Below are 72,089 nucleotides of genomic sequence, written 5' to 3' on the forward strand. Positions count from 1 at the left end.
GAAATAGAACTCAGTCTGGTTCATTCCAAAGTTCATGCATTAAAGCTTTTAAGACCTTAGTCAATTAACACAACAACAACAAGGCAATCTCAGTGAATGAATATAATTCAGAATCCCCTATCACGTTCAAATCAGTCAGTTTCCACCTCACCTTAAGCAAGACTACCCCTATACATAGCCTCTATCACCAGGAAGCTACCAGTACCAGAGACAGCCTCCTTCTCCTTGTCCTGCTCTCTATTTCTAATACACTTGTTCTGCCTTGGAAGATCCTATTTCAGTCCTCTTGTCTAGTGCTTGATCTGCTACAGCAGTACTTGATCCCACCTTCATCCTTCTTTGCTAGATTTCAGCTATATCCTAGTACCATTCCTTATGAATATATCTCAGAAACATTCCCTAGTAAGTATAGATCAACCTCTCTGCATATACACTGGTCATCATAATCCTTCAACCCAGTATAACATATAGATTGTCATTTTTCCATGGGGAGACATCTACTCATTACCAACCCAACAGGCATTCACTAAATTTCTTCTATATATAAATCATAGTCCCGACAATTGTGAAAGCCACAGAACTTCATGACAGAGCTCCTATCATTATGGAATCTACACCATGTATTTGAATTTATGAAGGAATATTAGTTTCCTATTGTTGCTGTAACGAATTATCACAAATTTAGTGGCTTAAAACATTAGTTGATTATTTTACAATTCTGTAGAAGTCCAACAGTAAATTCAAGATGTAGTTAGGGTTGCATTCCTCTCTAGGGGAGAATCCATTTTCTTGCCTATTCCAGCTTCTAGACGCTGCCCACATTCCTTGGTTCACGATCTCTTCTTCCATCTTCAAAGTCATCAGCTTTGCGTCTCTCTATGGCTTTCTTCTATAGTCACATCTCTCTATGCCTGTCTTCTTCTGTATCTTTCCTCCAGTTAACTACCTTTGTGATTATATTGGGGTCCCCTGGATAACCCAAGATCTTATCCCTATTTTAAGGTCAACTGATTGGCAAACTTAATTCTATCTGCAACCTCAATTCCATTTTGCCAGCTAACCTAGCATATGTATAGGTTCCAGGAATTAGGACAAAGAAAAAGGGATCCATGAGAAGAAAAGCACAGAAAAAAGGGAAAACACAGATTATGTCCAGAGAACACTCTTGGATAGAAATCCCACCTCCTGTTTCATCAAGACATCTTACAGATGTTACATATTACTGACAAGATTCCAAGAACATACGAGTACTTTTTTGTATGGTGGCCTCAATTTATTTTTGAAACTAAGTTATAAAATATTAATAAATAAATAACTATGACACAGAGGGGAAGGGAAAGGGAAGGAGAGTGAGAGAAATGCAAGAGACAGGTCTCGAATGCTATTGAAGTTAGCAGATTTACTCCAGCCTAAAATCTCAGCCCTGATCTTTCACTTGAGGTTTCAGCACATCAGTTCAACTCTTAGAAGGTGGGTTGTCTTCAACCAATACTCAAGGTGTGTGTGTGTGTGTGTGTGTGTGTGTGTGTGTGAGAGAGAGAGAGAGAGAGAGAGAGATGGGGGTGGGAGGGTGGTGATGCCTAGTGAGATGCCAGCTTCAGCCTTCTTGATGCCTAGGCACAGAACACTTGTTTTAGGCCCAGCTAAGGGCCTTTGGCTGGAGTCAAGATGCAGAGTGTTAGGTTCTAAGATGAAAAGTATGGAGTTATACTTGTGATGGGCCATACATTTGCAGAGTACTCTTGGTGAGAGATTATATAATCACTTTTAGATAGTGTTAAGCATCTAAAAGAACTCATCCCACTGTTCACCGTGGAGAGAAAGAACTCTTCAGTATTACTTATGTTAGATTTTCTTTCTTTTTTCTCTTTAAAATAAAATCACCTAAATTCTCATCAAACCTGAAGACCCAAGCAAGCTTTATCTCTTCAAGAATACTTTTCCAAACTGTATTTTCAGTCATATCGCCTATATCTTACTGTTTAGCATTTGATCACACAACATTATCTATTACTCTGTAATTGTTTTGCAAACTTGACATCTTCCCAATTCTATTACATGCTTTTTAAGACCACTTTTTTAAAAAGTTCTCAAGTTTCTAGCCATACACATCAGTACATAATGAATATAAGTGAATACAACTGAAAGGTCCTGGTCAAAAACACTTCCCTTGAGTCAATTTCTATTTCAAATGCAATCATCATTCAAATGTGTTTGAACTTTTTTTTGGGGGGAGGAGGTTGTCATTGCAACTACTGCAGATATTTATGATCATATATTTTATGTTCATGTACGTTTAAGTTTCAAATAATAGTAGCAAGAAATAATAAAAGGAATAACACTACCATTCGTTGCATAATTACTATTTGCCAGAAACCATTAATTCCAAGTATCTTATAGGCGCTATCTCATTGCATCTTCATCAAAACCCTAGATCACAAATCACTGTGAAAATTAAATGAAGGATTTTAAATAGAGTCCTAAACAAAGAATCTTACCAATGATCAGTGAAAGGGAGCAGAATATACAACCCCAAAACATGACTGCAGGAGTTCAGGACATACTACCCCAAAATATGCCACTTTGGTATATTGATTATTTTGAACTGCAAGCACTAGCAATGCAGCAGCAAATGCAGGGGGAGGATTTCTCTGAACTGCCCTTATCTGCCTAAAGACATATCCTCCAAAAGAAACTCAGCTGTCACAGATCCCCTCCCCTAGAGTTTCATCAGCCAAGAAAGATAGACTCTTATCACAGGAGACGAGAATAGACATTGACATCACAGCCAGACAAACTTTGTCTCAAACTGTCATACCTCCCATCTATTCTTCTAAGACCCCATTCAACCCTTCCTAAAAATCATTCACTCTCCTCTAAGAAGTCTATATTTCCCCTCCCTTTTCCCTATTAAGGTGGTATTTAATCATGAATTCTAAGCCACTTCAGGGAGTTACTAATTTTTCCCTGGGTATCTCCCATATGTACATGAGATATACATGTTAATAAACTTCTGTTTGTTTTTCTCTTGTTAGTAAGTCTTTTATTACAGGGGTCTCAGCTAAAAATTCAAAAGAGCAGACAAAAATTTATTTTTCCTCCCTTACAATCAGCTGTCAAAAACTGTTAACTACTATTTAATTTTCATATTATATCTTTCACCAAAACAACTGGAATTCAATAATTTCAGTGACCCATTTCTTGGTATTTAATAAAAATTAATAACCCCTCAACAACTAAGAAGACATTAACAACAGCATAATAAATTATTCTGACCTAGTATGGCTCATTTTCTTGCCCCTGGATTCTTCCCAGTATGCATAAGCATTTGCAATATTTCCCAATGATAGTAGACAGCTTGCTTAATTTTGTTCCTATGGCATCAAAACTATTCCATAAATAAAGTTTTTAAATGAAAGGCCTTGGGTGACTGAATTATAATGACCAAACATTTCAAAGCATCCACCAAAACAATCTGAGCCCTCAGAAGAGCTGAACACATTAATGAAATGGCCTCCCTGTGGAGAGAAATACAAAAAGAACCACATTTTGTTTGTGTTTGAAAATAAAGCATCCAATTTTCAGGGGTCCAGAACATTAGAGAAGGATGACACTCTTTGGTTTGGAGGATAGAACGATTAGGTGGTAGGAAGCACACCTGCATACCACAGGTGAGTGCATATCAGAAAGACCTACTTTAGAGTTCTAGAAGGGTCAGCCATACATGCAAAACCTGAGGCAAACAACAAATGAGTTTGAGTATCTTTGAAAAAACGTTGCATACTATAGCAAAACTTGAAAGAAAGTAGGTGTTTCTTTAAGTTTTGGAATTAAGTACAGTAATTGCCATTATAATTCATCTACCATCAAAGCAAGCTTGTGGAATAGAGCTTGGGGTGCTGTTCTTCAAAGGGCTTCTCTATTTCTCAGGATTTAGCATTGCCCTTCAGGCAAAACCACCATAAAAGTCCCACCTGCTATTTCAGTGTAAACTTAAAACACTAATGGTGCTGAAGAGCAATATTGCCTTTGGAAAGCCATCTATCATCTGCAACCATACTTTATTTTCCAGGGAACTGAGATACTTCAATACTGAAATGGAAATCAGTGGAGGAGGAAGGGCAGGTTTTCTACTACTTTCCAACCCATATTTTTCATGAAAGTAGAACTACAAAACCCTTTTCCAGCCCAGACTCTGTTAAGATCCCCTGGGGACATTTCATGTCTTGAATATCTCTACCTTGTTCCATTTTGTTTTTCACAGCTCTTCTTCACCAGCTCTGCAGTCTGATAGCAAAATTTTAGAATCACACTTTGATATACCTCATATCAGGACAAGTAACAATTTCAAATAGTAGGAAAATCACCTGGGTAATAAAATACCCAATTTTATATATTTAAATACAATGATATTAGTCTTCAGATGATCAGGGAAGAAATAATTTACTTATTAGATTGTTTTCACATCCGTTTTACTTAATTCTTTCACACTATTCACTAAACTCATAGGTGTGCCAATAAGGAAAAAATGTTGGGAAACCATTCCTTAAATCAAAAGACATAAAACTGACTAACCAGTCCAACTTGGGTGAAAACATGTTACCCTTCTGTCGTATATTGATTTAATATTTTACTCAACTGTCTACATGTAACTAACAATAATAAAAACATCATCATTGAAAATTTACAATGGCATTGTAATGAATAAGCCCTTATCAGCCATTACTTTAATCCTCATAGCAAACTCTATGTGGTACGTACCACGTGTTATTTCACAAACGAGAAAAACGAAGCACAGTGTGGTTTAAGGCCCTTACCTAAAATCACACAACAAGTACACAGTAGTCAGGATTTGAACCTAGGCAGTGAGTGTGACAACCAATGACACACTCTAAAATTTCTCATTCATTTCGAAGAGAACTGTCTACTCCATTTCTTTTCCCATATAGGAAAATGGAATGGGGAGTAGGAATTTGAGATGAAAACTAGTGTGCACCAAGCACTGAGACACTGTATTGTTTCATCCTGGTACCTTTGTAATTGTTTTTGTACAGCACAAAAACAATGAGGTGCTTCTAAAATGTTGCTGGTGTTTCAGTGCTTTACAATATTAACTCATTTAATCTGCATAATGACTCAATTAAGTAGATACTGTTTTATATACCCGTTTTCCAGTTGAAGCGTCTTTAGCACAAAAAAATTAAGTAATTTAACCAAGATTATGCAGCTGGTAAATGGTAAGATATATTCATACATAGTTCCCCATAGCCATAGCCGATGTGAATCTTATTATATCAGTTCAATGAAGTGGATGTTTCCTACACTCAGAGGAGACTCTTTGATTAATACCTATGCCTTAACCAAGAAAAGCTGGTATATGACTTAGGAACAAGGCATTTCTATTTTCTATCCTCTGGGACTCCCATTAAATAAGTTTTTTCACAAGGTTCACCGGACTAATTCCAGTTTCTCACATAATTGCTAAGTTATTCGTCTTAGTTCCTTCTAAAACAGTGGCTCTCAAAGACGTCTAAACAAAGGAAAGCCAGTTAAGCAGTTGTACATAAATGGGCAATAGTGGAAACAGTCCTCTCGCTGAAAGGTTTAATATCAGCTTCTCCAACAAACTGAGAAATGCTTTTGACAAGCTGCAAAATGCAAAATCATACTCTTCAAAACTCACTATTTGTATGAACTGCATGACTTGGTATGACAGGAGTAGTTCTTGTTTTTGATATTCTGAAACTGGATATTACAACTAATACTGTTAACAACAAATTTATTCCTTAAAATATTGTATTTTCTTACATGTTTCAAAAACTAATATTCCTCTGAATTATATTTTTATAATAAAAAATTGTGGTTATCTCTGGAAATTATCTTAGTAGTTGCCAAAGGTGCAAATAGTCAAATAAGCAAGTCAATATAGGTAATCTAAGTAGCAGAGGTGCTACAGAGAGGTGAAATATTAAGTGGAGAGAAATTCCTAGTGAAACAAGAACCATAAGGGTAGTCTAATTGGTTTAATTGGGTCAATAGCCATAGTTAAATAAACCTGTGGCTACTGACCACATTGAAACAAAGAGATCCATTTCTACAAAGTACCTTTAGGAGTCTTTTCTTCTTTTTCTTTTTCCAAATGTTGACAAGAGAGATGAATGAGCAACCAGTCCTGCCAATTGAAAGAGTCATCTTTTCAGTTTATCTCCAGAAGATTAAATGTAGTTCAAGAAAATTAATCATTTTATACAATCTAAAAATCTACATATTGCTGAAAACATGTGATCAGAGTATTTTCATGATAAATTTGGAAAAGACCAAACTGAAGTACTTTACTGCAAATTATTATAATACTTTGACCTGTTTAAAACAAGCACTTAACCTGATACCTGTGCCAATATAATCAACTTCATGTCCACATCATTTCCTGAGAGAAATAAATATCTCATCAATAAGAAGTGGACTGAGATTTTAAGCACCACGAGCCAGTATGGTATTTCCTTACTCACAGCTGTGTTTCTAACACTCTTAAAAGCAGTTATACCTTATGCCTTTTAAATTAACTTATCCCTTCCATGCAACAAACAGCTTGCTAAAAAAGTCTAGATGCCAGAACTTACTCACCAGTTCACCGTTTAAGGTAACCATTCCTTTTTCTATAATTGCAGAGTTCAGTACCGCAGTCCAGATACCTGCTACATGTTTCTAAAATTCACAAGTACATTCTTTTGAACTCTAGCCCCTGTACTCTATGAAACTGCATACTTGTCCTCAGGCTGAGTGAACTTGCAATCATAAGAAACACTTGTTGGAGGAGGCTATCGAGAGGCTGTGACCACTGATTGACCCTCAAGCTAGATTCAGGCAACTGGAGGCTCCCTTGTCCTTGGAATGTATATTCTGACCATCATTCCCACACAAGGAGCCGTTTCAAGGACGTAGCCTTGAGAGAGTAACGTGCTGTTGAGACCATCTGGAAAGTATGGCGACTTAACTCCATTGAGGCCTCTATAAACTTTTAAGACTCTGCCAGGCGGGTGCGGAGATGTCCTCGTTTTGCGGCCGCCCAAGACAAGCGTCATATGTAAGCTCCCTGGCTTAGTAAACCTGCTCTAACCGCAGAACCAGCCCCCCACTGGCCCTGTCCCGGTTCTAACAAGATACTGAGCTGTTTTTCAGCGGTAACAGAACAAAAGCGAAACTCACACAGCCGAAGCATGCGCACAGGAGAAAATTTTGACCTCAACACCCGGAACCAAACTTCCCCCTCCCACGGAACCAAAGAATCAGGGCATGACCGGAAGCTGAACGCCGGAACCCGAACGCCGGGACCCTTTCAAAAAGGACGGGTCCATTGTCCAGGAGGCTGTGCTGCGGAAGCCCTTTTCCCACGCTTTTCCATAAATGGCCATGTTCCAGAGCCTTCCAATCAGAACCTGCACCGCCAGGACTCCAACTTACCAACTGTCCTCCCCTGATTTATAAAAGCTGGACAGGTATGACCCTTGCTTCCTGTCTCCTTGCCAGCCGACCTTGCAATAAAGCTTTTTCTTCTCTCAAAAGCCTGTGCCATAGTATTGGCGTCTGTGTGCATCAGGCAGCTGGCTTACGTGGCCACCTATCAGTGTGGAGTGGTCGCCCTCTTTCTTCACTATCTCCTTGCCCTCGCATATGGGGAGCCCATTTGTGAACCAACAGCACTCCCACTACCTGTCCTGTCTCTTCAGGACTCATCCTGACAAGGCTAGTTTATCCAAGTTTCGTATCAGTCAGACAGAACAGGATCAATAGCTGACTCTCAGGAAAAGAGTCAGGTATAGTTGTGGGTTATGGACGTCTGCAAAAAAGAAACTTGCAGAAGAAAGGAAAAAGAGTAACTTATTTTCTTACTTAAGCTATGACATGAAAAGAGAACAGGAAAATCACCTGTCCTGCATGAAGATCACAGCTCTACTGCTACAGTTCTCACCCTGCACAGTATTCTGCTGTACTAATGATGCCCCTAACTCTCATCCCACCTCTCTATCGAGGAAGCTACTGTGCCTGAAAGTGCTTCCCATCTGTGATGGACATTCTTCTGCAAAGATTACATTATATTTTGAGTTTGGAAAAATCCACTTAAAATATGTAATCCTTATGCAAGTGCAATCTGTCCACTGTACATCAAGCCTCTGCTTTCACACCAAAACCCTGATTCTGTTTTCTTTTGCCTCTGATTTTCAATCAGTAATTTTCCTCCTCTGATTCCAAGAGGAAGACCAAAATTCAAAAATTAAGTGTACATAGCACCTCCATAGTTGTATGTGCATTATGTATAATAAGATTATGGGCTTCTCCCCTTCAGAATATTAACTTCCAGAGGTCAGATAATGTGTGTTAATATTCTGCAGGAAAATCCCAATTTTCACCCTGGTACGCATACATTCACCCTAAATAGTTTCCCATTTAAAATGTCTTGCCAGAATCATGTACCAGTACGTGTAGACTCATACCTCCCTATCCCTAAAGAGGAATAAAATAACTCGGTGTTTAGCAACCAGCTAAAAGCATACTGTGGCATGTTTCCAATGGAGTATCTCTCTGGAAAACAATTCCTGTGGATTGTAAATAATGTGTTGACCAATCACCACTAAAAAAAGGTAACACAGTAATTGATATTTCTCCTAGAGTGACCAAGGGAATGGCTTGTCTATATTTGTGAGAATTAAAAACAAATTGCAAGCTCCTAGTCTGTCCTCTGTCCTTATAAAGCACCAACAACGTTTTGTTGTCTCTCAGTACCCCATTTGGTGCATGTCAACCTGTTTTTTTTTTTTATGTCTTAGTTTATTAAAATAAATGTTGTACATTCTCGTTGTGGTCAAAAATAAACGACGGCTCATATTGTGCGTAGGTTCTTGCTCATGACAGTCCAGACTGCTAACAGATTGCTAATATGTTAACAGCTCTATTATAAGACTCTTAAGAATGCAATTTTTTTGTGCCATTTCTGAAGTCAAATTCTCCATGTTAAAGAAGTACTGCACAGGAACACTGGGATAGATGCCCGGACTCCTTCTGCATGCAGATATCTACAGTGTAATAGATCCAGATGGCTGAGAATTTTAAGGTAACAATCTTCAAGGTGTGCTGCTTATGCAGGTGTGCCCACTCTGGAAACCAGAATACTGATCTGAAATACTCAGATAGGATCTCTGCCTCCTGGTCCAGATCTGCATATAATAAAATTTAAAGGTACCCTACATGTAGAAGTTTCTGGAAATGATGGAAGTTAAAAAAAAATTTTAAGAATGGCTGGACTCAAATAGTGAACTTAGATAATTTTTCAGTTTCTCCTTCCAAAGATACTGGTGAAAATCTTTAAATAGATGTGATTCAGTGTCTCTAGTTCTTGTGTGATCCAGATTTTTTAAAATATGTATTATTTACATGGGTTAGTATCCTTTTATAAATTTTATGCCGTTTGTCCCATAGAGTCTTGGTATTGATATCGTCAAGGGAGAGTCTGACTTTAGACAGGAGCACGGATGGTGGCTAAGAGCATGAATATACGTCTGATACATGGAGTGTGCTCCATAAAGGCATCCCAGGGAAGTTGCTCAAGATTATTTGGTTCTAAGTTTTTCAAAATCATCTGTTCTGTTTCACCAAGTTGCTCATTAGTGCTAGGAGAATATTCTGTAGAAGACTGTCATGGTCCCTCAATCTTCAGTTTATAGTGTCAGTGAAGTTCAGCCACTGATTTAGATTGACTCAGGTAACACACAAACAAATCACACTGAGTGCTTACCTGCCAGTCACTATGGCAAAAACATAATTTATAGGCACAAAATTCCTACAAGAAGAATATAAATATTACAAACCTTACTCTGTGTATTCAACACACTCTTTTCATAATTAATAATAATAATAATAATGATAATAATAAGTGAGATTTATTTGTTCATGAAACTGAAATTGTAAGGAGGGGATTTGGCTTCCGGCACAGCAAGATTCAGATGCCCAAACAATACTGCATGAATTCTCTTTACTCTCCAGTTGTTTTGTTTTCCATTCTGCTGACTTTATTTGGAAGCACATTCTTTAAAAAAACATTTAATCACCCCTCTGGATTTGCCATCCTAGTAGATTTTTCTAGTAATTCCAACTAAGATCCTGGGCTGTTGCTTGCTCACTGATACTCTGTGATTGTGCGTAAATCATCTGCCTACCTCTGAAACCACACCGCCGGTTCAGCATCCTCTGAAACATGAGCACTGAATCTAAGGGAGGTTAGTTCACAGAAGAAACTCAGGAAGCTGTCATTGGAAGAGAGCTAAATGGAGTTGTGCTGACTAAAACAATAGATACCCACTGTACTCTCACCTCACAGAGAATGACACTGAAGCTTTGGTGATGTACCAAGTAAGTAAAACCAAAACTCCCACTCAGGCCTACTGACCTCAAAGTCACTCTTGACAACTGTCCCTTATTGTCAATCAGTACCAATTAAACTAGCTCTGATATCAAACTTAGGGAGGATTGTTTATTCATTGTTTATTGTTTATTCTAGATCCATTCTCTAGAACTGAAACGAAAGTAATTTAACAAGTGAAAGTACATATGTTTTCTTCAAATTTTTATCTGTAAAAATAATGTTTTTCTTAAAATTCAGATTTATATATGAATATCAAGAACTTCAGAGGTATATCCCACTAAGATCCTGCCCTGCTATAAGGGCAATTTATAAAGGGCTTCAAAGTCTCAGAAAAGATGAGCTATTAGTCAAACACATTATGATTTTTTTTGTTGTAGCTTGGATTTTTTAAATTATTATTTTAAATATAAGTAATTAACGCCAAATTGATTTTCTATAAGCATAGCTCTGAAATATGACAAAGCAAAGAGCTTAGGCAGACAAAGTAGAGGGTGATTCAAAGACCTTCCTTTCAGTATTCTTTTTAAAATCTCTGTCATTCCTCATCATTTTTTTCTTTACCCTTGACAGTCATTTTTAAAAAGGCTTTCTGAGATCAGAGAACAGATCAGGTTTCACAGAACTGGATATGTGTCTGCTCACATAGGAATGCAGCCTTCAATCCAAGTTCTATGTCTTGTGCTCTAAGTCAGCTAACTAGCCTCTCACTATGACTTCTAATTAAAAATTCTCATTATACCACAGCATGCTTGGCAGAGCTCATACTGCTTTACATAAAACGTCTTCAAAAGTGAGGAAGAAAATATACATTGCCTCACACGGGAGCTGTGTTGATTATGACATTATCATTTTCAAGATGAGAAAACATAGAAAGGTTAAGTGACTGTGGAAGGTTACACATTTCCTCTGTGTAAAGGAGGATGACAGTTTTGTTTGCAAAATTTGAAGAACTGGAAACAGCATTATCTAAGCAGTCACAGATTAACAGTCACTGCACCTTCTGGCTGTAGCACACTATTAGGAATGCATATACCCTCACAGATCATGTGTCGTTGTTTTGCTCCTGTGTAATTAATTAATTGTCACAATGATGCTTAAGGTGCTAGATTTTTTTCAATTTTCACTTAGTTTTACATAAAAATTTACCAATTTATTTAAAGATGGTTCTTCTACATCTCATGAAATGTTGGCATTTTTATTGTACAGGATAACTGAAAATCTATAACCTCTACCTTTATATAATTTAACATGAGAAAGCAGCTGCCCTAAAGGGTAGTTCTAAGAACTGAGACTCCCCTTTCTGAAAAAGAACAGCATCCATGAAAGCTTTTAGAGCAGTAGTTTCTGACTTGTTAAAGATACCTAAGAAAAGACCAAATCATCTTTTGAACCAAGCATAACCCTCCCACAAAACTTTCCTGTAATAAAAATATTTTAATGCTCTGAAGGGGAAAAAAAAAAAACAGAACATGGAGAGAAGATACAGATATTTAGCTGATTCAACTAAAATCTGGTTTCTTTTAAATTACCTTAAGTTTTTTCACTGATTTTTCCCATGGCACAATCAGAATGTCATCAACACCAAGCCTACTATGTGAACCAACAGATGGGTTAATGTGAAGAGTGAACTTTTATGACTACAAGCCCAGCTGACACTAATTCCTTGATATAGCCTTCCAACTGCAGGGGCTCTGTAATCACATCAACCATTTTTCTTAACTTTGACAAATTTTGAACCTCTGTTTTCTGTTTTACAGTATTCCAAAAATACTAAGAAGCCATTTCAACTTAGTACATGGAGGTCAGCTCAGTTCTTAAAGGAACTGTCCTTAGGGATGAGTTGATCAAAAACCCTTATTCATGGAATGTAAAAAGACTTCACCTGAGATTGTAATTATAAAATAATTATTTTTTATTCAGAAAATATGTATTGCTTGTATATGAATTAAAAGTCATTGTGCTAATACAAAATAAATTAGAGTCCCTGCCTTCATGTTGTTTTCAAGCTACTGGCACTGGTTAAACATGTATAAAATTAATTTTAATGCAACTAGGATGTAATCCTGTCATAAGAGACTATCTTTATTGAATTTTAGAATAGGAGTGGTCACTTTCATGTATGATTGTATGGAAAGGACAAAAAGGGATGACTCTGGAGCAGGAAACATTTGAAGATCTTCAGAGATGGTTACAATTTTTAATGCTGAAATGAGAAGCAAGAGGCATAGAGAGAATAAGACACAGAAGTAGAAAGCCACATAGATTGTTCTGCCATATATTGAAACCAAACACATAATGGCTTGAACAAATGTTGGAATTCATAAAGCCAGACTAAACTGTTACAAGAAAAGTTTTCCTCTTTGATGAGTATGGTAGAGATAGTGATATGGAAGCCTGAGAGTATCTTTTGGTATGTTGGAAATATTTTACTTTTTGATCTGTAGGGTACATTACAAAAGTATGTTCACACTGTGATAATTCATAAGTTATACAGTTATGATTTATACACTTTTATGTAAATACATTAAACTTGTACTAAGAGTGTGTTAAAAATAAAATAAATAATATAAAATTTGACTGTGTGGGTGTGGCCTTGATTTTCTTATGAAAGCATGTTAAATAGTCCAGTAACTATGATAACGTCTTAACTATATCTTCATTTAATAATTTCTCTTGTCTTTGAATAATTCAAAACACTTTGTAATCTGTGAACAGGGAGTTGAAAGCCTCAAAAAGGATGTATCCCAAGATTTGAAACAAGGGTAGGAAATATCACTTGCAGAAACTGAATAAAAATCCACATAGCAAGGGTTAGATTACTCATTATGGAAGCTATTTACAACAAATAAATAATTTGTATCTAAGTTATCTATAAGACTTCAGCAGTTCTTAAATATATACTGTCATTTTAAAATATGTAAAATGGAAGAAATATTTAGAAAATTGTAATATTTCAGGTGGGATGAGTTATTACAGTCATTTTTTTTAATGGCTAAGTGAAACAAAAGATAAGATATTAAGTAGAAATTTCCAGTCAATAAAAAGCGTGATTTGATTTTAATAACTAATATTCATTAGCTAGACAGACATTAACTCCCTGTATTGGAAAAGAAAATATCAAATACTTGTGCCTTATGACGTTGTCTCTTTGTTCTTCCATTAACTTCCTTTACTCATCAAAAAATCTACAAACAATAAACGCTGGAGAGGGTGTGGAGAAAAGGGAACCCTCTTGCACTGTTGGTTGGAATATGAATTGATACAGCCACTATGGAGAACAGTATGAAGGTTCCTTAAAAAACTGAAAATAGAACTACCATATGACCCAGCAATCCCACTACTGGGCATATACCCTGAGAAAACCATAATTCAAAAAGAGTCATGTACCAAAATGTTCACTGCAGCTCTATTTACAATAGCCAGAACATGGAAGCAACCTAAGTGTCCATCAACAGATGAATGGATAAAGAAGATGTGGCACATATATACAATGGAATATTACTCAGCCATAAAAAGGAACGAAACTGAGTTATTTGTAGTGAGGTGGATGGACCTAGAGACTGTCATACAGAGTGAAGTAAGTCAGAAAGAGAAAAACAAATACCGTATGCTAATATATATATATGGAATCTAAAAAAAGAAAAAAAAAAAAAAGGTCAGAAGAACCTAGGGGCAAGATGGGAATAAAGATGCAGACCTACAAGAGAATGGACTTGAGGATACGGGGAGGGGGAAGGGTAAGCTGCGACAAAGTGAGAGAGTGGCATGGACATATATACACTACCAAACGTAAAATAGATAGCTAGTGGGAAGCAGCCGCATAGCACAGGGAGATCAGCTTGGTGCTCTGTGACCACCTAGAGGGGTGGGATAGGGAGGGTGGGAGGGAGGGAGATGCAAGAGGGAAGAGATATGGGGACATATGTATAACTGATTCACTTTGTTATAAAGCAGAAACTAACACACCATTGTAAAGCAATTATACTCTAATAAAGATGTTAAAAACAAAAAACTGTTTTGTTACTTCATTCTTGAATGGTCCTACCTATATAGAGTGATGTCCTTTGTTAATAATTAATTTGTTCCAAATATCAGTAACCTGCCAAATATAAAATTAAGCAGCTATCATTCTGGATCATTAGTATTCTCTGAGCTAGTATTGATGTGATTAGAGTAGGCTATGGATAAAATTAGATATTTTAAGCACCTCCAAAAACACCTGGGACATTGCAGGTGCTCATTAAATGTTTGTTATTACACTAGAAACTAGAACTGACCACTACCCAATAGAAACTTACTGTTGATTAGTATCTTATTAGTGTGTCATAGGAGGGGGCTTCTTATTAGTGTCTTTGAAATACACTGAATAAATCTGCCACGCAAAGCAAAAGCTAATGCTTGTTAAAAATGATCATACTCTGGCTTCTTTCATTCAGCATAATTATTTTGCGAATCATCTGTGTTGTTGCATGTATCAATGGTGAATTCTTTTTTAGTGTTGAGCAATATTTCCCTAGAAATACTCTAGAAAAGAACAATTTTGAGCTTTCTCCTGTTAGGAGAAGAAAATTATCATGAATCACTGGAACTTCCATCTTTTTTAACAGTTAAATGAACCTTCTTGACCAAAATAGGTTGATATTACATACAACAACACAGATGGCTCTCAAAATAATTATGCTGAGTGAAAGAAATCAGATTTTAAAAAGTAATACTGTACGATGATCTATTTTATATAAAACTCTAGAAAATGAAAACTAATCTATAGGTAAAAAAAAGCTGGGGTCGGGCACTGGGAAGGGTAGGAGGGAAGGATTACAGAAGGGCATGAGAAAACTCTGGGGTAATGGATATGTTTACTACTTTATGGTGATGATTAATGGGTGTGTACATGTGTCAGCTGTACATTTTAAATATGGAGTTTACTGTATGTAAATTATACCTCAATAAAACTGTTTTTAAAAGATAAATAATAATAACAACAACAATTATTTTTCCCTCCATATTTTACAAATGTTTATTGAGTGGGTTTCCTGTGCTGGGTTTGAGCAGCTCAGTAGAGATTAGGTCAAATATAATTCTTGCCCCATGGAGTTTAGTTTAGAAAGGGAAACAGACATGCTTTAAATGTAAGTGTAATATGCATTACAAAGTGTATTGTGAAACTGCACAATAAAGAATTGAACCTAGTCTGGGGTTTAATCTGAGTGTTCCAAGACTTAAAAGATGAGAATCATATGGCCAGGCCAACAGTAGAAGAATGATCTTTTCTAGGCAAAGAGAATACAATATGCAACCCTTACAAGGTAGTAAGAAGTTTCTCATGTGGCATAAAAGGTCCATGTAACTCAAGGAGCCACCAGAGAAGACTGAGAAGGTATAGCAGGGAAAAAAGAGTGGGTTATTGATTAGTAAAGCTCCTAAATATATGCACTATCAGAGAAATACTAAAAATTATTCATCACTTATCTGAAATTCAAATGTAACTGAGAATCCTTTATTTTTTATTTGCTAAATCTGGCAACCTGTGTTATCAGGGATGTCAAGAGTAGAAAATATTTCAAGGAAAACACAACAATTACAAATCTTGTTTATGGAGCATTGTGCCAAGTGCGTTACATGAATTATTTAATTTTATTTCCCCATCTCTGCCAATTCCAGTGGTCACAGCTGGATCTACTGATGGCCTAATTTGAATTTCCTGGTAACCTCAATTTGTTGTAGGCGCTAGAATAGACACAGAAAGTTTTAATATTTTTCTGTCTCAAAAACCCATCCATATTGGCCTAGCATCTTTGTATGATCCCTACTTTGCTGACAGCAGAATTATTCGAGAACCATAATGTCTTTCTAGGACTAAGCCCCGGCCCTAAAGTTTTGTCTAATTAGAATTATGCAAGTGCTAGTTCTTCCCTGAGTAACAGGGTCTCATACTTCACATTCTCTTAACCCCCGGAATTCTAAATCACAATTGGCTATCACCATCTTAATCCTAATCATTATAATATTTAACAGTTGCTGAGTTCTTATTATATGTCAGGCGCTCTGCTGAGAGCCCTATAAGAATTATCTCATTGCATTTCACAACAGTTCGATAATGTTAATTTCTTATTCTTCATACTCATGAAGAAACTGACATCTGCAGTTAAGCCACTTGCCAGGATAAGAGAACTGAGGCTCTCAGAAGTTGCTTGTCCAAGTTCAAAGTGAAATCCCTTGACCAAGACCACTCAGCTATGGATTCAAGATTCAATTTACATGACTGTCAACTAAGCCCAGTCTCTCTTTTTTTTTTTTTAATTTTTTTATTCTTTTAAGCCCAGTCTCTTAATAAATAACCCTATATTCTCCCCCATCAACTGACACATATCCTTGTCATTTTCAAAGCCTGACTTCGGCCTGTTGTCTTGGCCATTTGCCCAAATGTCCCTCTAAGAAACAAGGACTTGGATCTTTTGACAGTGTCAGAGTTCCCCTTTTCATCAACCCATTTTAGCATGTCTTGTATGCAAAGCAACTCTCATTACCTCAAATGTACCAACTCTACTGTACCTCTAAAAAAATCCACATAACATTTGGGTTTAGGATTCTCCTTTATATCTCAAACTATGTGTGGAATTAAGGGAAATGAGATGAATTGTGTATCTGGATTAGATTGTGAATATATAGAAACATTGGTTTGTTTCATTTAAGTTGTGAATGTAATACAGAAGCTTTTTTAAAAAATCTCTTTAAACATGTCTATTGAGGCTTCCCTGCTGGCTCAGTGGTTGAGAGTCTGCCTGCCAATGCAGGGGACACGAGCTCGAGCCCTGGTCTGGGAAGATCCCACATGCCGCGGAGCAACTAGGCCCGTGAGCCACAACTACTGAGCCTGCGCGTCTGGAGCCTGTGCTCCGCAACAAGAGAGGCCGCGATAGTGAGAGGCCCGTGCACCGCGATGAAGAGTGGCCCCCACTTGCTGCAACTAGAGAAAGCCCTGGCACAGAAACGAAGACCCAACACAGCCAAAAATAAATTAATTAATTAATTATTTTTAAAATGGAGCATTTATTTAAAAAAAAAAAGTCTATTAACTCTCAGTATAGGCCCTGCTTCATTAAGCCTCCTTATTGTGACTACATTAGTACCTCCATTTCTGTTCCAGTTAGTTTTTCAGATCGATAAAGTACAAAAAAAAATTGCTGATGAAACCATTTGAAATGGCAGATCAAATAACCTGGAAGATTTAAGGGAGATTATGTAGGCTCTAGGCAATCATTTGAGGGAGTTAAATCTCCAATGGCTTTAGAAAGATGCAAAAATTGCTAGACATTCTGGAATATAAGTTGAAAGACATAAGAATGTTTAGAAAATAACCATAAAAGATAATGCTAAAAATAAAATACCTACTGTGGGACAGCATGGTGACTGAAATAAATTTTTTCCCAGCACGTAATTTTTTAAAAGTTTACTACACATTATTTTGGGACAGAAATGACATTCCAATATAGGATATACATTTGTTCTGAGGTAACGTAAGTTCTAGATAGAAAAAAAAATACTAGGAAGCTGATAAATGGGAGTATTTTCCTGTTATAACTAAAAAAATGGTAAGTCAAATATAATGAAGAACTCTCAACTCGGTTCATTACAACTAAAGCTACCTGTGGTGTGCTGCTGAAATTAATCTGAGGAGCCCCAGATTAACATGATCTCATGTTTTAGATTCAGGCCAAGTAAAGCTTCCCCCATTAAACTGTATATTATTCAGGATGCTTTCATTGCAACAATAAACTGTATATTAAACTGTATATTATTCAGGATGCTTTCATTGCAACAAAAGACATCCAATTCAAGCTTACTTTATATAAAGCTTACTTTATGTAGCTCCTGTAACTGAAAGGCATATAGCTTGGGATATGACTGTGCCCAGAGGTTCAAACAATGTCTTTATGTGCTGGCAGTTTTCTCTTCATCTTTAAGATCTGTATTTCTCCCTATTGGATTTACTGTTTGGCCTTCTCCAAGCCACCCTTTATAGTTTCTACCTCCCATCCCATTTGAAAGAGAGATACTCTCTTCCCAAGAGTTTGGGCAAAGGTTCTAGAATTAAGGTTGCTTACCCTGATTGGGTAAATAAGTCAATCCCTGAACCAGTCACTTTGGTGACGGAGATATAACTAGCAGATTGTTAAGCATGCTTAGATCCAGAGGTGGACTGAGTTCTTACTCAAACCAATGGGGCTAAAGGGAAGGCTGAATGTCTTGGAAACTGGATTAAGACACTATCGCTGGGCAAAGCAGGAAGGGGTGCTGGAGAGACCAAAGCCACAAATGTTCCCTTTACCTTTGTTCCATTTTCTCTCTCTAAATAATAAAAAAATTGTTAAAACTTTCTTTTTTCCTCTGTATTTACACTTCACTGTAGCTCACACAGCTAAGAGTAGTTCCTTGAATGGATTACAATGTTTTAATTCTCTGAGTCTTTGTACATGCCAGTTCTTCGTGGAATTCCTATCTCTCCCTTATTCACTCTTTCTCACTCTTATCGCATGACCAACTCCATTAATTCTCCATTTAAATGTCAGTTCCTCAAGGAAGTCTTGGAGTAAAGGTTCAGAGACTTTGATGTACCCGATGCCCTGTTAGATTAAAACCAAACGAAAGCTTTTGCCTCATGGCACATGAGAAAGCATTTGCATCACTGGAGACCAGAAGCCCAGATCTCATGAATGTGCTATACTACAGCATAACCAATATTGAATGAGAATAGAAATGTACTGAAAATGGGAGATGGGCAGAGAGGAATACAATCTGACAAGACTGAGTTATTATGGCCAGAGGGCAAAAAACAGAAAAGTTTGTTGGAGAGTGAAAAGTTAGAAAGGCAGTAACTCCACATTGGGTCTTTGTGTATTTTACACTGTTCTACGGCTGCAATGAGCCAAGTATAAGCTGACATTTGAAAATTCAAAAAACCCAACAGCAATAAAACCATGAAATCAGAAGTTACTGTATAACTTAAAAACAACAACAAAATAAAATTCAAACATTCTGATGACTATTTCTAAAATACCTTCTATTCTCTTTTAAGAAAAAATTTTGAAAGACAGAGAAAGAAATCAAAAAAGAAAAAAAAAAAAAAAAAAAAGATATTTCAGGCTCTTTTCCTAGGAGTTTCCAAACCATCACTTTTGGTCATGTTCTGAAATTTTTTATACCTTTTTAAATTGAGGAATAATTGACATATAACATTATGTTTGAGGTACAGAACAGAATGATTTGATATTTGTATATGTTACAAAATGATCACAATAAGTCTAGTTAACATCTATCAACATGCATTGTTACAAAAAAATTTAGTCTTCATTTTTTTTGTAACTATGCATGGTGTTCTGAAATTTTTATATTAGCATAATGTTCAGTGAAAAAAAAATTCTTTTTTAGTTTTTGTTTGTTTTGGGGTTTTGGGGGGTGTTTTTTTTAGAGGAAAACTCTTTGAGTAAAATAAAGGGAATCTTGCTTTTGCTACCTGGTATGCTCTTCTCTCTGTCTTTGCTCAGCTAACTTCTACTCCACTTAAGGTGTAATCTCAAATATCATTTTCTCCAAGAGAGGGTTTCCCCGAGCAATTTATCAAGATTTTGATCTATCTGCAATGCTGTCTTATTAAATTTCCCTCACTTATCACATATTTTTACTTGGAAATTATTTGTTTTATGTCTGTCTCCCCTCACAGGCTGTGAGTTCATGACTGGCAGTGTTCATGCCTGTCTTGTTCCCCCATAGTATATTCAGAGTGTAGCCTAGTTCCATAAAAGTCACTCAGTAAATATCTGTGGAATAGATAAATGCAACGCATCCTCAAGACTCAGCATAAGTACTTGGAACTCCAGGTAGCTATCTTTGATGACATCTGCCTGTAGATGTCCTTGTTCTTATTTCCAGAGCAGTCTGCATATATACCACTATCATAGCATATATAACATTGTACTATGTAACATATGTACTAAGAATCCATCATTATTATTCTCTCTCACCTTCTAGAGGGTACTTAACACAGTTCCTGGAACACAAAGAATACTAGATTGAATGTTGTTGAAAGAATGATTGTATAAATGAACAACATAATGAATATGCCATATATCCACCAGACTCCCAGGCACCACACTCAGCATTACAGCCTGGCTGAGGATCCAAGGAACTGCTATGTTGAACACCTCTGAAATGCACTCTTCACTTGAAAAGGCTATTACCCCAGACAGAAAAGATGCAATTATAATAGCCTCATCCTTTAATAATAGTTTTAAAGGTAAGCTTTTAGTGTCCTCACTCCCTTATATGGTAGGAAAGTATCTTTAGCCACTTGATACTAAAGTTTTTCAATGTGACAATATCATTAACTACACTTTTCATCATGTGAATGAAGGCAAATAGTTGACACATTCCTCATGGGGCAATGTGATTTCAGTATGATTCAGCTGCTTTTCACCTACATTAAGTGAGAGTGATTCACAACACCTGAGGAGTGGCATGACCCCTCCTGAAAAGAAATGTTAATGGAATATCCAAATCAAGACCTCCAGGTCCCTTTCAAATGAAAGGGATGAGGCTAGCTATTCAAGACTACCACTCCCTTTTTATTTGGGATTTAGAGGAGATTCCTATGCCTTTGAATAAAAGAACTTTCATCACTAATAAAATGCACTTTTACTAGCATCTAAGATATTACACATGGATTGTGTGTGCACATAATTGGGTAATATGTCAACCTCACATACAGACACATGGCTTACATAAACAATATATACACAAATAGCATATATGTATATAATACCCTATCTATTAATTTAACAGATATGTACTGAACCCCTATTATGTACCAACCATTATTCTAGGCCCTAGGAGTGCAGTGGTGAATGTAGCATAGAGAGTTCTTATCCTTATGGAATTAACATTCTATTAACAGAAGATAAAATAAACAAATAAATTTTTAAAATTGATGTTTTATAAGGGATTGAATAAGACAATATGGTAACTAAGGAGGGGAGCCACTTTAGATATTTCATTTGTATACATATACATATGAGTAGTATACAAAATTTACTGAATATCTCAGTAAATCTTTAGCATATTTTTTTAAAAACTAGAGTTTAATAACTTAATTTTTAAGGAGTCTAAAAATAAGGGTAGTTCCATGTTTAGGCATTTAAGAAGTCAAATATATTAATTAACTCTGGTAGAGTTAAAAAAAAATCAGATGATTGCAAATATTCAGATATTTCCAAAACTGTAGAATACTAAAGATGAGGCTGATATTAATGTGTTTTTAGAAAGTCATTCCCAAGTATGGCTCCGATAAGAATTATCCGAGGTGCTTTTGTAAAATATAGATTCTGGTTGCCCATCTTAAGATCTACATAATCACATTTTTGTGGATGGGACCTGTCACTATAAGTGTTTAAATGCTCCCAAGGTGATTATGATAACTGGCCAGGTTTAAGATCTGTTCATCTAAGGTGTTCAGTGTATGCATATCTAGAAAATATTCAAAACAGTGCTTTCCAGATTCAGGGAAATAAACTTGCCCGTTTGGTAAAAATGCAACCTACAGTTCCCAGCCTAGATATTCTGACTCACTAGGCTTAGAGAGCTGTTTGTCCAGCTTTTATAAAACTCCCTAGAGAATTCTGATATGCAAATAAGTTTTTAGAAATCACTGTTTTGAATAAAATATATTAGACAGGAAAAACTGCCTACAGGTATAAGCATGGTAATTCTTTGCACAAACCTGGAGAAGCCTACCAGCAAAATTTCAAATAACTTCTTCCTATGAAGAAATGCTACACAGACTATGTCAACAACTAATGTGGCTTCATAAGAAAATGCTGTTTTGGAAGAAAAAGGAATAGATGTGTATGATATCTGAGAGAAAAGTATATTTGGCAGGTTTTCATGAGTATCTACTGGTTATTGCATTTAGATGAAAACAAAGGTTTTTATTTACACATGAAAGAGGAGATTTAAGGACTTTTCTGACACTGTTCCTTATGATAATTACTGGGCATGAAGACCAGAGTCATAAATATGTCATTCATACAGACATGAAACTTAGTCTGCTTTGTGTTACATTTTTCATGTTTGCTTCCCTATTACTTAGATAAAATATTTCTGCTCTCCACCCCTTTTCTAGCTTCATCTAGCTTAATTTTCTAATGAATTTTTGCTCCCCTCAATTAATCGCTCACACCTATTAGAACAAGACATTCCCATCCTGAGCTGAGAATTATGGGAGAAGGAAAGGGTTTGAAGAGGCATCAATGTTGGACCAGGTGTAAGAAATAATGAAGGGAAAAGGTGTAGATGGTCAGAGAGATGGGGCTTCCTCACAGCACTCAAATGGGAGCTGTCTGGGTGGGAATGTATATCACAGTGGCTTACTGTGAATATAAGAGATTTGTCACACCTTGGGTATCAGGCTTTGGAATAGGCAGGTGAGTGAAAGAGGCTCTATGAAAAGGAAGAGAAGAAATAGAGAGAGTGTATTACAGCCTATATTCACTGAAAAGTAAACACATTATAAACCTACAGTAATTTAAACTGTATAGCACTGAATAAGAATTGACCTACAACTTAATGAAAAGAATTAGAACTTCTGGAAAAAGAAGCAACAACATGTGAAAATAAAGGAGTCATTTCAATTCAACTTAATATAGATTGTTATAAGAATCAGAAATTGAGTAAAACATAGCAAAATTCAATATGTTGCTATTGTTAAAAATAATATCAAACATAATAAAAATGTGTGTGGGTCCTTATCCCATTCTTTCATCTTGGTTTTGGTACTATACATCTTGAACTCACCAAATAGCTCACATCTTTGGCAGCATCGCCCTGCAATTACTGTTTATTCTTCAGGCTTCCTTCTTTCTTCAAAGCTCCATTCTGGGAAGCCAAGTCTCTAGTCTGAGAAGTGCACTGGTTTCCTAGATATAGAACCAAAGAAAAGAAAAAGAGATAGGAATTAATGTACCCTTTCCCATTACACAGTCACTTTCAGAAAAAAAGTGTTTGCATTGACCTCAGGTTGACAATTATTAATATAAAATATCTCAGATTGTAGGTACATCCTACATTTGGTTTAAAAAAAAGTTTTTAAAAATTATTAAGAACATGAAATAAATTACAAAAAAGCCATTCCATAGATATTACCTAATAATATATAGTATGCTGGTTGATTTCTCTCAACCACACCATCTTTAGGTTTGCATTTACACTGGGCACCAATAGAACTTGATGTTGTTTAACTTAAAATAGTAGAAATTCCTTCACATATTCAAGAATGCTGAGAATCATTTCATTTCTCGGACATAATTTTGCAAAATGGCAAGAGCATGATGTTTCTAAGGAAGATGCCTTTATGTGGCTCTGAAGCAATCACTATTTCTAGTTTTGTACTGAAATGAAGCCAAAAATATAATTTTATTATAGGCCTCTGACAAATAAATAGCAGAAAATAACCCACTGCAAATAAATGAACCAAAAAATCCTGTTTTCTTATGTTCCTACAGCATCATATCAGTGTGTAAAGCCTGACACATTTAGATATAATGTTTTCATCTGAGCACTTATTCCAGGCACCTATAAACATGTGTAAACAGATTAAAGGACAACAATTATCTTAAGTTGCCTATTTTTTTGGCAGATGCAAATATAACAAGACTTTCTTATAATTTATGTTACTACTTGATTTTAAAAATACACACTTTATGATTTGTTGCAGGACACTGCTGTGAATAATCAACAGTTAATTAAAAAATTATTCAACCAGCACATTTTTTAAAAAGGTAATTATTAAATGAATCTATAACTGATTTTTCCCAAGTGGCTTAATGACAATGGAGAACGTATTAATTAAGTAGTTACTTTGAAAAGCATCCTTTCTGTGGCCTCGTTTCTCCAGTTCTAATAAAGATGTTTCTAGTGATAGTACTCTTCACAAATGAACATTGGAAACATCATTCAAATATAATTTCAAACTATTGTCCTGTTCTATTTAATCCTCTCATTTTTCCAACTATAAAGGCTGAATATACTATCTACATAGTCTTTCTCTCTGATAGATCCAACAAGTAAAGCAATATTTCTGAAAACTTTCTTACACATGAAAAGGATCAAGCTTTCCATTAATTTTTTGAAAATACTTTTCAACTTCTACGTGGAAAATCTTGACAATTTTCAAAAAAGTATTCTCGGGCTTCCCTGGTGGCGCAGTGGTTAGGAATCCGCCTGCCAATGCAGGGGACACGGGTTCGAGCCCTGGTCCAGGAAGATCCCACATGCCGCGGAGCAACTGGGACTGTGAGCCACAACTACTGAGCCTGCGCATCTGGAGCCTGTGCTCCGCAACGGGAGAGGCCGCGATAGTGAGAGGCCCGCGCACCGCGATGAAGAGTGGCCCCCGCTCGCCACAACTGGAGAAAGACCTTGCACAGAAACGAAGACCCAACACAGCCAAAAAATAAATAAATAAATAAATAAATAAAATTCTGGGCTTCCCTGGTGGCGCAGTGGTTGAGAATCTGCCTGCCAATGCAGGGGACACGGGTTCGGGCCCTGGTCTGGGAAGATCTCACATGCCGCGGAGCAACTAGGCCCGTGTGCCACAACTACTGAGCCTGCGCGTCTGGAGCCTGTGCTCCGCAACAAGAGAGGCCGCGATAACGAGAGGCCCGCGCACCGCGATGAGGAGTGGCCCCCGCTTGCCAGAACTACAGAAAGCCCTCGCACAGAAACGAAGACCCAGCACAGCCATAAATAGATGGATGAATTAAAAAAAAAAAAAAAATTTTCTATTTGATTTTTTTTCTCACTCCTCCAAAGCTCCTAAAAGTCTAAGAATGGAAAATGGAAATCTACTGCATTAACTTGTATATATATCAGCTGTTACTATCTATATTGGGGAATATTCTTTCGTCTCTTTTATCAGGTTTCAAATGGATTAAAAGTTAACTGAAAAAGTATTCAAAAGAAAGACAGTGGCACAAGGTCAAATAAGTTTTTAAAGATACAAAGTTTCATATTTTTTATATTGGAACAGATGCCCAATGCAAGAAAAATTTTCTAGTGACTAAAGAATGCAGGGAAAATTTCACCTATCTATAACCTGACTATAATGTGGAAAAATTAAATGAACCTTTTGCAGATCCACTTTATTGAGTAGGTTAAGAAGTATTTGTGATTACAGCCTTCAAGGTCCCCTAGTATTATACATGAGCTTGATCTATTTTTTAAAGTGCCCTTCACAACATTCTTTACTTATAGACTAGGACCTGCTCTACTCTTGCTTGTGTTTTTCTTTCTGCCTATTTTACCTTTCTCCTCATCTCCACGTTCTAAAATACTCCATATCCACTGATATCATCTCAAAAACTTTCCTCTCTCAGGTCACCTTCCCCAGCTGCCTGACTGGGTATTATATTTTCTTGCTGATACTTAGAGCTTAATCTACGTGTATTATGATTATGCATATGTTTGTTCTATGTATTCATCAATAGTTTAAGATTTTGAAACCACAGATACATCTGAGTCATCCTTAGCTCCCATAGTACAATTATATGCACAAAATAAACATGTTGCCTTGAATGAATTTGAATTTGGCTCCTTAATCTGTGGAAAGAGCATGAAGTTTTGGTTAAATGTATTCTGACCCCCAACAGCTAGAGCCAATTCTAATATGTGTGTACCTGTAGTCTTAAAGTAAGTTCCAACTTGAAAAAAAAATGTTCTCAGTTATTATTATAATTCAATCCAATGTTGAAGTGTTTCAAACTACTGTCAAAATCTCACTATGGGGTTTCAGTTGAGTGACTAAGAAGAAAAGACAGAGGAAAGAAAACAAAACATATCTAAAGTTCACGAAAATGTTTTGAGGTCATCTTAAAAGTTATAATGTACTATAGAAAGAGTCTATGAACATGTAAGTAATGACTATACCAATAGTTCCTTTTCTGAGAGAAAAATAACAATGAGGATAATTATTTCTTTAGTACTTGCTCTATAACAAACATGTGCTAAGTACATTAGATTTATAACTTAATTTGTTATATAGTGCTCCTAGATTACTACATAGCACTAATTTGTAATAATCCTATGCATTATTGTGAGCATGCCCAATTTATAGATGAGAAACTGAGTGTGAAAGAAAAATTGCATACTCACTGAGTACATTTCTCCACAATTCCCAATGTTCCTGTAGGAAACAGGGGAATGTAAGTAGTTCTGGACCATGGACTATGTTTGGAATTGATTGGTGCTAATCCAAATATTTAGAATGGGTGTGAGTTTGCTTACCTCTTTCCTCCCCTGGAAGCTATCGCTTGAGATGAAGATGTCACAAGATTGAATCATACTGGGCTGCTGAGTTATATGTGGCATTAAGCTACCCTGGAGTCACTGATCTGCAGCAGATTAAATGAGCAAGAAATAAATCTTTGTTGTGTTAAACCACTAAATTTGGGGGCCTTATTTGTTACCACAACATAACCTAGCCAACCCTAATTAATACTCTGAGACTCCAAAATATATTGTAAGTTGTAATTCTGGGAAAAAAGTTGAGTAATTTTGAGTTAAGTTCAGAGCTTATCATCTTGCACAGTATGCTTCTTGCAAGAAAGCAGTTCCAAGTGGTTTCTCCTGAAGAGGATCGCTCATGTCATGTGTACAGCATCAACAAAACATCCCTGGCTTTCTTTGGTGGGAACAGTGACTAGTTAGTGCCCAAGCCAAAGTCACTCTGTGAAGACCTGGATATGAGGAAAGTTGATACTCTCTGAGATGGCACATTACCCTAATAAGATTGACACTCCAGGAAGTATAAATTCCAGGTGCCCAGGAAGAAGCAGGTTACTGGAGCTCAGACTGAATTCTTTGAATAATGCTGAGCTCAGCTTCCACCTCTCCATGAGACCATCTATGCTACATATGAAGTGTGAGATCCAGAAGAAATGTTAAGGTACTAAGGCTGTTTCCCATGCTACTTTCCTTTCTCTGTGTCCTTATTATAAATCCACAGCAACAAAGACAATCTGGGGTTGACTCTTTGTGGAAACCATAAAGAGTCTAAGTAATGAAGATACTACTCCTTTTCTAAAGAGCATGTTTTCAAAGGCTGGAATGATACTCACATGTTCATTAGCCTAGATGTCCTACAAATTATAGCCTAAGCACAGTGCACTTTTAAAGTGGTGTTTCACAATTACATTTCCAAAGACAGATATCAGTTTACAGTTAGTTAGAAAAAGATATCTCAGAACAAATGATAATCTGGGGATTCAGAAATGTTACAAATTGTGTTGCTTTTCTAACTTCCAAGTTTGCTTGTGTGTCTGTCTGTGTGTGTCTCTATCAGAAACTAAAAGGAATGTTGCTGTCTCTTTTCACAAGAAAGCCCAGTTTATCTTTAAAAAGACAGCTTTGCAACTAAAATGACCTAGAAGGACATGTGCTTCTTAGCATACTAATTGCTTTTGCCTTGAGGTGGGAGAAATACCTTGTAGCTGGCTTTGCATTTCCTAAGCTACATATGTATACACCCCCTATCCAGGAGGGAAATTTCACTTAATGTGCTTTGTGACTTTCAGAAATGATTAAGCACTGGACCAGCAGGTACCACTACACTTTCAGTATGTAGCTTTGCAAATGTGGTAATTCTTTTTATAGATATGTGACTGCTCAGTTGAAAAATACTGGGAGAAGGGAGGAAAATTCAAGGTTTATGGGCCATGGCAAGCTAGAAAAGTGATTAAAAATTTTTTTTAACCTTTAATTAATATTACTTGGTTTCTTCAAACATTCAGATATAAATTATAGATGCCAAGTCCTTATTAAAATGATGAGTTTACTGGCATTAGAATATAAAGTTATACACAATAGGAAAACAATTAAAAACCCAACAGCTTATATTTTCTTTGTTTATAAAAAGGAAAGCACCAGAGGGCAGAGAGTGGAAGCAAGAAGAACTACAACACTGCAGCTGGTGCAACAAAAACCACATTCACAGAAAGATAGATAAGATGAAAAGGCAGAGGGCTATGTACCAGATGAAGAAACAACATAAAACCACAGAAAAACAACTAAATGAAGTGGAGATAGGCAACCTTCCAGAAAAAGAATTCAGAATAATGATAGTGAAGATGATCCAGAACCTTGGAAAAAGAATGGAGGCAAAGATCGAAAAGATGCAAGAAATGTTTAACAAAGACTTAGAAGAATTAAAGAACAAACAAACAGAGAAGAACAATACAATAACTGAAATGAAAACTACACTAGAAGGAATCAATAGCAGAATAACTGAGGCAGAAGAACGGATAAGTGACCTGGAAGACAGAATGGTGAAATTCACTGCTGCGGAACAGACTAAAGAAAAAAGAATGAAAAGAAATGAAGACAGCCTAAGAGACCTCTGGGACAACATTAAAACGCAACAACATTCACATTATGGGGGTCCCAGAAGGAGAAGAGAGAGAGAAAGGACCCAAGAAAATATTTGAAGAGATTATAGTTGAAGACTTCCCTAACATGGAAAGGAAATAGCCACCCAAGTCCAGGAAGCGCAGAGAGTCCCATACAGGATAAAACCAAGGAGAAACATGCCGAGACACATAGTAATCAAACTGGCAAAACTTAAAGAAAAAGAAAAATTATTGAAAGCAGCAAGGGAAAAATGACAAATAACATAAAAGGGAACTCCGATAAGGTTAACAGCTGATTTCTCAGCAGAAACTCTACAAGCCAGAAGGGAGTGGCATGATATACTTAAAGTGATGAAAGGGAAGAGCCTACAACCAAGATTACTCTACCCAGCAAGGATCTCATTCAGATGTGATGGAGAAATCAAAAGCTTTACAGACAAACAAAAGCTAAGAGAATTCAGCACCACCAAACCAGCTCTACAATAAATGCTAAAGGAACTTCTCTAAGTGGGAAACACAAGAGAAGAAAAGGACCTATAAAAACAAACACAAAACAATTAAGAAAATGGTCATAGGAACATACATATCGATAATTACCTTAAACGTGAATGGATTAAATGCTCCAAACAAAAGACACAGGCTGGCTGAATGGATACAAAAACAAGACCCATCTATATGCTGTCTACAAGAGACCCACTTCAGACCTATGGACACATACAGACTGAAAGTGAGGGGATGGAAAAAGATATTCCATGCAAATGGAAATCAAAAGAAAGCTGTAGTAGCAATACTCATATCAGATAAAATAGACTTTAAAATAAAGAATGTTACAAGAGACAAGGAAGGACACTACATAATGATCAAGGGATCAATCCAAGGAGAAGATATAACAATTATAAATATATATGCACCCAACATAGGAGCACCTCAATATATAAGGCAACTGCTAACAGCTATAAAAGGGGAAATCAACAGTAACACAATAACAGTGGGGGACTTTAACACCTCACTTACACCAATGGACAGAGCATCCAAAATGAAAATAAATAAGGAAACAGAAGCTTTAAATGACACAATAGACCAGATAGATTTAATTGATATTTATAGGACATTCCATCCAAAAACAGCAGATAACACTTTCTTCTCAAGTGTGCATGGAACATTCTCCAGGATAGATCACATCTTGGGTCACAAATCGAGCCACAGTAAAGTTAAGAAAATTGAAATCATATCAAGCATCTTTTCTGACCACAATGCTATGAGATTAGAAATCAATTACAGGGAAAAAAACGTAAAAACCACAAACACATGGAGGGTAAACAATACGTTACTAAATAACCAAGAGATCACTGAAGAAATCAAAGAGGAAATAAAAAAAATACCTAGAGACAAATGACAATGAAAACACGACAACCCAAACCTATGGGATGCAGCGAAAGCAGTTCTAAGAGGGAAGTTTATAGCTATACAAGCCTACCTTAAGAAACAAGAAAAATCTCAAATAAACAATCTAACCTTACACGTAAAGGAACTAGAGAAAGAAGAACAAACAAAACCGAAAGTTAGCAGAAGGAAAGAAATCATAAAGATCAGAGCAGAAATAAATGAAATAGAAACAAGTAAAACAATAGCAAAGATCAATAAACTAAAAGCTGGTTCTTTGAGAAGATAAACAATATTGATAAACCATTAGCCAGACTCATCAAGAAGAAGAGGGAGTGGACTCAAATCAATAAAATTAGAAATGAAAAAGGAGAAGTTACAACAGACACCGCAGAAATACAAAGCATCCTAAGAGACTACTACAAGCAACTCTATGCCAATAAAATGGACAACCTGGAAGAAATGGACAAATTCTTAGAAAGCTATAACCTTCCAAGACTGAACCAGGAAGAAATAGAAAATATGAACAGAGTAATGAAATTGAAACTGTGTAATGAAACTGAAATGTAATGAAATTGAAACTGTGATTAAAAATCTTCCAACAAACAAAAGTCCAGGACCAGATGGCTTCACAGGTGAATTCTATCAAACATTTAGAGAAGAGCTACCACCCATTATTCTCAAACTCTTCCAAAAAATTGCGGAGGAAGAAACACTCCCAAACTCATTTTATAAGACCATCATCACCCTGATACTAAAACCAGACAAAGATACTACAAAAAAAGAAAATTACAGACCAATGTCACTGATGAATATAGATGCAAAAATCCTCAACAAAATACTAGAAAGATAATCCAACAACACATTAAAACGATCATACACCATGATCAAGTGGGATTTAGCCCAGGGATGCAAGGATTCTTCAATATACGTAAATCAATCAATGGGATAAACCATATTAACAAATAGAAGAATAAAAACCATATAATCATCTCAATAGATGCAGAAAAAGCTTTTGACAAAATTCAACATCCATTTACGATAAAAACTCTCCAGAAAGTGGACACAGAGCGAACCTACCTCAACATAATAAAGGCCATATATGACAAACCCACAGCAAACATCATTCTCAATGGTGAAAAACTGAAAGCATTTCCACTAAGATCAGGAAAAAGACAAGGATGTCCACTCTCACCACTATTATTCAACATAGTTTTGGAAGTCCTAGCCATGGCAACCAGAGAAGAAAAAGAAATAAAAGGAATACAAATTGGAAAAGAAGAAGTAAAATGGTCACTGTTTGCAGATGACATGATACTATACATAGAGAATCCTAAAGATACCACCAGAAAACTACTAGAGCTAATGAATGAATTTGGTAATGGTGCAGGATACAAAATTAATGCACAGAAATCTCTTGAATTCCTATACACTAATGATGAAAAATCTGAAAGAGAAATGAAGGAAACACTCCCATTTACCACTATAACAAAAGAATAAAATATCTCGGAATATACCTACCCAGGGAGACAAAAGACCTGTATGCAGAAAACTATAAGACACTGATGAAAGAAATTAAAGATGATACCAACAGATGGAGAGATATACCATGTTCTTGAATTGGAAGAATCAATATTGTGAAAATGACTATATTACCCACAGCAATCTACAGATTCAATGCAATCCCTATCAAAGTACCAATAGCATTTTTTACGGAACTAGAACAAAAAAATCTTAAAATTTGTATGGAGACACAAAAGACCCCGAATAGTCAAAGCAGTCTTGAGGGAAAAAAACGGAGCAGCAGGAATCAGACTCCCTGACTTCAGAGTATACTACAAAGCTACAGTAATCAAGACAATATGGTACTAGCACAAAAACAGAAACATAGATCAATGGAACAGGATAGAAAGCCCAGAGATAAACCCATGCACCTATGGTCAACTAATCTATGACAAAGGAAGCAAGGATATACAATGGAAAAAAGACAGTCTCTTCAATAAGTGGTGTTGGGAAAACTGGACAGCTATATGTAAAAGAGTGAAATTAGAACACTCCCTAACACCATACACAAAAATAAACTCAAAATGGATTAGAGACCTAAATGTAAGGCCAGACACTATAAAACTCTTAGAGGAAAACATAGGCAGAACACTCTTTGACATAAATCACAGCAAGATCTTTTCTGATCCACCTCTTAGAGTAATGGAAATAATAACAAAAATAAACAAATGGGACCTAATGAAACATAAAAGCTTTTGCACAGCAAAGGAAACCATAAACAAGATGAAAAGACAACCCTCAGAATGGGAGAAATTATTTGCAAACGAATCAACAGACAAAGGATTAATCTCCAAAATATATAAACAGCTCATGCAGCTTAATATTAAAGAAACAAACACCCCAATCCAAAAATGGGCAGAAGACCTAAATAGACATTTCTCCAAAGAAGACATACAGATGGCCAAGAAGCACATGAAAAGCTGCTCAACATCACTAATTATTAGAGAAATGCAAATCAAAACTACAGTGAGGTATCACCTCATACCAGTTAGAATGAGCATCATCAGAAAATCTATAAACAACAAATGTTGGAGAGGGTGTGGAGAAAAGAGAACCCTCTTGCACTGTTGGTGGGAATGTAAATTGATACAGCCACTATGGAGAACAGTATGGAGGTTCCTTAAAAAACTAAAAATTGAATTACCATATGATCCAGCAATCCCACTACTGGGCGTATACCCAGAGAAAACCGTAATTCAAACAGACACATGCACCCCAATGTTCATTGCAGCACTATTTACAATAGCCAGGTCATGGAAGCAACCTAAATGCCCATCGACAGACGAATGGATAAAGAAGTGTGGTACATATATACAATGGAATATTACTCAGCCAGAAAAAGGGACGAAATTGGGTCATTTGTAGAGACATGGATGGATATAGAGACTGTCATACAGAGTGAAGTAAGTCAGAAAGAGAAAAACAAATATCGTGTATTAGCACATATATGTGGAACCTAGAAAAATGGTACAGATGAACCGGTTTGCAGGGCAGAAATTGAGACACAGATGTAGAGAACAAACGTATGGACACCAAGGGGGGAAAGCGGCGGGGGTTGGGGGTGTTGGTGTGATGAATTGGGCGATTGGGATTGACATGTATACACTGATGTGTATAAAATTGATGACTAATAAGAACCTGCTGTACTAAAAAAAAAAAAAGTAAGCTTTAGGAGATTTTAAATTTCCCCTGTATAGGACATTATAATCAAGAACATAGCTGGTACCACCATCTTCAAGTAACTAACTTACCAATTTTGCCTGCTCAGAATCCATTCCCACTGCTACTGGTAATAGAATGTATTTTATTTGAGAATCATCTCCCCTGCCCTCAGTTCATGTAACTTAATTTATCTGACAGTACCTCTTGTTCAAGGAGATAGTATGTGACCAAGGCTTGTAAATCAGAGCATAAATGATCCCCTAGTATAAATGGTTAGTTCAGGTATAGAAATAATCCAACTCAGACTAATGAAGTTCAATTCCAAGACATTTGTTGCCATAAAGAAGAGAGACTCTAAATTAGACCTAGAGCTTGGAGAGTGATTTGCCTGAGTGTGAAGCCAACACAAAAGGAAGCTAAAAGACAGAGACAGAAATGGCTCTTGATATCACTTGAGCCCCTCGATCCAGCTACTACTGTACTACCTGGAGTTTTTCAGTGACTAGAGGCAATAAAGCCTCTTATTTTGCTTAATTGAGTTTGGTTTCAGTTTTAGTCACTTTTACTTGTGTTCCAATTTATGCAATTAAGAAAATCTGGCAAGTAAAACTATACTTGATGACCATGCTTTTTTGGATCTGAAATTCACATACTACATGTCAATCAACATCTGGAAAAGGCCCATTGCTATTGATAAGACTGATTTCCTTTTGGCTTGCCGTAAACGGTCCATCTCCTGTTTCTCTTTCATTCATTCATTGAGGAAATACTTGAAGTCCACTATGTGCTAGGTTCTTACACTATCATGGGTAATACAAGTCTGTGAACAACACCATAAAGTCCTTACCCTCACACAGTTTTATGTCTAGTGAGGGAGGCACACCATGCTTCATGATAAATAAGACTAGACAGCAAAGGCTGGTGTGGGCATATAGGAGCACATAGGAGAGCACATAACTCAAATTCAGCGGCTCAGCAAAGGTTCCAAGACGAGATACCACATAAGACCAAAGGATGTGTACAAGTTGTCACCAACTGTATGCACGAGACAATCTTACTGAAAGAGAAAACACGAAAGGAGCAGCAGGTTTGAAGGGCTGGGGAAGCAGGGAAGTAAAATTTTAGAGAAAGATATCCGAGCGTAAATACTAGGGATTTGGCTCTAGAGTCCTAGAGATGAAGATTTGTGAATCATCTGCATAATCTTGGAGTTTGAGGCCATGAGAGTAAGGGAGTTTCCTAGAAAGTGTAGAGACTGGAGAAAAGCAGGCTTCATGCAGACTCCAGGGAAAGACTAACATGGTCAAAGGGCCCTGAAAAGGAAACAAAGAACTACCCACAGCAGGAGATAGAAGAACGGCAAGTCTAGTGTCACAGGAGCCAAGAGGACGTGTTTCAAGGAGGAAGTAGTTGTTCTCAACAGTGCCAAACAGTGTAGAGAAGTCAAATAAGGCCTGAAAAGTGGTCACTGCATTTAACATTTGGAGAATGGTTCATATCTTGGTTTTTGAGATCATTTTCAATGGAGTGGTAAGTACAGAAGACAAATTACCATGTGTTAAATGTTTGGTGAATAAGAGGTATTAGATTGGGAAAATTACATATGAATATGAATATATATTTGTTTAAGTTGATAGATATTTGAGGATTTTTAAATTTTTCTTTTAGGAAGAAGTCGGCAGAAGGAGAGGTTTCAGATCTAGGAGAGAAAAAAAATTGCTAATAGATAATTAGGCACAAAGGACACGAGATGTAGATATACAGAAACTAGCTTACCTTTCTCTTTGTATTGAAAAATACAAAGCATGGCATTGCCACGAGCAATATTAAATCTTCACATACCTAAATATTATAGCTCAGCTCAGGTAATCATCCCTTCCTTGCCTTCTTTGTCTTCAAAATTCCTGAAGGATTCTGGAATCGGATGTTGGCACATTATGCATTGGATGGTTTTACCTCTTCTCTTAAAAGAATAGAAAATAAAGAGAATCTAGGTAAGCAGACATGCCGCTTTCTCATCATACTTTCAGAGTTTATACACAGACACATCTTTTTATAGAAAAATAAGTGGGCAAGAGTTCCAAATTGCATGATTTTTTTGACTTTATAAATTACTATGAAAAAACACACACACCACACAAAAACCTTATCTCTTTCTTTCTGTTTTTATCTACTCTGTCTTTCCAACTACCATCCATCTTTCTTTACCCACTTATTTTCTGTTTCTGATGAGAAAATTCAACTCTGTAATTCCTCCATATTTTATATGTGTATCTTGTGTTTCTTCACTAAATCTCTATTCAGTATATTCAAAATAAAAATGTGGAAATATTTCTTCAGTGGACAATCAGGAATGAAACCTTCAACAGATCCTTAAAAATATATCTCAGGAAGTTACTCTATTAACAATATAAATAGGCAGATGTCCTCTGTAAATACAAGTATTTGACTGATTTTAGAAATATACTTTACTCTCTAGGAAAAAACATTTGGATTCTGAATTAAAGCATTCAAGCACAGACAGATTAAATTCAGCAGATAATTAATTAGCTCTTTATACAACTATCTCATATTCCAATCCACAAAAAAATTATACAGTATACAATGTACATTTAATTTGTGAAAAGCTCATTAATTCCATTGCTGTTTTAACCAATGCTCAAAAAGAATATTGAAGATATTGCTACTATATGGCTTAAAGCCATAAGTATCTTCCACATTCAATCCAAAGGACATTTCATGACAGATGGAATAAAAATGACATGGACTTACTGCAATACGAAAATGACCTTATAGTTTGGTAAATTTATAAGCTATTCCCACTTAAAGAACTTTTTAAAAGTATCACAGACATTTTCAATTTCTTGATATATCTTTCTTTGGGCAGATGGAAGAAAGCCAAATAATCACTAACAATCCATCAACCATATACTGGAATTTATGCTTTAACAAACTGACTAAATAATGGCTCACATTTAGGAAAATGGGCTTTTTAAATGGCCTAATTATAGTCCTCGTCTATATTTTAAAGATATTTCTTCTGAAGGCTTTAAACACTGTATAATTAGATAGGTAATGCAGTATATCATGCTTTTGCTCTAGGGCAAACAAAACAAACATACCAACTAGTCTAGGAACAAGAACTCTCGAGAAGAGTGAGAGAGAAAGAGACTGGGACACTTCCTAGAAACAGAATGAATCTGGCATATTCCAGCCTCAGGCAGCCAAGGAAGCCACAAAGAAAATCAGAAAACTTAGGACAGAATTACAGATACAGAAATCGTTGTATAATGACAACAATTCCGCCTACTTCGAGGGCAATGTAAATTAAACCTCACAGGCTTCACAGGCAAAAGTAAAATGCATTGCAAAACTAGCCAACATTCTTTTCATGCTAATTCATGTTACTGGATTCTAGGAGGCACTATATACATGAAACTACCTGTCCACAGAAATAGAGAAATGAGACTCAGTATGGCAGGAAATGTGTTCCTTGAAAGGAAATTAGAACATATGGTAGTAGCCAACTCTACTAATTTAGAAAATGAAAGTTTCTTTTGATTTTGAGTTAATCTAACCCTCCACGTTCACAATCAGAGAAATATAGTGACTTAAGTCTTATTTTATCCCTCATGGCACATTAAGGCAGAGAAAACAAAGCACAATCCCATATTTTTAAAATAAGTTCTATATAAACTACATAAATTATTGTAATGATCTTCCACTTTGCTTTTGAATGTGGAGACTTGGCCTTCCTGTAGCAAATTTTGGTTTGGTTTTACTCTAAGCAGCTGCCTCTTTTTAAATGACTCACCGAGCTTATCATATATCAGACAGTTGTTCAAAAACAGACTTGGCCTAGATTATCAAGAGTACAATTCAGGAGCCCATGTAGTAATTTTCCAGGAACTTAAAGTTAACATCAACTAAAGTAAAAAATCATCAGCATCAGGTCAGCCAGATTCACAGATGAGCAAAACAAAAAGATTATGTTTTTCACAAATAAAAGGTCACCTTTCAGAATGAAAATGCTTTGTGTGATCATGCAAAAGTAACCCATGTATTCATTTGTTTATCATTTTTTTGCTTGTTGAGGCAAAGGGATTAAGAAACCAGCGATATTTTTCTTCATCATGGTTTACATTTATGTACTGTATCTACATTTGGAAAGGGTTGTTGGGTAACTTTGAGAAGAAGGCAACTCTGGCGAAGTAAAGTAAACTTACATAGGGAATTATAAAAAAGGAAAAAAATATGAAGCACCAGACTTCATAAAGGGCAGGCACAAGAGAAGCTTGAGGAACTAGGGAGCAGAAACAATTGGATAATCACTTTAGGCCATCCTTCCATGAACTGCTCAGGATTCAATTTCTCAGGAGAAAAACCTGAGTTTGGGTTTCATGTCCATCTCTTGGCCGGTTGAGCATAGGTTTAAAAGTCCCCCAAAGATTATACGTAATGAAGATATGCAGCAAGGGAGAGAATTTATAATTGGATATCTGGCCTGTAACTTACAGATATCCTTGGATAAATTTATTCTGTACTAAAATCATCCATAGTTTCTTTTCCTTGCAAATAGGAAGACAGAATAATCAGCTTTCACACCAGTAAGCCTATATTGTACTTGCCTATAATATATCAGATAATACATAATATAAATTGGGAATTGAAAATTAAATCAAATTAGGTTGTTAAACCCAAGGCACTACTAATAAAAATAGGAAAGGCAACTAAGTTTACAGTACAATAACAGCTATGCTAGATGCATATGGTTAATGGAATTTTTGATGAAGCAATTTGTGATATTCTACAGGAAAGAGAAAACAGATCTCTAGGCAGAGAAATGTTACGTGGCCCACCATGCATGCCAGTGTGACAGTTCACCACTGGAAAGCAATGGTAAGTGTTTGTGAGTTGACCATAAACTCAAATTTAAGGTTGGCTACCTTCTTTTGTCATAATAATATTCCTGATGCACTACCTCCTGCCATTTGTCAGATTATTCCTCTACCCACTGCAGAAGAGATCATTTTACTGCTAAAACATGGAGAAAACAACAATGACGACGACAACAACAACAAAACAACTCTCTTGAACTTTAGAGGACATTGAAGAACTCCCTGTGGTATCACGGTATGTGTATGTGTGTGTGTTTGTGTGTGGTGTGTGTAGGGATATCTTTTCCCGTATGTAAATACACCCTTGGAGATTTCTCTAAAATAATCTAGCTATACAATGCCTCTAAATGTTTGAAAAACAAAGTAGTTACAAACACATGAAATATTTGAAAATGTACTTCTGGACTATACCCTATGAGCAAATACTTAGATCCTTAAAGATGTTATATTTTAATATTTTTAGTGCAATAAAGGAACTCACAGTCTATTAAACTTCAAAACTTGCTTCTAATCCAGGGCATCTCCTGTGACTTTTTAAATAAATTTTAATGCATTATTTGTGATTAAGAGTAATAAAGTAGCAGAGTTTATTTAAAACACAATAAAAGGCTTATTAAACATTGGTAAATTGCTTGGGATTCTTCAGGGAGACTTCTTTTCCTTCTCCTGAAATAGTGCTCTCCTTCTCTGCAGAGTTTCATGAACTTTATACACCTTGAGTGGGATTAGAATTCCTGCTGCTACAGTAGAAAGCTACTTTCAAAGTGTTTTTTTCATAAATGGCTAGTATCCCAATAGAATAAATTGAAAAGGTCATTGAGAAACCTTTGGAATCCCAGCAGAACAGGCAGGAGTGAGGCAACTGAATCCTAAGAAGAATTCGACCATGTTGGTCCACACTGTTTTTCATCCATTCTATCATGAAAATTAACACGGCAACAATATTTTCTTTTTCTCGGAGGCTCTTGCAACTTCTCTCCTCTGAAAACCACACATATTTTCCTCCTGATGAAGCCAGTTTGCTAATCAGCCAAGGTGCACTAAAAAGTCAAGTGCAATCAGGTATTAAGAGACAAGTGATTAGGGAAAGTATTTAAGAATCATAAGCAGAAGTCATATTCAATGTAAATGCTTCTGTTTCTAAACTTAGAAAGTTTTGCTTTGTGACATTTAATTTCTGTTCTCAACTATATTACCCATCTGCTTTTCTACTTAACATTCTACATTCACTCCCAATGTCAGCCTCTCCTATTGGTTTACGTCACTATGAAGCTCGTTCCTCTCCAGCAAAGTAGGTCTTAAAGCAGTTCTAGTGAAACCTTGTGGGGTCTAAATAGATGAATTATTTAGCCACTAGTCAATATGCTTTAAGTTCAGTTTCTTGATTATAAAATGGAAATATCACTTTTTAAAACATGAATCTTTAATATAGTCAAATCAAGGTATGTTTCATGGGAACCAACTTACGTTCCAATAACTTTTCAAGCTAACACATGGTAATAATGATTGAGACAGACATACTTAAAGACTATTCTGACATTGACCCGTGGGAACTAAATGTGGACCATGTTCACAGGCTTAAAGATTCTTCCATACAAATAGCATGTGTTTAAGATAGGCATTCATCATACAGAGACTTCTTTCTACCTTGTCTCTGACAATGTAAAGTGTAGAGAAATATAATTCATCAACGCTAGGAAAGGTTTAAGGATTGCAAGCTAAATGAAAACTGTTTTCCCCTAAAACAGTGTTTCTCAATAGTAAATGTTTAAACGTAAGTGACTGCTTTCAGAAATGTCCTCCTGGTACTTCTTGTGGGTATTTCTACATTCAGGTCAAAGGATTTGCATGCACCTGATTAACAACTGAGGAAACTTAATTTTCCCTTTAACCTATTTGGGTGCTTTTGTGGTGTTTTTGTCTTTTTCAGTTCTTTCAGTATCTGTTATCATCTTAATAGCATAGTAAACATCTTTTCAGGAATTTTCAGCTGAAGGCTTTCAATTTAGTTACCTTTGGTTTAATTAATTTATGGCCAACATTTGTCACATTCTAAATAATATTTGGCTTAGTTTAGTCATGCATATTAAAGACTGTTTTGTTTGGCAAGGGCCTACAAGTGGTATGGGAATCAGGGAAAGGCGGCCTCTTTGGTATTTCATCTGGTATTGATTAGTGCTGCCAACCTTTGGGGAGAAATGGTCACAATGAAGCCCTGTCAAAATTTATTAGTACTGTCTTTGTTCCTTCAAACACTTGAACAGTTGTGATAATATTTAAGGAAAATAAAGTTGAATTTCAGGTCTTGCCATTGCCATTAAAAACAACTTAGACAGAAAGCTTGGTTTTACCTGGGTACAAACTTACTTGAATATCCAGTACCTGAGACATCTGACCACTGTCACTGTGCCAGACCAAAGAGCAGCTACATCTTAGTGGTCACTAAACTTGCACTGCTTACATAGTATAGTTTCATCTTTGCATATGGATGATTTTTTAAAATCCTTTTACATATTTAGTGGTTATGATCCAATGTGTCATAAGTTAATTTAACTTAGTTTAAATCAAATATGCAATGTTTTTTATTTTATTTCTATTAAAAGCAGATTTTGACTGTTTGTAGGATTTTCAGATTTTCAGTCATGTAAGATTTCCCTCCAGTCATCTTTAAAGCAGATGCATAGTGTTAGGATCTGCATATTTGGGGCACTGAAAAGACAAATGACTTACAAATATGTTTTGCTTATATTTTGTTCTAGGACTAGCACTGCTATCAATGGAAAGTATTTTTAACTAGTCTGTTATTGAGAAATTAACCATATTTTTGCATTTCAGCCAAAATAAAGACCATATCTAATATTCTGTAAGATACAGCTAATTTGTAAATCTGAAATTCATGTGTTTCATATGATCTGAACTGTATTTTACAACTTAAATTAAGAATGCAATATAGATTCAGAAAGGTCCATATTTTTCTAATGACTTCATTTTATATTATTTTGTTGAGTTGCATAAAGAAGCAAGGAATTGTATTTGTATTGAAAGCTTCAGCAAGCTGTTAGTTGAATTTATATTTGTATACGATTGCAGATTAGTCTCTTCCCATTTAAAGAAAAGATGGACATTATTTTAAAGTGATCTTTAATATGTTTTTATATAAACAAATTTGAAATACAGTTTACTTTGGTTGTTTTTACATATCAAGTCCCATAAGTCTTGTATTTGTTTCTCATAAGTATAACCCTGGACCATGACTTAATGTTATCTTTGCTTTGTCTTTTGGGTGGCCTAACCTACATTAACATGAAGGCTGAACATTTTTAAACCTTTTTTCCCCAAAATCATATTAATGATTACTTTATTAATAAAGTCCTATATTTGGAAAAAAAAATGAGGAGCCTTTTTAAGACTACTCATGTCTAGACCCCAACCCAAACAAACAAACAAAAAGTTAAGGTTTTCTGGAGATGAGCCCCAGACCCTGGTATTATCTCAAAGCCCCCCAGGTGCTACCAATGTGCTGCTAGGATTGAGATTCACTACCCTAGAAAGTACACATGTGCACACACACACATATCCAAAGTAGTAATTTCAAGTTTACAGTGAAGGGGATTTAAATATTTTTCCCTGAGTTTCTAAGAATAATAGATATAGATGTACCAAAAAGTTTTAGTAGCAAACTTTCTCATCAACTGTTTGTTGAATAAGAAATGCTTACTAATTTTCCAAGATGCATTAAGTGGCTAATATACAAAGATGAAAAAGTCCATATCTTCACAGAGGATAGAGTAGGCACAAGCATTCCTCAGTTTAGGACCACTGGGGGAAAACCTGGTAGGTCCTCAAGAACCAAGAAATTTGTGTAGCAGAAACACATTCTTTAATATTATAGTCACTTTTATTTTTTCTTAATATTTTCAGATATTTTCCAAATATTTCTCAAAATGCTACTTGAAAACAAAGCATTATATTCTTGGAGGACGTCTGAAATATGTTAAATAGTAAATGTATCCTATCACTGAAAGAAATTAGAATATTAACTTTTACTTGTTATTCTTGTTGGGTTTTTTCCCATCTACCATGAATTTGTTATCAAACCAAGGTGTTTTCTGGATGTAATTTTTCTATGAGCCGAGTGAATTATTCATTTAGAAAACCTTTTTTTAGTTCTCTCTCTCTCTCTCTCTTTCCTTTATCACGATTCTCCTTTGTATAACACTGTCACTTGTATCTGTTGACTTCCTGTTCATTATTCCGAAAATTCTCTTCCAGGATCTGAAGTCCTATCCCATTGGTCTGTGTTTGGATCTTTTGTGTTTCTTGGTGTGGGTCAGGAAAGCAGGAGTGATTCAGATTATTCATGGCACATCTGCCAAAAATGAATGTCTAATGTCATTAGACTACTAATGAAGACAGTGGGGTCTGAGTGGCCCAGATTAGCCTAATTCACAATAAAGGAACTCACAGGTATGAATGTGAAGATATGGATGCAACCAATTAATTGTCATACTTTATTTTTCCTATATTATCTTAATGTCCCCACATCCCATTAGCTCTTGAACATCCTACTCAATTTCTACTGGCTCCAAACCCCCTTTTCTACTCACGGGATACAGAATTCCTTTAAAAATCTGTCCAAAGTAATTTTTGAAGTTTCCATGCACTTATATTCACTTAAAAATAATTTCTGGATTTTGATGCTGTTGATGCACCTCATTTATGCTTTGATTCCTGTATTCCACAACAATTCAACAACCTCTAATTAAACAAAGATGCTCTCCATGAGTTACCCACAGTGAAGCGCTCAGGGCACCAACATGTTCCTAAATAATTAAGATCTTTAATGAACAAACTCTACTTCCCCCACAAGATGAAAAAACATTTATCATTTTTCTTGATCAGAGCAGTATTAGTCTCCATAACATGTCCAAAAATCTGCTTGCTTCTGAAGACAATGTTCTGCTGTGAAATCTAGTTAAATCAGACCACATTTTCTCTTGTCTCCTCTGCCATATGAATCCCACTGTCTCCCTTCTTCCCAGTCCACAGTACAATAGTTAAACTAGGGTTCTGCTTGAACCCTAGTCATCGACACAATTTGAGTGATTATCCTTATGTAAGTCAGTGGATGCAAATGACTATGAGAGAGTTGCTAGGGGTTGCCTAGTTCCACCTTTGAGTTACATAAATCTGAATTATGGTACCAGTAATGCTGCTACATGTGATTTTCTTCCATGCACAACAGGAACTCCTTGAGAAGAAGGATTGTATCCCCAAAGCTTGACTCCTTACTACAGTTCAATAAAGATGTATGGGACAGTTGTACAAATGAAATATTGTGGGATTATTTAGAGGTAGGAAAAGGGTAGGTATATCTGAAACATACTTGTCTGTATTCCACAGCATTCTTTTTCATTGAGAACCTGGTTTTTCCCCTAGCCTAAAAAAATGCCAAAGATATAAAAAATCCATAAAGTCCTCTTTATCTTCTCCTACCTCAGCCAACAGAGAGGCCATTGCTGCTCTTGTTCCCTTGGAAGAGCATTTCCCTTGGAACAGCTTAACAGTGCACTTATCCCAGCAATCAAGGTTAAATCTATCTCAAGGAGCAGTAATTCTGCACAAGTAGGGCCACACTGAGGGATGCCTTACTGTGCAACAGTTATCTGGGCCAAAAGAACATGGGAGATGTTGATGTGATTATTTTGTTCAATCTGATTTCTAGATGCTAAACCTGATAACCTGATATATAGCCTCTCTTCTGAGTAAAAGTATGATTGTTGAAAGCGTAGCCAAGCTCCATTCCATTAGATTTACGATTACATCTTTTTTAGGAAGGAGGGGGAAATGATATTTTCTGATATTATAGCAAAGACAAAATTAGTTTTTTGCTCCTTAATATGCTTTGTAGCTCCAGGTTTCCACTTCACACTCAGCCAGTTACTGATCTTTTAAAATGCAGGGCCTAGCACAGTGCCCTGCACATTTATGTTTTCTTTTATTCAAATAAATATTTATTTAGCTTCTACTAAGTGATCAATAAATATTTATGATAGTCTTATAACTCAAAGTCAGAAATAAGATAAATAAGACTGTAGAAGAATAAATTACTCACTACATGATGAACGTTTTCAGGGCAAGGACTGTTTTAAGTACCTAGCAAGGTGGCTGTACTCAATAAATAGTTGCAGAAGTGAATTGTGAAGCAACCAGGAAAAGGACCTAAATTAAGAAATTAGGAGAGCAAACTGAATTTTATTTGAAAATGAGTTGAAAGGGTAGCTAAGGAATTTAAAGAAGGACATGGAAGACCCAATTTGTATCACTTACTTACTCTTCTTGGAATTCTGCAGGAACGTGAGGAACTATGTCCCTTCTCTTGCCTGTCTTACAGTCTAGTCATAGAAGCTAGACATAAAGAAGGATTTGCTTTTGTTAAACAGTGAGTACATTTGCATAGGGCACTATTAGAGAATTTAAGACTCAGTGTCAAATTTAAAAATGCCGACATCGTTAAATATATAGGACTGTAATATTACTGTTGGTTTCATAAAGATGGTAAGACTTGGGCTATTCTTGCTTAATACATTACCTAGGTATTTCTCCTAAATATAGGTTCCTGATAAACTTCCATCTCTAAGAATAAAAATAAAACATTCCCCATGAAAAACATAAACCCTGTGTGTATGCGTGTGTGTTTCAGAAGCACCAAATATATTTTATGTGTTGATCACAATTTATTTGCCAACCTGTGACAGGTTTTACACGACATGCAATGCTTGTCAGAAACCGCTGATTTAAATACTTTGACACAAGTTGACTTGTAAAATAGTAACTTATAAAACAAGCTCTAAAATGTTACTCACTCACATTTATTTCACCTATGATTATCTTGTGACCACAACTATATTGTAAAATACCTGAATATTGATAATACTATTAGATATCTTTTTTGCTTCCACAACAGTTTCTAGTATGATGCTCAGGAATTTACTAATTTACATAAAGACATTAATTGTTGGACAATCTGAAGCTATCTCATATGACTTCTAGGTAAGAAGATATTAAGAAACCTATCCAGAAAAGTCTAAGAGTGGAAAAGGGAGTATTTAGTTTTCTGTAATTAAAACCTTAAACAATATTTTTTCATGAGTTGACTCTAACTCTGAAAAGATTCTAAAAATGTAAACCTTCTGCTGGCCTGGAAAAGATGAAAAAAATATGGAAATAGGTATTACCATTCAGTATTCAGATGCTTGAAATGTATTAGATTGTTTCAAACTCTGCTCTTAGCAATTAGGCCTTTGAGCTTGCAAATACTTAGAAAATTTAGGCAACTGTAGGTATGAATGTTTTTAAAGCTTTAAATGTAATTGAAGCAATACTGAATCGATCAGCTTCACAACCTTGGGTGAAAATAATTTTAAATAAAAGAGCTAGGATTAAGCACTCAGAAAGGTAGATGAGTCACACGGGAGTTAGTCAAGTCAGTACAGAAGGCAAAATCAATTATGTATAAATTGCCCTGAAATTACCTGGAAAATACAGTACACAAAATTCTGTGTACCCTATTTAATCCAGAAAATTGTTTGCACACTAAAATTTGAGAAACATTGAACTAAGGAAAGAACAAAAGAAATTCTATATACCTCTCTGCTTTAAATGCAATGATGAAATCTGTAGAGGTAAGCTGGGGTGAGTGGGGATTGCAAAGTGTTTGTCCTTACACATCAATTTAACCAGTTTTAACATTAAGCCCTTATCTCAAGTTATTTTAAGACATTTATTAGCTGGTGTGAGAGGTTAGATTCTAAAGTCAGCACATCATGTCAATGTACCCTAGTCTATGACTCCACTAATCTTAAAAGGACCTCCTGTCCCCAAACTCTCCCTACTGCCACTTCAGCGTACCTGATTATCTCACAGGTCTTACCAAGGTAGAAAATGGTTTGAAGACCAGTGAAAAGGCAAATGCTTTATGGAAAAGGTAACTGCATCATCTTTGGCTAGGCGCTGAATTTCTCTGGATAGTTTAATTCATACTGTCCAGATCTCTATGTAGAGTTAGTTCCATTAAGGATATTGTTATCTACTCATGCTGTCCAACATGAAAGCCAGTAGCTACATGTGGCTATTTACATTAAAATTAATTAAAGATAAATAAAATTTAAAATTCAGTTCCTCAGTCATACTAGCCACATTTCAAGTGCTCAATAAGTACATGTGTGTAGTGGTCGCCATTTTGGACAACACAGATACAGAACATTTCCAGCATCACTGAAACTTCTACTGGGCAGCACTGGTATAACCATGTATCTAATTGCCTCATGATATTATTTCTGTGGAAAACTCCACAAGTAGTTGGGGTAAATATTGTACTACAACCAACAGACTAGTAGTTTAATTACTTATAACAGATTCATTTACCTATAATTTACTTCGAGCTATTTGTCTCCATGAACATGATCCCTATTTACAATGAATAATCTCATTTTGCTGATGAAAGAAATGTTTTATTTGTAGTCCACAAATAGAGAAATATTGTGCTCTGACATTATGGAAATAGCAAGGTACAACCCAGCATATTAGGCTTCATAAAACATTTATTTCTCTCCTCTATATACTCTTTTGGCGGCAGGGTATACTTTCTATGTGATGTGTTGCTCTAAAATTGACCAGAGTATCTGAGCCAAAAATAAAATTAAGTATGGTGTCTGCTATTGATGGAAATTACACTACCCTTTATCCTTCACCCTTGGTGGCTGTTCATTTCTGGGAAAGTGAATTTGGGTACAAATGTCAAAAACATGCTAATCTCTACTGCAGGGAATTCATTTTCAAACACAAAGCTTTCTTGTTTATTTTCATATTGAATGCTTGGGTTCAAGGAGGGAGGACTACCACAAGTAGGGCAGTTTATTGTCTTTTTCCCATCCAATAACATTTCCACTTTGTAGAAGTGGCTTTGTAGCTCCCGCAGTTGGCTGGTTCCCCACTTGTATCCAAAGCAGAAAAATAAATACATAAAAGCAGAAAAATAAATACTAATACATGGACTTAAGACAACTTTTCATACTGGGTTCATTAACTTTTATTCCAACTCTGGTTCATTCATTCAACAATTATTACTGGGCACATACTGCATGCCAGACACTACTGTATGCACAAGGCAGAAGCAGCCCCTGCCTCTCATGGGGCTTTAAGTTTATAGAGCTTGAGTAAGTGGAAGGTAAGGAAGATAAGATAAAAATGTAAATAAATGCATAAATAAGATAATTTCAATTAGTTACAAATTCTATGAAGAAATTAAAACAGGCTAATGGGAGAAAAGTGACTAACACAAGGGGCTACTTTAGGTAGGGTGCTCAAAAAGTCCTCTGTAGGGGGTGATGACTGAGATGACAACTAAATGATGAGTAGGCATTAGCTGTGCAAAGACACAGAAGTAAAGGATTTCAAGAAGACAAAACAGTGTGTAAAATCCCTGAAGCAGAAATAGCCTCAGTGTGCTTAAGAAATAATATATTTTTGTAAAGGTTAGGATTGCTAGAGTGCAGGAGAGAGGACAATAGTAGGGAATGAGTTCAGGCGTAGGTAGAAGGAAGATACTAGAGTCTCACAGGCATGGTACTAAGGTAGGAATTTATTCTAATTGCAGTACAGAGCCATTTGAAGCACTTTAAGAAGGGAAGGGATACCTTCTGATTTCTGTTTTTAAAAGATCATGAAAACAAATTTGTGGTACTAACAAAAAATGGTAACATGACTAGAATGGTGACAGAGGAGATGGGGAAATATTGATCCAGGATATATTTTGGATGTAAAGTAGACATAACTTGTTAATGGCTATGGGCAATGAGAGAAGAAGGGTGGTTAAGGATGAACCCTATTTTGGCCTGAGCAAGTGAATGGATGGTGGTTCCATTTAACGCAAGTGTGGTTGTCATAAACTACTATGCTACACAACTAATCTTACATGGAAGACGACTAGCAATGTCCATTTGGCTCAGCACACCATAGAGGGAGATATTTCTTGGTCACCAGTTTGGCCATGACCAAAAGCATTCTGGGACCAGAGAGGAGATTTCTTATCAGGATTGATGTAGTTGCTAAAATGTGACATAAAACCACCGTATAATATGTAATTTTATCTCAGCCCATCATGATAACCTTAACATGTACATAAACTTATATGTATACTCTTAAGATAGCAGAATACTCAGATTGGAAAGAAATGGTAAATATAACCCATTTCCATATCTCACAGACCTGAGTTCAAATTCTTGCTTTGACACTCTGTAATCTTAGACAAGTCACTTAACCTCTTTAAGTCTCATCTGAAAACGGGGGAGATAACGTTGGCTTTACAGGATTTATGTGCGATTACATGAAACACTCTGTGTAAAACACTTCACATACTGCCTGTGATATGAGAGATGTTTGATAAAGAAGAGAGGCCCTTTTTCATTTCTTCTTACTCCTCCACTTCCAGGAATTGCCAGGTTGTCCCTTAGCCTCACCTAGCTCATCAATTTAGCAACCTCAGCAGAAAATATTGTCTCTCTCCTGGTAGTTCCAGCAAAAGTTCCAGATTTGTCTTACTTGCATGTATGCACACCAGAATTCCTCAAACCATGTCTAGTGAACATGAGAGAATGGTGGTTCCACAAAGGGAAATCAAAATGAGGTTACCAGAAGAGAGAGTAATGAATGCTGACCAGAAGAAAAACATCCACTGCGATGTATATACATCTATTTCTTGAAAAATGCTTAGAAATATCAATAATTATTGCCCCAATTTTATTTTATTTTATTTTAAAAGTACAAATCTTTCAAGCCCCCTCTCACTGCTGAACTGCTCAGAGGAGTCAAAATTATACTGTAGGACTGGTTCTAGACAACAGTAGGCACAAAATTTGCTTTTTAATAAATGTTATCAGCTTGAGTCTTGAATTTGTACTTCAACAGCAAGAATGGAAACACTTGGTATTCAACTCTTCCTTGTAGTTTAACAAAGCTCAGACTCTGGCAGTATTTGTTTTTGTTTTCGGTTTTTGACTCTAGTGTGGATTTCTTATGACCATTAAAAAAGTCTAGAGTATATGAAGTGGTTTGAGATATTGTATTGTGGATTTTTTTATTTTAAATTTGAATGAAGTAATACAAAAATCTTGAAATACTTTCTAAATTGAGCTCATAATTTTTTCTTTTTGAGGACTTTACCGAGCCTTCCTGTTGGCTCTACATCTGTATTGGTTTCCTATGGCTGCCATAACAAATTACCGCAAACTAAATGGCCTAAAAGAGCAGAAATTTATTCTTTCACAGTTCAGGAGTGAAGAAGTCTGAAATCAAGACACCAGCAGGGTTAGTTCCTTCTGGAGCCTTTGAAAATCTGTTTTATTCCTCTCTTCTAGCTCTGGTGGTTGCCAGTAATCCTTAGCATTGCTTGGCTTGTAGCTGCATTACTCTGATCCCTGCCTCTCTAATGGTCCTCTTTCCTGTGTGTTTCTCTATGTGTCCTCTCTTCTCTTTGTAAGTACACCAGTCATTGAAATTAGGACTTCTTCTAGTACCCAATATGATCTCATCTTAACTAATTACAAATAAGGCCACATTACGAGATTCCTGATGTACATAAATTTGGGGGGAACATTATTCAACCTGCTACATTGTGTATTGGATTCTTCTTCACAGTTCAACAAAATTCACACTCTTGTCATTTCTCTGGAGTAGATTTCCTCTTACCACTGAAAAAGTCTGGGGTATATGAAGTATACTGTGCTTTTTTTGTGGGGGCACAGGGCCCTGCTTCTACAGCATCTTTGCACAAATCTACCTCATCAAGTACCACTACAAAAAAAAGAAATCTTTTCTATTCCTTGTTTTTCTTTGAGAATGCAGGCTTTTTGAGGAGTGGGAGCATGAGTTGGCACTCCTGAAATCTCAAGGTTTTAGCAACTATCCAGAACATAAAAGGCAAAATGTTGACATTATTCATTTATTCATTCATTTAGTCATCAAATACTTACTGAGTGTCTTCCATGTGCCGGCACAACCAATACAGCAGGTGGGAGAAGATATTCTGGATCACATATCTATTTGAATATTAATTCAACAATTTCCTAAAGTGTATACATACGCACACACAGGTTAGCACACAATTCCACAGAGTTCATAGAACCCAGAGATTCATGCACTCTTGGTTAAAATTCCATAGCTACTTATCTTGCTTCCATTTTCTTATTCCCAAAGTGGCTACAAGGCTATTCATAATAATACCTGTCTTATGCATTTGGCAGTAGATAACAGAAATCTCAACTAATATGTATTAACCCAATATAGTTTTGTCTTTCTCACTTAAAACTAATTGTAGATGTTGGAAATTGCTGGGTTTTCTTCAGTTCCTCAATGACTTCACCTGAGACCCAACCGCTTTCAACTAACTTCTCTCCCTTTCTTAGTAAGGGTATTGACTTTGGACTGTATGTCTTCATTCAAAGACAGAAAACAGTGGTTAACTAGGAAAGTAAGGACCTTATCTTCTCTCACCTCACATTAGAGAGCCAAGATCTTTCCCATTAACATGCCAGCAGACTTCCTGTTCTGTTTATTCAGCCAGAAGAGAGTAACATGGAAACCCTTCAGTGCAAGCAATGCTGAGAAATTAGTATCTATCCATGACTAGATTAGATCAATAATAAGTTATTTCCTGGGGCTGGGTACATTGCCTTGCAGAACATAATTAAAATTCTTTTAGCAAAGAAGACAGGTGGGATGTCTGTTGAGTAGATGAATAAGAGTATCTGCCACACATGCGTACATCTTTAGAGCTTAGAAAGTACTTTCCAAAATATAGTTTCATCTAACCATCATACTTGTGGCTCAAGAATCATTTCCCATCTGCATGATGAAACTAAGGCAGAGCAGAGTAAACTGACTTGCCTAAAGTTGCACAAGTAAGTAGCTGAGCTGAGATATAATCTAATCTTCCAAGCTATTTGAATCTGGGCACATTTTTAAAGGATGTTCTTTCAGATGTCATTAAGCATTCAAAACAGGTAATGATCCTTTAAAAGAACACTATTAGAGAAGGCTTAAGGATGAATTCAACTGAATTCATTTGAATTTCCAGTTCACATTGCCCGTGAAAGGTTGATTCCCTCATACAATAATAATAATAAAAAAGAGAGAGGTCAATTTAAAGGTATACTAAGTGAGCTTAGAACTAGGTAGAATAAAGCATGAGAATCCCATGCCATTTTCTATTTTAAAGGAGAGATGTCTGAGAGGGGTCTGTATCTAAATTCAGAGTTTGCTGTTCTCTCCTTCTTTCTTTCTTTCAGTAAACCTCAAAACAAACCAGTGAGGTCAAACAGCTAACATGACTTAGAACAACATGGAAGAAAAATACTCATCCCACTAAGCGAGCTATATGTTATATATTTCTAAGTGAAAAAGATCGTTTTCCACGTGGTTTTATTTTCTATTAACAGCTAAGAACATCTCATTTTAGTGACATGCACATTACATTTACATTAATTTTATTTTTAAATCTGGATACAAACAAGTTAATTTATATACTTTTTTAATAAAATAAATAATTATAGAATAAATGTAAGGAATATAATTATTGTACATTACACATTATGAGGATATTTTCAAAAATAAGCATCTGAATAATATATGGAGAAACAGTTACATGCTGGGTTTTAAATTTAATAAGATATTTTAAACAATCATTAAAAAAGTAAATAAAAGCAGTTGAGAAGCTTGCAAGGTAGTAACTCCAGATGTTTAAGATTTTCAAAATGTTATTCATATCTGCTCTATGCACTCTTCAGTTCTCTTTCCCAGGAGCTGGAGTTGGAAGGAAAGCCTAAAAAGCTATCCAATTATAGAAAGATTTCTGTATGTCATACCACCTGATTTAGGAACTCATTCTACATATTATGCGTTAGAATCAGAGATAATTCTCACTATGTTCTTGTAATAATCATTGTTGTTTTAATTGTCAATGAGCAAGTGAAGCTTATTCAGGGTCTGTTTCTCAACTGAAAAGAAGAAAATAACAGAGGTCCAATCTCCCAGACAAAGAGTTTTACTTGGAAATTGAAGGCGTTTTAACTATTATTTCCTCCTTCAGTTTCTCCAGGTCCAGGTTCTAGATTCAGCCTTTTCCTTTTATACCTTGCCAACCATTGTTTTAGCTTCCTCCTGGCAAATGTGGAACATGACCAAAATATCATGGAGGAGAATCCATGAAATCATTAGCCCATGATCCCATTTTATTATGGCAGGTTACGGTGTCAAAAAGCAAACATTTTTTGAGTGCTTACTCTGTGTCAGTCACCATGATAGGCATTGGATTTTCAGCAGTTAAAACAGACATAACTCCCTGTGGAAGACAGTATTACTTCTCTTAACATTGGGATGCTTCTATCACTGATCCAACCGCTCCTAGAGACCCTGGTTTCTTATTCCACTCTCCACCATGTTGAAACCTTTAGTTTTAGAATGCTGTGTAATGATTAATACTGTAACTTCTGTTTTAATTTACATAGTTAAAGAAATATTTTGATAATACTAGTATGTTTCCAAATTGAGTATGTTCCCTACCTTGGGATGTTTTGAGTGTGTACTGGAGAAGGGTATCTGGAATCCTCCCATGACCTCAAGAGCTCCAGATGATGACTCATCTCTCCTGTTTGCAGCTGGTCCAAAATAACTGTGAAAAGAACAGTTTTAAGACACTAAGAGTTTTGCATTCTGTTCTGAAAGGTGAAATTTAGTTCACTTCTATAATAGTTACAACCAAATGGCCAAATTGCCTACCTTTTTGCATTCTGATATGTAATTATCTATATTCAACTAAAATAAATAAACAAAACTCTATGCAGTAGCAAAAGCACTAGCCTGAAATGCTCAAACCCAGAAGAAGTGACATTATACATGTTTTAATTTACTTACTTCGGAATTTTTCCAGAATTGCTTATGACCTAAAAGAACTATGGCATTTAAAATAACCCTAGAAGGCTATGTTCTATCATCAAGATAAAGACACCAAAACTTATCGACATCAAAAGCTTTCCTTATATCCCTTTTCTCTTAAATTCTGGCTATATTCATTTGCTGATGTAATGTTGCAGCTATGTCAAATTGCTTTAGTGTTGCCCTTAGGGAGCACAAATGAGCTGCATTGTTAAATGTATTCATTTCATACCCAACGATTATACCCACACATACTTTCTATGCTAACTACACTTATTTTTTATTCTCTCTTGTTAGGAAGTTTAAAAACAGATTTTTCTGCCTTTTTCAAATTTAAGGAATTTAATTCAAATCTTCTCAAGTGGCCTATTTTTATTCATCTGTTATGTAGATTTATTTAATCATTAAAGTATCTCTTTTGTAAATAACACTAAAGAAGTTCAGCCTTTAAATAAAAATTTAAAAGCACAATTCTTATCCTGAAAATAAGGAAACATTAAAAGTTCATGGGGAAATATTTTACACCTGAATTTTATAGGCACTTATCTTCCAGAAGATACTGATGAAAGTCTTTTGATGATGTAAAACAATAGTAATAGGTAATTGTATTTATTATAGCCATTTGCTTTGTTTATTGTCTGAAGTTAACTTTGTTCTGTCTAATGCTATTCTAATTAAATTTACACTGCAAGGAGGTCAATGCTGTTAGATGTTGGGTCAATATAGTTATGAGGCAGTTTATATTTATAATGACTCTCCTGCTCCTTTCTAGCAACATTTAATGAACTATAAATTAAAACAGCTGAACTGCCTCTTGAAAATAGGACTAAGAATTATTTTCAAAAAATGAACATTCAAAGTAGGTTAACATCCATGAGTGGAATTGTGAGCCGGTTTATTTCACACATTTATAGTGTGTGTGTGTGTGTGTGTGTGTGTGTGTGTGTGTGTGTGTGTATGTATTCATGCAACCAAGCTAACTTGAGTGAGATGAGGTCACTTAGCAGAAAAAAAAAATAAAACATTTATACGAAACCCCCAAGGCTTATGCTTTCTCACATCAAGAGAAAATATCATCAAAAGTGATAAGACACTTGGTGATAATAATGCGTTAAAAAAGGAAAACCTCGACACATGCATGCACACACACCAACTTATTAATGTTCACAATAATGAGCTAAGCTGAAGCTCTTGCACAGGTATCAACACATGATAATTGCAGCATTGCTGAAACCACAGAAGTCGTGTTCCACTGGGCACTGCCCACATAAGGATACCCAGAAGGTAAAGGAGGAATGAAGTGCTGAGGTGGTAAAGCCACTTACCCAAATGGCCTTTATGGAAACACACAAACAAACAAAAAAACAGCTAGTAGTCTTGATTAATTGAGAAGTGAAATAGATTGGGGAATTCAGTAATAAAATGCTTCCAAACGTAAATGAGAATACAACTTATTTTGGAGGATGAAAAAAAAATACAGTCAAAGAAAACTGTTAGGAGGGAGCAAGATAGGGAGGGTGTTTGGAGCAGGACAGAGGAGAGGAACTCTGATTGTGGTGCTTCGAATTGAAAGTGTGTATATCACAGGGCTCTGAGACCAAGACAAAAGGGCTTAAAGATAGTTCCCACAAAATTTCATGTGCTTTAGAACAATAGCTAAGACAGTAAGTTCTGAGTCATAATTTATAATTACATCATATGTCTAGGTTTTCTACAGTTTGGAATGGGAGATTCTGAATAGCGAATTCATTAATTTTTAATGGACAAAGATATGTGAATATTACATAAAATCTAATGAAAAGGTCATCTTGTAGTGGTTCCTTTGTAAAAAATAAAGTTGAGAAATTAAAATGTGTACAAAAAAAAAAAAAGGAAAATCTCAATAGCCTCCAAAGTTGTAGCTTCAGAATCTCAAAATCATTATGTCACTGTATTGGCAAGGATCTTTGTGACCCCTCTCATAGGTCCAGAGATAGTGTCTACAGATAAAACTTCAAGGTCCCACCAACTAGAAGTTTCCAAAGACTCAACCATCATACTTTAACCATACAAACTGATGTCTGACAGACATATTGAAATAGTCAATCAATCACATTATGACCTCATATTCCTTGATTTTTCAGAAAAACAAATTGTGTCTGAGGCAAGTAAAAGGATGGTTCTGCCATTTGGGGCAGAGCCTGACCATCTACACTGCTTGGTCACTTGTATCAATAATATGGGATATGCTCTAAGATTCTCAAATTGCAAAAAAATAGATACCTTTAGGTTTTATTTATCAAAGTTAAAACCAATCTCTTTCTGAGGTATGGGAAACAATAAAAGATAATCTCTTCCTGCACAAACCCCTTTTAATAAATGTAAAACTGACTTTTAGATCGATTGAATCATCCTTTTGCATCACAGGTTTCTATTTGAATAAATGCAACGAGGATATCTAATGAATAAGCAAATCATCATCTTAAAGATATCATAATGTCTAAAATTTTAGGAAACCAGGTTCTAGAAATTTGTTTGCTTAGTAAGTACTTTCTGCAGGCCTACATTGTATCAGGTATGAAGAGCTGCAGGGAATATAGTAGTAATAATCCAATGCATTTGAAACAAATATCTTGCTTTCATGGAACTATATAAATCTAGTGGGGAAGATAAGAGATTCGTAACAACTATGATATGAAGATATAAATGTTCAGAACTAAGAGGAAGTGGTCCAGTACAATACAAATTGAGGTCATGAAGAAGGCATTTCTATTAGCTTTAAAATGCCCACATACTCCCCAGGCATCCATCACAAATATTTTGCACATATATATTTTGGTATATAAGTCAAATATTTTCTAACTTGTGATGTGCAAATTTTTAAAAATGTTAACATTTTGACAAACGATGAAGGGAAGGAAAAGTAAACCAGTTAAGTTGTCTGTCCTTTACAGGCCCCAACCCAGAGAAAAACATTAATACTCTACAAATATTAGTTACTGTTTATTATTATTATTATTATTACTATTTCTAACATTATTAAGAACCATTCCCTAAACCTGTGCCAAGGTATATTGATAACTCTATATTCTGAATATAGGTCAACATTCCCTGAATTGCACTTCTCAGAATATTAATTCTGTGAAACTTTTGTGTTAGTGTTATATTTAAAAAGAGAAGTTTCTTTCAGTGTCAAACATGTTTGGAAAATGCTGGGTTAGTCCTTCAGGGAGAATCTGCAGGACTTTTCTGAGTCTTTAATATGATTCTCCTAGAGGACACAGCAGTTGCACAACTTCTTTGAGCAGAGAAATTTTTTCTCTCAGTTCACTGAAAAATCATCTTTCTAATGTGTGCAATTTGAACTCTAAGGGACTTCTGTTAAGTCCAAGACTGGCTAGAATTCACTCCACTGCCACTCCTGGCCAAGACTATTTTAAGTTGATAACTAATTTCTCCCTTCCCCCTTCCCGCTTCCCTTCTTTCTTTCTTATATTGCTGTTTATAAAACACATGGGAAAGGCAGATGGCACAGCATCAGGTTGTTTGAGGCTATGGTAGTTGGAGTTTTTCCAGAAGATCCAATACTTTGAGAACTAATATCATTTTTCTTAGGACAGACATGGTCTGAGATGGTGAACCATGTTCTGAAGAGGGGAGAAGAGGACTAAAAGAAGATATGAATTGTGGATTGTGTTTAGATCTAACATGATCCTCTCTAGTTTGTTTTTCTCTCTGGAATAAGCAATTAAACCAGTGCACTCTATAATATAAAGAAAATACGTGATCAAGGTAGTAGCACATACTTGTTCTTGAAGTAGTGAGAGAGGCATTACAAATAGTCTGGAAGCATAATTTATTGATATACATTTCATTATGTATCAGACTAAGAATTCTCCACACCAGGACACTCATGATACTTTCTCTGAAACTTCTATTTCCATTTCTATCATCCCACCTCATACCAATTGTTCTTATGCTGATGTGATGTGACTCAACAATATTTTGGTTTGAGTAGCTATCAGGGCTGGGATTAGGATGAGGAGAATGAGATCCCCTCCTTAGGGACAGATTTCAAGGAGATGCCAAAAAATAGAACACTAATCAAAATAAGTAATATTTTAGTGAATGTTTTAAACTAAAATTAACATAAGAAAATCCATGATGAACAAAACATCAAAATTCTAAATAAAGACAGGATCATAATACTGAATTTTTTTGTAACGTAGGCTCTACATGGCTCCACATGGCACCAGTAGATGCCTCTTTAATCAGAATTTCCCTGGGTTTGCACTCTGTCACTCTCGCACCTGAGGATACTTAGTTTGCAGTAGCTGATTCTTACATAACCCATATAAATAAGCACATTTGAACACAAATGGTTTAATTCAGTCACTTAAGGTGTTATCTTTGTCAACAACCATTCAGTACTTAGTAGCTAGATTAAGCAGATTGTTCTTCTTTTTCTCTAAACTTGTTTGTGAACAGACATATTCTATGTGACAAGATCAATGGACAACATAAATATTGCTTATTAGAGCTCTGATGGAAACTTCAAAGCCTAGAAAAGTTAACACAAGGTCAAAGAAAGACTTCCAGATTCTGAACACCTCCATGCTGTCTTTTCCTCTCTCTCAGAAAAAAAAAGAAAAAGAAAAAGAAAGAAATAAAGAAAAGAAAAACACTATTTTGGGCAAATAGAAAGTAAAAATCATGACACTAACTTTTCTTCTTTTATAAATGTGTTAGAACTATTTTGATCATTTTTCTAGAGGTTAGAATGAGGGATTTGGTTAGTCTTGTCTAAAATAAATTTATGAGCCATTATTCTACTGCCCTCTATTGTTAAAAAGTGAATAATAAGGTCCTTGAACAGGGTGAAATAGAGTGAAATGTCTTTTACAAAGCAGTCATATATATCTGTCTCCAATATATTTATTGATCACCTAGAGAATTCTCTGGAAGGTAAAACATTTGTAGTTTTTCTTTGGAAATCCAAAATCCATTAGCAAAAGTTTTTATGTTGGCATGTATACTTCAGGACACAATATGATATACTATTAAGATTTATTAAAATTAACTTATTTATTTCAATAAAATAATACACACACATTTAAATATAACTGTGCAACATAGAAATGTTCAAGGAAGAGAACAAAAGACCCCCAAATCCTATACTTATAGATAAACACTAGTGACATCTGATGCTATACTTCTAGACTTTACTGTACACAATTTTATTGAATACTTACCAAAAAATCACAACTATTCCTAAGTAAACTTTTGTTTTTACTCAATGTAAAAGGCATTTTATCTTCTTCTTGATTGGTTCTTTCAAATACCTTAAGAGTTCAATTGCTCAAGCACATCGCCCATGAAGATTTATGCCAGGAACAATGAGGACTATTATAAAAACTACACAATAGCCTTGAGAAACATATGACAAGCACACATGAAACAACCAACTACAGAACATGAATGGCAGCATAATGTTATAAAAATAAGTCACAACTAGAGAAATGAAATGCAGAGCAGCAAAGGTAGTGGAGCTCACATCTGCTACAAAGATGGTTAAGGAAGGTTTGTTCATTCTGGAGAAAGCAAGAATGAAGAGGGGGCAGAATGACATTACTGCAGATGTCAAATGAAGGCTGAGTAAAGGTAACGGTGGGTTGTACCACAATGAGAATAAGCATGATTCTTACTGAGGATAGTGAAGCACATAATACAAAAAAAATGAAAAATAGAACAAAACACTGACCAGGCTCACCCTAGACTGTGAGCTCCTTAAGTGCAGTAACTATTTCATAGAGTTTGTGGCATTTTCAGATCAAGATGCAGTAGACAGTAAGCAATAAGAAATGTTAAAGAGAAAGAGGAATGATATAAAGGAAAGGAGAAAGATGGGATAAAGGTAGTACAGGAGGGAGGACGGACAGTGACAGGGAAAGCAGAGAAGAAATAAATAATAAAGAACAAAGAAGAAGAGTGGAAGGAAGGAAGGGAGAAAGGATGCAAGGAGGAGAGAGAATCATAGGGAATACTGAGAAGTACAATATTCATATATTCAGATATGTGTGTTGCTTTATTGGATAAAGAGCACAGCTAATAAAAATGCCATAAATGAAAAAAAAAAAACCTTTAAATTCATTCATTAACGTACCTAAGCAGACACTGAATTTTGAGCAGTTGAATGATAGTATGAAAATAATTTGGCCTTGGGTGGTATGTGCAGGTGTAAAATAAATAAATGTTGGCATTACCTGATCATGCAGAATAGTATTTGTAATAATACATTATTACTAATAATAATCTTCCTATAATTGTAATGTACAGGATAACATTTCCAACACTCCCTAGCCTGCTTAATCTGCCTGCTATTCATTCATCCATTTATTCATAGAAGAAATATCTATCGTATATCTTATGTGTGAGGGGCACTGTTCCAGATCTAACAAGAAAGTGAAGACCATTTCTTTATATATGTACATGTTCTGCACCTTATTCCAAAAAGGATTTAAGGCAAGAAAATATGATTAATATATGCTTGCTTCTCTTAAGAATGTTATAATCTCAATAGCAATTATATGCATGCATGACAAAACAAAGCAAAATAATCATTCTATGACAGCTCAAAGGAGTCTAAGATGAATTCCAAATTCCTGAATTGGGGAAGTTTTAAAGAAAGATATGGTGGGGCTTCCCTGGTGGCGCAGTGGTTGAGTCTGCCTGCTAATGCAGGGGACATGGGTTCAAGCCCTGGTCTGGGAGGATCCCACATGATGCGGAGCAACTAGGCCCGTGAGCCACAACTACTGAGCCTGCGCGTCTGGAGCCTGTGCTCCGCAACAAGAGAGGCCGCGATAGTGAGAGGCACGCGCACCGCGATGAAGAGTGGCCCCCGCTTGCCACAACTGGAGAAAGCCCTCGCACAGAAATGAAGACCCAACACAGCCAAAAATAATAAAATAAATAATTAATTAATTAATTTTAAAAAAAAGAAAGAAAGATATGGTGTAAGAGTAGAGACATGAAGGAATCACAGAATTCTAACAGGCAGAGGAGACAAACACATACTGGGCATTGGCCACAGAAAGTGAACTAGATGATCAGAACTATGATGGTTTCAAGGAACAACAAAACATAGAATGTGGCTACATTCCAGGTGGACAGTGGGTTAAGTAGATAGTAGTAGTGATATACTTGCAGTGCTGGAAGATATTATAAAAATTAGGGAGATTTAAATTATTGACAGTTAAGAATATCAAAAGACATTTGGATTTCCTTTTCTTTGAAAATGAGACTTCTATTCAAGATGGTGGAGGAGGAAGATTTTAAAAATTTTTATAAAGCAACGAATGCTAACAAGAGTACAAAAATGAATTACAGAAATAACAGATGGGAGTCAGAGAGACCACAGAGAAGGCTATGTAACATTGCAAAGTACCCATGATCAAGTCTTTAATTTAGGTTTTTGTGATGGAAAAAAATGTATAATTTAAAGAATCAAATAAATTTAGTGACCAGTTTTATGAGGGAGAGTATAAGGAGGTGGTTAAAAAGATAGTATTTCTAGCTTTAACAATCAATGATTTCAGAAGAATCTTAGAGTTCAGAAAAGCTACTAATTAAATTGTTTTGGATATGATTTTTTTGGACTAGTGGGATATTTAAAAGAAGATATTACACAAAGAACTGTAAATAGAGATAAAAAGACATTAGGACTGCAGGTACAGATTTAGAAGTCATCTTCATTAAGGAGTTTTTAGGTCAAGCAACTGGACTGAAAGAGATTTCCATGGGAGAGGATGCTGAGTTAGAAGAAATTAAGATGAAGATACAACTTGGAGAATACCTATACTTTAAAAGCAAAGAGAGGAAACAGAGGCATGAAGAAGATAAAAAAGGTATGGTAGACATGCAGGAGGTATAATTTGATTTACTGCTGATTTATACTGCAGGTTAGTAAAAGAGACATTTTACTATATTAGACATATGTGTTATATTTTCTATTAGGAATAAATATGACCCTGAGGAGCTAGCTTGATTTTATCTATAGGTATTATTATATTCTCTGTTCAAGGGAGAACTCAGAGGCAAAATTGTGGCTTAATTCTTCTAAATGTGTGAGTGTTCTTGGTATCATTTCATTTATTAAATTATCATGCGATAAAATTGATTTTGGTATGTATTTCTATGTATTTTAAAGTAAATATCTGTGTAAACATCACCATAATCAATATACAGAACAATTTCACGATCCAGAAAACTTTCTCATGCTACCTCACTTTGCAATCATACTCTACCTCCACCCTGGCCTCTAGCAGCCACTAATCTATTCTCCATCACTACAGTTTTGCTTTCTTCCAGGAAGTTGTCTAAATGAAACCATCCATTACAGAACCTTTGAGGACTGGCTTCTTTCACTTAGCATAATGCCTTTGAGATACACGCATGATTTTTTATGCATCAGTAGTCCCTCCTCTTTATTTCTGAATAGTATTCCACTGTGTGGATATACCACAGTTTATCTATTCACTCATTCAAGGACATTTGGATTTTTCCATTTTCTGGCAATCACAAATAGAGCTGCTATAAACGTTCATGTACAGGGTTTTGTGTGATTATAACCTCATTTGTCTAGGGTAAACACCAAGAAATGAATCACTGGGTCATAAGTAAAGCGTATGTTCAACTATGTAAAAAACTGCCAAACTGTTTTTTGGTGACATTTTGTATTCCCACCAGCATGTGAAAGTGCCAGTTGCTCTATATTCTCACAGATATCGGATATTGGCTATGTTAGACATTTTAATGAGTATGAAATGGTATTGCATCGTGGTTTTAATTTTTACTTCCCTAATAGCTAATGGTGTTGAATATCTTTTCATTTGCTTATTGGCCATATGTGTATATTCTTTGGTGAAGTCATGTGTGAGGTTAAAGGGCATTTATTTTACACAGTATTTTAATACCTGGCTCTATGTTATTTCCATATCTTATTTTGCCTCAATTTTTAGCCTGGTTTTAAGTGTATTCATTCTTTATTATATGCCGTCTAATAAGCCACTAAATATTCACGAAATAAGTTTGGGGAGTTGGACGAGAGAGAAAAATTATAGTTACATGTAAATAGTTAAATATGCAAGAAATGGGATTAAAAACTGGGGAAAATTAATTAAATTCTCTCAAGAGCATTTTTAGTTTACCAAATCAGATTTGTAATTATATAGTCATATGAAGAGAGCTTGGGTGAGAGCTAGTCAGGAACGGAAAGGGTCCTATTTTTTTCCTCACTACATTTTTAAAGAAAGAATTATTTTGATGGGTATCAAAGACAAAATGGAATCTGGAATACGTTAATCAATGAAATTCACATTTGCACAAAAGTGTTATAAATTCAAACGGAAAGCTTGGTTTTCCTTTCTAGGAGAGCTGAAAGCCTTAGGGTAAGAGGTGCCTTGTAAATAAACATTATTATTCCCCCAGGCTCTGAAGAGAGGTTATGGGACATCAGCCAGAGTTTAATTAAAGAGTCTCAGCACTGCCGAAACGGTCTCTAGCATCTTTCTCGGGCTGCTTGAAGAACTGTCTAGCAAATGAATTGCTGAAAACCAATGTGGCATTTATGCTGTAATTAGCACAAATCAACCTGTAATACTACAGCAGACCTTATGACTTCCACTTCACATTTTGTTTCGTATCATTGGCTAATGCAGAGCAATGAAAATTTTCCAAAAAGATGATGGATACTAAATCCCAAAGGCATATCTCTTTTATTTCCTCCAACTGACATCATGTATCTTAAATCCTAAAAATCAGGCATCACTATCTATAAAGACATTACTTTCAATAGAGCTAATCAGATAACAGCTTTGGAAATTATATAAGAATAAATGCTATCACTTAGAGAAACAAAATAAAATACAGGTCAGAGAACTGTATTGGAATCATAAAATAGTTCTTATTCAAATTTTGAAAAGTTTCCAACTCTTTCATGTGTAATTTAAGCAGTAATTTTTATCACAGCTTCATCAGATTTTCCTCAGAGAAGCTTTCAAGAAAAAAAAAAATCGCAATGGAAATTTAAAACATAATGGTAAGAATTTGCCTTTACAAATAAAAAAAATATGATGTTTATTGTGCCTGTTTTTTGTGGAAAAAATAATGCATTTCATTGAAGTTATTTAAATAATCTTTACACAGAGAAATGTTTCTGGCAGCTTTAAATCAAACTTTAATTTGGCATCTATTAAAATACACATTTTAAAATTGCTTGGTGATATTAACTTTTTTACATTGACTAAATGCTTAATTTCCCTTTAAAATACCTTTCTATTAATCACTATTTAAATGAAAGTGCAACTTCACATTAATATCTTGCCTGTGGCCAAAATTCCAATTCTCATTACCCATGTTACTATTTGCTGGAGATAATTAGAGGAGGAATGAGATATCATACAGTCCTTCTTAAAATTCACAATGCGCCTTACAATAATGACTTCAATGTTTTTCCATGCACTAGAAAGCTTATGCAGCAATTATTCAGTCTCCTCCATTTTCCGGTGATGCTTCATCATTGCAAAGAGGAAAGAAAAGAGAACACAATTTGAGCAAGAAGGTAAGGCTTTGCATGCAAAAAAAAAAAAGACAGGAAAGGAAAATTCTGTTGGGTTTAGAGCTACTGTGAAGGAAACCAAACCAGGTGAGTCAGAGTAAATGATCTCAAGGGCCAGCCTTGATGCTTGCAAAACGTCAGGAGAAGGCAATGAGCAAGGGACATGACATGAGACTTAAAAGGAGCCTGGCATGATGGTAATCCATAAGGAGATCTGATGCAGGGACGGTGCTTTTTCCCTTTCCTCAAGGTGATGAAGGAAGGTAGGAAGGAAGCAAGCTTCATCTGCTGCTCCCCATCGCTCCCCATCACTCCCCATCACCGCCTGAACTAACCATGACCCCCGACACACACAGCCCCCGCCCCCGTCCGTGGAAAAATTGTCTTCCATGAAACCAGTCTCTGGTGCCAAAAAGGCTGGGGACCACTGCTCTAAACCACTTAAAACTCTCTTATATTGTCCGAGTTGAGCATCCCATATGCTTAGAACTATTAGATGATACCTTATATTCAGATGTTGGAAAAAACCATGTTTCTCACTAAATTTCAACGAATAGGCTTACTATCCATCGTACCATATATGGGCAGGATTACACAGAGGTTGAGAATGGAGTCCTGAGTTCAAACCTGGTCTGCCACATATTAGCTGGGTACCCTTGGATAAATAACTAATTTAAGCCACAGTCTCCTAAGGATAACTGAAGATAATAAATGTGTATAATTGATAGCATTATTGGGAAGTTTAAATGAATAATAACAGGTGAGCTTTAGTATGGTGACTAGTCTATGGTGAACACCCAATAAATATCATTGTAATAATAATTCTTATTATTACCTGCTAACAGTAGGATAACAGGCAGGAGGCACCGAACTTTTTAATGTACGCTACTCTTCATCTGAAAATTAAGCTATAAAATGACAAGTAAGGACATGTTTTCATTGCAAATTTTAAATATGATTTCCATCAGAAAGGTCACTGTATGCAAATGGGTTATTTGTATGACTATTTTAAAAATGCATGCTGCATTTTTGGAGTGAATTTGGGATCCAGTCAGTTTCAGTGATACTTGGAGTTATGTGATTGTCTCAGCATAGGACACTGTTTCCTTATTTTGGTTTCTGCTGCCTGCCTTCACAGTGCCTCTCTGCCACTGTCATTAGAATGATACATTGATTGGATTGATCATGATGATGATGTGGCTCAGAATTTGTCAGCTGTATATTTAAAAATTATTTCTAGTACTTGGGACCTTCTCAGCAAACCAGAAGAAGAGATTCATTTTAATGTATCTCACAAATCTCCAAAAAATGGATTATTCTGTCATAAATAGGACTATATATAAGATGCACATTAAATAAAAAAATTAAATTTCCTTACTAGGTATGATTCAAATTATAACCATTCAGATGGGTCTTTATTAACCCAAAAAACACATCCTGAGCATCTCTCTGCTATGTTCTTAGCTCTAGTTTTAGGAATAAATAACATATTTGGGGAATTTTTAATATATGGTACATATTATATCATAACATTAATAAAAATGGCAATATAAAGAATGACTTGCACCATTTTACTCAGTGATGTAATAGCTAACATTAAGTCAATACAGGGCACTTGGGTTCTGTTCTAAGCTATGTTATATGTATTAACTCACTTAATCCTCTCAGAAAGCCTATGAAGTAGGTAATCTGATTATCCCTATGTTATAGACGAAACAGATACAAAGAAGTAAAAAAGGGACTTCCCTGGTGGTCCAGTGGTTAAGAATCTGTCTAGCAACTCAAGGGATGCCGATTCGATTCCTGGTCAGGGAACTAAGATTCCACATGCCACGGGGTAACTAAGCCCGTGCACCGCAACTACTGAGCCCACTCACTCTGGAGCCCATGTGCCACAACTAGAGAGAAGCCTGCATGCCACAACTAGAGAGAAGCCTGCGCGCCGCAATGAAAGATCCCACATGCCACAACTAAGACCTGATGCAGCCAAAAAATAAATAAATAAATTTTTTTTTTTTTTTAAAGTCACATAGCTAGTAAGTGGTGGCACAAGGTTTAAACTCAGACATTCCGGTTTCAGTGTCTACACTCCTGATTACCTCATAATTTTCAATAATGGTAGTAACAACACTTTTCAAGTTTTCCTATGTAAACTAGATGTATACTTAATATCAACTTTTACAAACAACCCTGTTATTTTTGTCATATTAATTGCATAAGTCATGTACGTTATAATGGATGGAAGAGCAGGAAACAATAGAAGACGTTTCTGAAATTTATTCTCATGTTCTATCTACTCCAGTATTGAGTCTAGCCTGCTTTCATTGTGATGAATCTTTCTTCTATCCAGACTATGTAGTTTTCAGGACTCATGTCTCTCAAAGCAAATTTCTTCTAGATTCATGCACCTCAAAGTAACCCTACTTAATTCTATACCCAAGACAAGAACCTTCTCTGAAGTCCACTTAGATATCTTCCAAAACTGAAACACATTCATATTTCTTCATATGGGAGTTTCTGTGCTTTCTCCCTGACCATCTGACTGACTAATACCATCCTGACTACTGATCATTCATTTTAATCCCCACCACTAGTAGAACTATGGGCTCTGGAACTAAATCACCAGTGTCATCATACCCAGGTCAGCTCCTGTTTTTTGTTTTTGTTCTTTTAATTTTTAGTCACAGGTAAACTGAAATATACCATATCATCAATTATCAGTAATATTCCATGAAAGTGCCAGTGCAAATGGTATAATTCTTGGGGATGATCAGAGGCTCCATTGCCCCTTTTTTCCTCCACGAACTCTCCCGTGCTCAAGGAGATCTGTTACCTGATTCCTCTGCCAAAGTCCCCTGACCATTTCCAGGATTCATGTCTATGTCCATAAAATAATCCTCTCTAATATAAAATGTGAAAATAACTAAAGTAATGATGGAATAATCAAGAAAACAAGAGGAAAATTAAAATTGCAGCTGGAAAAAAAAGAGGAAACTGACTGTGTTCAGTATTTTCTATGTGCCAACTATTAGGAAAAGTACTTTTTGTGTATTATTTCATTTAATCCTCACAAAATCCCTATGCCATGAATCTGTTAGTGTGCTTATTCTACAGAGAAGAAATCTGAAGTTCAGCGTATTTAAGTTGCTTGCCTAATGTGATACATTTTGTAAGTATCAAGACTGAGATATAAACACAAGTCTGTCTGATTTGAGAATAAATTATTTTAATTCTGCAGCTAGTAAATAACAGAACTGAATGCCTATAAAAAAAGCAGTTCACAAGACTCAGATAGAAATTTGGATTGGTTTTTTAAATTATGCCCTATATTAAAAGTAAAGTTAAAGTAATATCAGTACTATGTTCTATGTTGCAACAAAGTAAATGGAAAATTATACTCAAGATCAGAAATTCAAATTACACCGTGCAGAGTGATGTCTGGTTGAACGCAAATGAGCCTCACTTTGCAAAATGCCTATTGAAGAACTCAGTGTCAGCAAAAGTAAGATGCTTACATTGATAAGAAAAGATCTTAACATTTGTTTTGGATAAAAATAAGTTATCAACAGGAGATGACGTCAGTGCTATGAGGTGAGCTATTTTCTACTACTAGGGTGAGAAGTCAAAGTTACTTAAAAAGTTTGCTGAGCAAGCATGCAAAGTTCATCACATTTTTCACATTCTGTGTGATGGTGGTTGGTGACTAAAACCCATACTTGGAAAAAGTATTTTATTAGCAATGATTTTAAAATTCTAGTATTTATTAACTCAACTGTAGGTAAGTACCACAGGCTATGTCTACATGACAGAGCAAAATATTACACACACACATACACTTATATATAAGTTCGAAATCTCAGATTTATCTCTTTCTGACTATCCACATGACCTCAGACAATTTATTTAGTTTTTCTAAACTTTGGTTTCTCACATTTCAAATGGGAATAATATAAGAACCTATGTCATTGGGTGGTGAACCTATGTCATTGGGTGGTTGATACTATTCAATAAGATACATATGCAAAGTGCTTAGCACATTTTTCAGTAAACACCAGCTATTAGCATTATCAACACTATTTCCCCATTTCCATTCAAAATAGTTTGGTGCTCTTTAGCAGACAACTTGAAAGGTGATTTGACTGTGTTTTTGATGAAGCTGATTCACCTGGTTGAATCTGTCAAAATAATTTGTGGCTGTAGATTTAGCCTAAGTTGCATGTACCCTAATATTTGGTCTCAGGCCAGGTAATTAGATTTTCTGACAGCTGTCCCACTGGGCTATTTAAGATTAATGGCTTAATAGCTTTATTCCCACCTTAACGCCCTTCTTCAGGAGAACTAACTAGTGCAGGAAACTCCAATGCCACTGTGTTAAATAAAAGTGATCTTTGTAAATTTTTCTAAGTAAAGGCCTAGTATAAGAAGCACTTTTTATTCCTACTCTACCCTTTGCTTCCAGTTTCTATTAGGGTTTTAGTTTTAATGTATCTCTTGGTAACAAATGTTCTCAGAGTTTCAGGCCACCAGCACAGAACATTAATATCCCATTACAACTGGATTTCCAACTATTTTCTTACTTTCAAACCCTTGTTCATCTGTCTTGAGATATAATTATTAAGAACAGTCAAGGCATAATCACAACGATGCTACTTAAGTGATTTTTTCTCTGCAGGAAAGCTACTGCAGTTTTTGAGCAAAAAGGAAAAAAAAAAATCCAGGAGACATTTCATGCAGTATACTTTCTGATTCTCTCAGTGAAGCATATGTGAGCACTTCTAGTCATAACTTATTTTTGTACAAAGAATTGTTCCTAAGAACAGAATTGCCCAAGGGAACTTCTTGAGATTTCCCAGTATAGAAAAATAGCCAGTCATATTCAGATTCAATTTACTTCTGTCTCAGGACAGAAACACAACTAGGGCCACTCATAAAGTCAGAGGTCACTCTCTTCAAAGTCTGCAGGTTCAGACAGGTAACAGCAACTTCTAACCTATAGTTGATGCCCGCCATGTAGGAATAGGGTCTGGTACTGCAGTATTTTGACATTTTTTTTTTCCACAGGAAGAAAGAAATGTAGACTGTGAATTTCTTGACTTTTAAATGCCAGTAATGAATTCACATATTTAAAATATATTTTGTGTGTCACACTAAACTTTCAGGCCAGACCTAGCTAATGAGCTGCTAGATGAAGACTTCTGCTTTAGGACCTGAATGACTGCCCAAATTCATTTATTCAGAGACCCTAAACTGAGTGTAAAATAGTGCTAGAGATAGTGAGATACTGCATCATTTCACAGCTACCGAAGGCAGTATCTGTGCATCTGATTACAGCTGTGGTCTTTATTAACCACTGGCTTAATGGAGTCCATTGTAGGGAGGCCATTGTGGACCAGAGGAACTGAGCTATTTCTCCCTATTGGGTGAAAAGTACACTCTTTGCTAATGCCATGACAATGAGCCAAAGAGCCATCATCTTTTAAGATCTTCTCTGGGTCTCTCTCCTTTAATTGCTGACAATAGGATGATAATAATCTGCCTTGACTGGGTTCTAAATATTTCTTCGTATGACTCCATTTCATATTATTCCAGACCCGCAAGTATCAGAAAGAACTGTCAGTGATAACATGTCTGAACCTTTATCATAGTTCTATATTATTATATTAGGGTTTTTTCTTATCCTATGAATCAACTACCAGCTCCTGATGATCTTCCTGGAAACTATTAACCAAGAACAATGAACAATGGTTATCCCATCGCTTTTTGAAATGATAACTTTATTCAAAGTAACTATTTTACAAGCAACTCAGTGTGTAAGAAGAAAGAACTACTCTTGATGCAGAGAAAACTCGCTAACCCTCAACCCTTCTGTTTCTTTCTTTTCTGTCTCTCTGTCTCTGTCTCTCTCTCTTTCTCTCTCCTTCCTAGCACATCTTTGGATATTCATGGAGTCCTAGAGTACAACAAAGAACAACTTGAACCTTGAACATCTCTATAGAGAACACAATGATATCACTTGCTTGAATCTATGACTAAACTCAGAAGGTACAAATGTGTATATGAGTGTGTGTGTGTGTACCTTAAATCGACTACTATTTTTGTGTAACATTTTAGTTGAATTGACAAGCTACTCTTCCTATTGCTCCTTTCTTCTTAATACATCTTCCTTTAAGATCTACTTTTTACTTCTCTTCTTGTTTAGAAATAGAAATGTTCTTCTCTTACAATTATCTCTTAGAACTTGATCCATCAACTATTCCCACCTCTGTCTCTTTCACTCTTCACTTTATCATTAAAAAAAAAAAAAACAACTATCAGTCTTGAATTTCTACATAAAGAAGTTCTTAAATTTGATGTTACTTATTACCATTGCTTACCATGTTAACCAATTTCAGCAACATTTTTCTAGCTTTATTGAGATATGCTGCCAAATAACAATGTGTGAGTTTAAGGTGTACAAATATAGTGATTTTAAATATGTATATATTGTAAAATGGTTACCACAATAAGGTTAGTTAACACATACATCACTTCACATAGTTAAAATTTGGGGAGGGGTGCGTTACGGTCAGAACTTTTTAAATATACTCTCTTAGTAACTTTCAAATATACAACCCAGTACTGTTAACTACAATCACCATGCTGTACATTACATCCCCAGAACTTATTCATCTTATAACCAGAAGTTTGTACTCTTTGTCCACCTTCCTCTATTTTCCCCTCCCATTCACCCCCCAGAGAAAGGGACAGAGAGTTTATTTAAACCTATTTCAATATGTTTAGACAAATAAATATATGTTATAACATCGATACATTTACAATGCCAACTAAAAAGTTTCCATTTCACATTGTCTGGAATTGTATTAAGTGTTTTTGTCAAGTCATAGTTTTATTCATTCTGTACAAAGCCATGATATTAAAAGGGAAATGATATCAAGCTAGAAGAATAGGAAATGTAATGTGAAGTCTCTGGGCTTGAAGGAGGTAGATAATACAGTACACTGAGGCTCTTTGTTGTTGACTGGGCAATATTTATCTAAATAGGAATGTGTTTTAGAAGCAAATGGAAAGTACTTGGGCATAGGCAGAAGAAAGAGAATGTAAAATCCATGAAATCTGGGGGCTGTGTGCATGCTACCAAGATCTTGAGGAAAAATAAAATAGGGAGAATCCTTCAGAATATTAGAATGCAATGCATTATTTGAAACACAAGAATAAGGAAAGTTGAAGACACAGAGGTTAATAACCATGGGGTTAAGTTTGCAGTTAAGGCTGAGATGCATATGTACACTCACAATTTCCTTGCAATATCCCACTCACCACCCTCATAGAGTCATGGCAATAAGTAGTTACAAAGCCAAATGTAATCTAGTCAGAATCACGTGGGAGACAGTGTGCGGAAGAATTTGGAACAATTAGTTCCTCAAAGTGAGACTATGAGAGAAAGAAGACTAAAAAAATAAATTAATTAAAATAAAATAAAATAAAAACATTTAAAGTGAGCACCTGGGGTAGTATCAAATTATCTTTTCCAGTATACCTGGCCAAATCAGTGGTTAAAATCATGCAGCTGCATTTCGTCATTGTCTCATTCTTTTACCTGTCATCATCTTAGGAATACACTTGAGAAAGGATGTATTCATCTGGATGAAAATCACACTGACGCTAATTTTATCATCACAAAAGATGATATCTAGCTCCTTCACAATATGTTTACTTATTATTCAATTTTCTTGTCTCATTATATAGGCTAGCATTTTTAAAACAATCTTCCATAATATATTAATAGTAGGGATCTTTATTTAGTTCTTATATTTGTAGTAATATCTCTAGTGTTTGTTATATTTAATGTTTTCATTTGATTTAATAGAGAAAACTACTTATTAACCTTAAAAATCCTTCTAGAGGGAGTTTAATATGTTTATGTGTGTTTTCAGGAATGTGTATTTAATTTTCTCTAATGATGTTTAGTAACACCAAAATAATTTTGTTCTGTTTATTGATGTGATTCAACACACAGATGTTAAACCAACCTTACATTCCTGAGGTAAAACCAACTAAGTCACAAAGAATTGTGTCTTATACTGTTAAATTCCCTCTGAGAATAACTTATCCAGTATATTCAT

At 35.7% G+C, this 72,089-nt stretch overlaps 1 long non-coding RNA gene across 1 annotated transcript; it reads right to left on the reverse strand.

Annotated features, from left to right (window-relative positions):
* Window positions 1-10,640: 10,640 nt before the first annotated feature.
* Window positions 10,641-53,127, reverse strand: LOC309622734. The gene is made up of 3 exons (XR_014241092.1): window positions 52,998-53,127; window positions 35,323-35,443; window positions 10,641-23,385 (listed from the first exon to the last, which is right to left on the reverse strand). It is a non-coding gene; the product is annotated as an uncharacterized lncRNA (long non-coding RNA).
* Window positions 53,128-72,089: the final 18,962 nt, after the last annotated feature.

This window comes from Balaenoptera borealis (assembly GCF_965194805.1).
Source record: "Balaenoptera borealis genome assembly, chromosome: 2".
NCBI classification, from domain to species: Eukaryota; Metazoa; Chordata; class Mammalia; order Artiodactyla; family Balaenopteridae; genus Balaenoptera; species Balaenoptera borealis.